This window comes from Juglans microcarpa x Juglans regia, chromosome 7D (genome assembly GCF_004785595.1).
Source record: "Juglans microcarpa x Juglans regia isolate MS1-56 chromosome 7D, Jm3101_v1.0, whole genome shotgun sequence".
Taxonomy (NCBI): Eukaryota; Viridiplantae; Streptophyta; class Magnoliopsida; order Fagales; family Juglandaceae; genus Juglans; species Juglans microcarpa x Juglans regia.
In genome coordinates this window covers 20,008,620-20,080,708 of record NC_054606.1, presented here as the reverse complement: position 1 = coordinate 20,080,708, position 72,089 = coordinate 20,008,620, and the positions used below count along the sequence as shown (strand labels likewise).

The window sequence follows — 72,089 nt, the reverse complement described above, 5'->3', positions numbered from 1 at the left end:
GAACTCTAGATGTTGTAGACTAGTGAAATAACAATGGAAGACCCACACTTTTTTTAAACAAATTTATTCTACAAGATAGGAAGCATGTATAGATTTATTATCTGTCATCTTGTAAGCTTGTAACTTGTAACACCGGTGATAATAAGTCTATACAATATTTCTGTCTTACAGAGAATGAAAGGAGAACTTTCCTGAAGAAAGTGGGTCTTTCATTGTTACTGCACTTGTCGAGGTTTGAGAGATTGTATAGTGATGTAACAATGAAAGCACCATATTGTTGTAAGATAATTCTATTCATTCTCTGCGAGAAAGAAAACCAGGATAGACAAGAACGATCATGTATGTCCATTCAAACTCTATATTTCTATTCGTTTGGACACTGCCTTTAGTTCAAACGATAATTTCGTCCATTCAAACCACAACAAGAATACAGAATCTATTTACATTAATACTAGTGTATCATAATCAACCCTATTTAATCTTAACCTTCATTTTTATTTTTTGATCAGCATAATTTTTTACATCATGTCTAGTGCTGAATTGAAATGTCATTGACTCTATTTAATCGAACATCATTGACTGCACTGAACCGACCTCCCAGGCCCATACTTACCAAGAAGGTCGTTTAGCTGAGTGACTTCAATGATGTCATCTTGGAAGGTAGGACCATTGAGTTTATATTTACTAATAGGGATGGGGTCCCAACTATGACCACTTGAGGGTTGCCGATCCTAACCTGGTGTACAAATTTTATCATGTAGTGAATGAGATGTGTGTCGCTAAAGAGGCATTCACATTCATTATATGGGGGGTAAGTATTACACCCTCAGCTGACAAGATAGCTGGGATTTTTCACAAGCATATTGTTCCAAAGGACGAGATTTTCGAAGAGGAGCTACGTCGGTTGATGGTCGAGGATACAAATCCTTATCATGGCAGCAAAGGCATCAGACAGGTTGACTGCATAGCTTTCTTTTGGATGTTGGCATTGATTATCGCATATAACATTGACCTGAGGAAGCAAAAGATGAATTTCAACATAGATTGGGCAAGATTCATTTTGTGATTAGTGAGAGTCTATTCGATTGATCTTCCCCTATATTACCTATCTCGAATCCGAGCTTAGTCACAGTACTTGACCAGAAGTAGTCTACCATATGCACTAATCATCTCTAGACTACTTATGTTTGCGATAGTGGAGGTGACTCCGGCTGAGCGTCGATAATTACAAATCAGCCCACTAAATATATCACCTTGGGCAAAGAGCGGACCACCTCCATAGGCAGCAACGGTCAGAGCCTACTTAGGGCACAAGTAATCCAAACTCAAGGAGACCTACTACATCGACCACAATAGCTGCATACACAGATGACATCGTTGATATTATGCACATAGATATACATGCTACGAGTATTGATGTTGTGCCCACAAAGATCCATGGGGCAATAGCTAAGCTGCGAACGAGCCTGGTCGATGACATTGAGAGGAGTATGATGTTTCTCATGGTTCAACTAATTTTGTTTTGTTCGTATGTTTTAATATGTTTCTAAATCTACTTAATGGTTTTAAACAATGGGTATCGTGTAAAATTGTTTATACATGTGTTTCTTTTTGCTTTTTAACGAAAGTAAAACGTTGTAAGTTCAAACAACATATATTTGTTCGAACTACTTGTTACGTTCAAAATTCAAATATATTATCTTTCGAAAATAAATAATTACATTTGAAAAATATGATTTTGGTTCGAACACTAGCTATATCACTAGTTATTTGTTTCACCTCTCATCTCGGATGAGACTTCTTCTTAATTATATATAATGTTCGAACCCAGGATCTCGACTATATTATTAAGTCAAATCACTACTTATAAAAAACTTCAACATTAGATTTAATTATTTAAACGATATCTTAACATGAATCAAAGAACAACAAATAAAATTATACATTATGTTAATATTCTAACTAAAATAAATAAATAAATTTATCATAGTACTTTTTGGCATTCTCTTTGAAAATTATATTATTATGACTCCAGTTAACACTTAGAGAATTGAATAGTTAATTTAAAACATTAGTGCAAATCATGACCAATATAGAAAATAAGCAATGTCGACACAACCATCAAGTTAATTATAAAATAGTACGAAAATAAAGATCAAGACACCAAAATTACTTGGTGATGAGCTAGAAATTATCCCTCTTGAAACACTTTAAGAAAAAACCATTCCAGGTTAGGTTATCCAAAGAAAGGCAACTGATATTTAACTTGAATTAAGAATTTAATTTTATGATTAGTTTCACTTACATTAATATATCCCTTGTAACAAATTCTCAGGCTAACTTGACTCTTGCATTAACAACAACTCTGGAACTTCTACGCAACTCTTGTGTATACGTATGACTTCATCTCCCAAAACTTCGGTGGCTTTTTCTCTGTTGTTGAAGTCTGTTGTTGAAGATTCAAGGTCATTTTACAATGAGTTTTGTATGAGAAGCACAAGCTTGTGAATATCTTGTAGGTTGCATTTCATTAAATGGAACGATGCATTTTGTGATTGAAGAATTTAATGTGTTGCATTTTTCTTATATGGTGTGTTTTTTTGCTTTGTAAGAACAATTCCCATAGAAATATAAGTGGGAAGAGTTCAGTGTATTGATTCACTGTAACACCCCGCATTTTAGTGTATTTTTAATTGAAAGGTTATTTTTATTAATTTAAATATTGGTTCTCTTGTTTTAAGTTTATCGGATTTTTTTTCGTTGGTTTATTTTTATGATTTTTAATTTGTGAAAATTATTTTGATATGCTTTCTTAATATTAATCATTGTTATGCATTTAAATTACTCTTTATTTTAAATTAGTTTATTGTTGGGTTTAATTATTTTATTTTCATTTAATCACTACGTTTAAATTATTTTATTTAACTTACTGTTTTGAAATCTTTTTCATTGGATCATTTGTGTGACCCAAGATGTAAGGATTGAACCTTATTTCTTTCTCTCACTTTTTCTTTTTCCTTTTTTCTTTTCTTCTTCTTTTCTTTTTCTCCTCATTTCTTTCTCTCCTCTCTCTCTCTCCCCGTCCGTGCATCATCCACCATCGCACCGCTGTGGGCCACCCATTGTCGTCACCGCCCCTCCCATTTTCTTCCCTTCCAGTCGGTGACCATTATACCCTCATGTTTCCAACTTCTCTCGTGTCGCCGTGAGCCCCCATGCACGGCTTCAAGCAGTGGCACCCCTTATGCTCGCTCGCCGCCATCGCGCCGCCATTGGCCACCACCTCTTCACCACATCACCGGCTACCTCCCAACTACCTAACCCACCCATCCTCAACTCCAATCCGCCACCGGTGAAGTCCATCCAACTTCATTTCCGTTTTGGGCTTTTTGGATTTCAACCACCACTACCATTAGCTTCACCGACATCCCTAAGCCCTTTCCTAGTAATCTCAAGTCTTCGTTTGTCCCCGTTCAAAATCTAGCATTTTGAGACCCACGGCCATAGTGCATTTTGCACTGTTACATTGTTGTGCTGCCACTTCTAGCACCTCCATGATCTTTCAAAAATTATATTATAACACTGTAAGTATTTTCTCAAAGAACTTTCGTGATTTAAATGTATTTTTACACTAACTCATTTTTACTGTGATTTGGTTGGTTGTGTCAGACTGAGTCCGAGAAGTAAGAGGGTTGGATGGATTTGAGGATGGAGTTGTTTGTGTGACTGGATTATATTGTGATTTGTTGGTTGTTGGATATTGTGTCGTATCATGTACATTTCATATTTGCACGCATGTTTATGTTTGTAAATGAAAACTGGGTTTTCGCATGATTGCATACATGTTTATGTGTATTTTTGAAAACTAGGTTTTTATGTGAAAAATGATTTTTGGGTGCATGTGTATCACGACCCCAAGCCGAAATGGGGCATTATCTCGATGGAGCTTCACTGGTTACTCAGGAGCGGAATATACTGAGTGACGTCCCCTGGGCTGTCGCTGGGCGACAACGGGATCGAATGAGATGGTAACTCTTTTATGCCGACTCCATGGCCCCTCTGTTGGCAGGGTTAGAGGATGCTTAGCCACAAACGAGCTGGGCGCAGAACTGCGCATCGCTCGTTACAAATTCACTCACACGGTCGTTATCCGTGGTGTGACGAAGGGAGGCAAGGTGTGCGGATGATCCCTAGGGGAGATCATGATGCATATGGTTAAAATGGATATTGGGCCATTTTTTGGAAAAATGGTAGATTATTGATTTGGGCCATTTTCTGGGAAAATGTTTTATGGAAATATTTCGGGCCAAAAATAGAATTTTGGCGTGCGTTGGAAAATATTTATTTTCAAGAAAAATGTTGTTTTAGGTCTAATGCATATTTCATCATATGCATGCATAATTGTTGGTTGTATTAATGCATTTTTATTTTCAATGATTGTTTGGATTATTATTTACCTGCGGTACCGTTTTATGGTAACGCAAATTTTGAGGATTCGGCTCTCCCTGAGGAGTGATATGGGATCACTTGTTTATTTATTTGGGGTTTGTATTATATTTTTTGGCATAATTGTATAATTCTTTTAAACGTTTTACTTATGTAAATTTGTATTAAACAATTTTGGTACTTAGTCGACTTATTTAATCTATCCAGTGTGTTGTTCATTGTACATTGTTACATGTGCACACATTTGACACTATCATTGGGATGCATGATCATGTTGTTATTATCCGGGCATCTCGATTCCCAAATTTTCCGTACATAGAGGTCGGGGGCGCCACATTCACTCATTGATCTGTGTACGTTGAACTATTCTTGGAGGTCACGAATTCCTCGAAAATTCTCCTCAAGGTTTCTAATTGAATCTTGATCAGTTCTTGTTCTTGAGTTAGTTCTTGTTCTTTAGATTTTGTGATTTGTTCTTATTTTGGACAAGGATTGCAGGCAATTCCTAACAAGTGGTATCAGTTGAAGGCAATCTTATGATGGCAGAAGGCACGCATTCAGTAGCATTGAATGTTCATCAAGAAGGTTCGCAGAAGCAGCAAGAAATGGTGCAGAAGCAGTTAGTGAACCACCAGCAGGCCATCATGGTCTGTCTAAAAGGTTAAATCAACTTGCTAATATGCTTCATTCTTTGGTTAAATGTACACAAGTTAATTTGAGTCAGTATAAAAAGTTGAAGAAGCTCTTAAGAATGTAGAGGAAAAACTCAAGATTTCAATTCATGCCATTTCTAGCTACTCTAGTAATAATGCTATGAAGTTGCTAGGAAAGATTGGCTCATTTTCAGTGGAGATTCTTATGGATTTAGGAAGCGCTCATAACTTCGCAGATCCATTGGTAGTAGAGGCAGCAAAGTTGAGGATCATTAAAGATCCTAGACTGCAAGTTAAAGTGGCCAATGGTGATAAAATTCTGAGTCAAGGAAGGTGTGAAACGGTGATCAAAATCCAAGGGACTAAATTAACCTTCTAAAGAACCTGATATAGGGTTTAAAGACATCATTCATCGGCCTTTGAAATGTGATAAGTGCATTGGTGAGCCCAAATGAAATCACCAATAACTCATAGAGGCCCTAATGAGTTCTAAATGTTGTTTTAACTATATCTTCTTCCTTCACCCTTATTTAATGGTAGCCTGACCTTAAATCAAGTTTAGAAAAGACTTTGGCGCCAAAAAATTCCTCAAGCAACTCATCAATGACAAGTATAAGAAACTTTTCTTTTATGATTTCTTGATTAAGGGCTTGGTAGTCAATGCACATCCTTCAACTACCATCAGCTTTTTTAACTAGCAGCATTGGTGAGGAAAATAGACTTTGACTAGGCCTTATGACTCCTTTCTTCAGTAGATCATGCACTTTCTTTTCAATTTCAGATTTTTGGTAAGGGGGTATCGATAAGGTCTAACTGATACGAGTCCCATCTTTCAACAGAATCTGATGATCAAACGTTCTAACTGGAGGCAGTCCTAGTACCTTCTACACTTCCTTCTACTGTTATGAATTGTAATAGCCAGCCTTGCTTCCTAACAAAGGAAGACTTTAACAATTTCACACTTGCTTCAACTTCTACCCCTCCAGAATACAACCCCTACAATGATAACTTCTTTCCATCTACCTTAAACTGCATAGACATATTTGTAAAGTCCCAATTAACTTGAGAAAATGCCTTGAAGAGGGAATGGTCTATCATGGAGGGCACCAATTGTATTAATGACCATGGGAAGAAGTGGAAAGGTTATACAGGGCATTTTAAAAATTAATGAAATTATGAGTTTTGTGTGGGAAGCATGGGTTTGCATTTAATATCTTGTAAGTTGCGTTTCATGAAATGGGATGGTGCGTTTTGTGATTGAAGAATGTAATGTGTTGCATTTTGCTTATACAGTGTGTTTTATTGCTTTGGAAGAACAATTCCCGTAGGAATATAAGAGGGAAGAGTTCAGTGTATTGAGTCATTCAATGATATGTGTTGAACTATTCTTGGTGGTTGAGAATTCCTCGAAAATTATCCTCAAGGTTTCTAATTAAATCTTGATCAGTTCTTGTTCTTGAGTTGGTTCTTGTTCTTTGTGTTTTGTGATTTGTTCTTATTCCAGGCAAGGATTGTAGGTAGTCCCTAACAACTTGGGCCAACTATGTATGAAAATTCTTTTGGTGACCTATCAAAGCTGACACAAACAGGTTATGTCCATGAATCTCAATCCCAGTTTGCGAGATTATTAGCAAAGGTGAGGAAACATGCATATGAGCGTCAAACCAAATGTTTCATTAGCGGGTTGAATGAGAATCTAAATGTGGACGTCCAAGCCGTTAGGCCTTCACTCTCACTTTGGCAATTGGTTTGGGAAGGTTATATGAGGCCAAATAGCAAGCCCAACATCGAAATCTAATTTCAAAGGTTTAGTGATCCAAAAAATGCACAGTTGCTGACTTTCAAAGCACACAAAATCCTCCACCACTGCTATCAAGAACTTTAACTCGTCGAAAAACACCATCTATTAAGAAACTAACATTTGAAGAAATGAAAGATCGAAGGGAATGTAGGCCTTGTTTTTATTTTGATGAACAGTTTTTTCAAGGCCGGAAATGTGCAAAATTGTTTTTGTTAGAGGTGTCTTGTGATGGAGACGACAACAATAGGACCACCACTTCTTAGAATGATGTAGATGAATTGAGAAAGAGATTTTCAAAGATTTTCCTTGAAGATAAGGGCCATGATGTGGGGGAGGAATGCTAGAGTTTGATCGTAAACCTCAACAAGAATCCTAGTACAAGCCAGAGAGTCCATTTGGTCTAGCAGGAGTTAGAGTCAATTTTGTCCTATTTGAGTACTAGTCTTAATTTAAGTCTACTTTATTTGGTCTTTATTTATTTTTACGTGGGTTTTGCATATAGTAGTTTAGAAAGTAAGGAGTTTTGAGTCCTGGTAGGAGTAATGATCCTTATTTAGTAAAAGTCTAGATGTGTGTGTATATATATCTTATATATATATATATATATATATATATATATATATATGGCTCGGCTGAATAATAAGCATCATAAAATTATTTTTCATCAACATAATTTATTGGAGTTTAGAAATGGCTCTTTTCTTTATTTTTCAAACATCATATATAGCTCACCACAAACTCAGTCTTCATTAGCCCTTTCACCAAAATGTCACCCCAAAATGCATTCCATAACTTGGGCATGTATCATGATTGGAGATTGAAAACTATAAAAGTGGTTTTTACACTACATCCTGTTGGAAGGGTCCTAAATCGAAATGACCTACTTAATTGGCTTCCATTTAGTACCTAGATTTTATATACTAGAATATTTATAGAATGTTATACGGAGAATATGGTGAAATATTATTACATACTCTAATTGTACTCTATATATTTATGAGAAATGGTCGGTCTTTTGTAATTATTAGGATATACATGTTATTCTTGCATATTTCACCAAGCCTAGTCTTCCTAGAATTAATTGTTAAATATTTTAACATAAAAATATAAATATTAGGATCTTCAATTTTCTATAATCCACAACATTAAATAATAATAGTTAGAAAACATACATCTCTGATTACAATTCGATAGAGAATATGACCTAACTATGAAAAAATGATCACTCTAACAACTTTACCTTTGAGTGTCTCCCGATGGCTAGAGATACGATTATGTTGTAGGTGAGAACCCTTAACTCTCTCGATACTTAAAGAGACTTATGGTCATCATGAGATCTAGAGGTATTTGTATCCCACTATAACTCATATAGATAAGAATATGTGGGACATTGAGTTTTAATAAAACTCTAACATTCTCTCACTTGGCCCATACGCCCATAAAACAATATTTTTCGTTCGTGGATTTATTACAAAAAATTAACCATACTAGATAATTGTATAACTCATTTAATAATAAATTCAATTGGGTTAACTCGAACACTACTCGTTTCATACAAGTGGGATGAGCTAACCTATATATTTATTTGGACCTAATTAACATAATTGCATGTATAAGACAATGATAACTATATATAAATCATTCATTCGTAATAAATTATGTTTTAATCAATATTCCAACCATTAATATCTAGAATTATTAATAGTCATATATATGATAGTTAATATCTCCAAAAAAAAAATTATATACCAACACAACAAATATTAATGTTTTGAGATATTAAGTAGTAAAATAATAATATCATTAATATTGTAATATTCCAACAACAACATTGGCATAAATAAAACATTTATAGAATTTGAAAATGGAAGTTGAGTGTCATCCTTGGAGATAGGATTTATTCGGATTATGTGGATTAATTGCGGGCATTTTGTAAGTTAGCTCGTAGTTGACCGTTTATTAATTGTGTCTTATTGAGTCAACTTATATTGATCCAAATTCATTTATATAAAACCCAAACACGCTTATTTGTGTCATCATGTTTATATGGGGTGCACAGGTACTATCACATATTGCCACACCTATTCGGCATAATCAATTTAGGATTTCTTTGTATGGCATGTCCAAAATTTTACCTGTTGAGACTACTCCATTCAATGAAATTTGTGCTCATGCGAAAATCACATGTACGAAAGTCTTTTGAACAACAAAATTTTTTTTATTAATGGACCAGAATTCTTGTCACAAAAAAGTTATTTTGGTTGCAAATGATCACTAGCTAGCTCGTTTGTGACCAAAATTAATGACATTTTTTGCTAAAAAAACTTTGCCCAACCAAAACAGTTATGTTGTAGTGACCATAAAATATATATATATATATATATTTTTTTAATTTTTTAGTATCACTATTTTTTTAAAAGGTTTATACAAAATAGACATGCGTTAGCTAGTCTTATATACAAAATATCATTTTCCTTTCCCCTGAAATTAGACGCATACAGTACTTTTTTGACCCAAGATCTCTAGCTAGGCTGTCAAAGACAAAACATTTATACAAAGCTGTGAGAAGTAGAACCAGCACTCATAGCTAGGTGTGTGATAACTATGCCATGACCCCCGCCCCCGCCCCCGCCTTATCACCACCACCAGAAAAAAAAAGTTCTGAAACGTCCCGGCCCACTGATCAGCCTCCTCCCCATCCCCCACCAAAAACTATAAAACAAGTCAATAAGAATATATATATATATATATATATATATTTATATATATATATTTGGATTGGCCATTAAGCGTTACAAACCATAATATTATATATATAAAGCCATAAAGCTGGAAGAAGAGTGGTGGAAGTAGTGTAAAAGCCAGCTGGCCTGTGTTTGTGGTCTGTTATTGATCTAGTGTGTATTAAGACGTACAGTCTCTGATCAACTGACACTCCTGCTAGCTGCTTTATTCTAACCAGCATCGATCATTGCTGGCTTCCAAAATAATTGTACATCGATGCTGAATGTAGTAGTACTTGTCTTAATTAGCTGTTTTATTTGTGGTAGCTTGTTTTCAACGTCGTCTCGCAGCTGTCTCCCTTTGGGCATTGAAGAACACAGCAGCCACCGGAAGGCCAAGTTCATTTTCTTCTGCAAACTTTCTGGTGTTAAAGCGGTCCCTTGCAGGAGGGATATTAGGGTTCATCAGTACTGTCTGTCTGCCTTTCTGCTTGTATAGGAGGAACACAAACCTATGTATCCCTATGTTTGGCCTTGGCATTTCGTAGTTCACCACCTCCCTTCCTGTGTATCGATTAAAACCCAAAAATTAACCAAGAGTACTAATTACTATTATTTAAGCATATGCTCTCTCTCTCTCTCTCTCTCTCTCTCTCTCTCTCTCTCTCTCTCAATTAGGAGAACTAATTACCAAATGTATCATCCGTGGTGCCCGGGATGTCTGTCACCATCCTGCATGCAAAGATGATCAAGTTAAAAATAGTTGTGAAAAGATAGAACTATTAATTAGCTTCTTTCTTCCCAGTTTGGTGTACGTGTAGTAAAAAAATGAAAAACCAGGAAATTCTGAAATCTTTTAGTCATGAAAATAATTATAAAAACAAGATTTGGTAATTTTCATGGATATATGCTTTATTTTGCCTTTTACTGATAGAAGAAGTGTTTTGGTTACCACAGAAATTTCAGTTAATACATATAAATGTTGTGTTAGGGTGGAAATGCTCAAATTGACATTATGCATGCCTAGCTTGAAGTCTTTTTCCATCATAACTTGGAAATTAAAGGGTTCTGCCTTTTTACAGTCTCTTTTCCTTTCTGTAAAACCAAAAGAAAAGAAAGATAAAAATAAAAAAAGCAGAATTTTCCTTTTTATATCTCTGGTGGGAGATGTTTTCTAGGATAATACCAGTGCAAGTGCTCCCTCAGGAATGGATCACTAGGACCGGGAACATCTGGGTCAGTCATGATCTGCCATGCATACAAAACAAGATTCAATCATAGAAGAGGATCATATCACAGAGATTAATTAAGATCAAAACATAAAAAGAAAGGATACATGAATCTATATATATACCAGCGTGAAAAAAGATCTCATATCACCTCCATGAACCTCAACCTTAGGTTTCATGGATACTGCCGAAGGAAAGAGCTCGTGCCCATTATATACTTGCTTGTTGCAGTTGTAAGTCACTGTCATTCTTACAGTAGGGGAGAACGATTCAACAACATCTCCAATAACTCTCCCAACTACAAGAGGATCTGACATGTTTGCCATGAAAGAGAAGGGAGCTAGAGAGTGGTGATCAATTGAGATCACTTGATATGTTGTGCAATAGTAGAGCTTTTTCTTCAAAAGTCTTGTGGGGCTTTGAAATGGTAACGTCCCCATATTTATAATGGTGAGAACCGATCCTCAAGCTTAATTCATGGAGTTCATAAAAGTCAGGAGTGGATTACATAAATATATTATGAAAATTTCTGTGTCTCTCTCAAACTTCCCAACATTGGTCAGTGTGGCTCATATAAAAAAATGATATGATGATGGGGACACGTAAAATATAAATCAAACAGTTCGTTTCTAGTAATTTTAAGCTTTATATATATATATATATAATATATATATATATATATATATATATATATATATATAATAGAGTAACTGGTCAATTCAGTGCTTAGTCAAAAAGTGAAACGTCTTAATTTTTTAGAAGGTCGGTGTAATGGGCATGCAAAGTCATTCAGCACAAGTTCATCGACACATGTCCACTCATCACGTATACAATTAATATTAGAGACAAAAGTTTGAGCTTGAAATTAAGGCATCATTTGTCAATCGAATAGTTGATCAACCCAAAAGATCAATGCCATATAAACGAAATATGCTGAACTTGAAATTCTGCATTTACAAGTTTTAAGCCATATAAAAACTAAAGAGAAAAGCTATAGGCATTATAAAGATATTATTACATACAAATAATTCTACAAATTGATATAGTTTCATGTCATCCGTTAAATCTACTTTATAATAAAAATAACTTTACGATTTGACGAATCATGTCATGTCACGTTAGTTTGTGGGATTATTTTTATGTAATTCTTTTGTGACTAAAGTATTTATCAAAACTAAATATTATACATAGGCCTGAAAATGCGATATATTGAGAAGCATTGAAGTAATTTTTGTGCATGCACTAGATTGTTTCGGCCTTGAGCTCTTGAGCTATGGGATCCCGCAGTCTATGGCCACGAACTAATTTACCATAATCATGTATGTATAAGGAGCTGTACATGATCATGTATATGAGTTATGGTTTAGAATCCTTCAGAGAATTAAAATAAATAGATTCATGCGCCTGGATCAAAATAAATCTGTAAGCTCCAAACCACTTCGAAAGATCAAATAATAATCAAGTAAGATCCAATTGGAAAATAAAAATAGGTATATATGGTTGAGTATATTTTCTTATTTTAGGGCTGATCTCCGCGAGCAATGCGTTACTCAGTTGACAAGGTTGATCAACTACGTACGCCAAAAGAGAGAAATGCAAGGCCATTCTTTTTTCTTTTTCTTTTTTTATGAAAAACAAATTAAGAAAGAAGAAAAGATGGATTTGATGCACAGAATTGATCGTTGGCTTTTTTTCACGACCTCTAACTATATCATGTGTCTTCATAATAATGGAAAAACTAGAAAGACTGATCACTTCTTCGAAAACCAGCTGAAAGTAACAGGCAGGCGGAAATAATATTGGAGAATTCAAGTTTATAATTAAGGGATCATGCTCTCTCTGATCTCTCTCTCTCTCTCTCTCTCTCTCTCTCTCTCTCTCTCTCTCTCTCTCTGTATTTGATCATATCTGTGTTGTGTTTGTTCCCAGAGCTTGATCAGAAGGATAAACATTGATATTCATGACGTGGGATTCCACTGAAATGAGTTCTCATTTTCTGGGACCTTTTTTTTTTCCGCCTTTGAATTGAATAACAGAGAGATCCGCATGTTTAGCATATCCTGCTACCTATGACTTTCCCAAGCTCAGAAAAGAGTCATGGCCTTTTATATTTAAGGTAAAAAAGAGGATAAATTCCTGATGAGATCGATCGTGGGTATATTGATATATGTTCGAAGCTTAGCTTAGCTACCTACCTACCTAGCTATCTATCTATGTATCTGATGATGATCGATCATCATTTTACTAATTAATTATTATTTATAAACAGATCATATTAATATAAGGAGAGGTTGTGGTATAAAGGAATTCCACCACCAAATTAAATGCCACAAATAATAGTGATCGATCTACTGCTCATGCTAGTGGTATTCATTTGGGTCGTTTTCAAGTGAAGCGATCGATTCATTAATTTGATCTATATATTCTTGAATTAGAAGCGGGAGATCAGTAGTGGCTTTCTATATCTGAATTAAGGGCCAACCACTCTCTTTTTTTCCATATTCCACTCTCAATTATTATATTTATATCTCTTAATTAATTTTGATAATCTAAATTATTAATTATACATTTCAATATTTATTTATTTATTTATTTATTTTTATTTGTCCAAGCATCTCATTCTCCTTTTCCTGCATAAATTATTCAATTTTATAGTGCATTTTTATGAGGCCGGAAAGTTCACCAGGCCAATGAGTAGATCAACATGAGAGAAATTAGTTATTACGTTTGTACCACAATATTACATTATCAACTAAATTAACTAAGGTGCAGTTTGGACAATCATGAGACGAGATGAGATGAGATGGTATCAGATGAAAATTGAATAAAATATTGTTAGAATATTATTTTTTAATATTATTATTATTTTAGGATTAATTGAAAAACTTGAATTTTTTTATTATATTTTATGTGAAAATTTGAGAAAATTGTAATGATGAAATGAGATGAGATGAAACACTTTCACTATCTAAACGAGGCCTAACACTTAAAGTACTATTCAAGACTAGTCAGATTCTTAAGAATCATATACTGCAATTAGGAGTAAGAGCACACAATGCTAGCTACTACTACTTCATTGAAATTCCTATCTAAAATACCTAACTATATAATAATAATTTTAGCTAGTAACTAATTTTGACATGTACTCTACATGATCAGCTTTTTTATTTTTTCTCTATATACATCATTTATATATTCCTTTTATTCATTTTAAAAAGTATATTTATCTCCTAACTCACAATAAATTTGAATATCCTCATATCTTTCAATATTAATTTGCGATATCCCACCTATACTAATGTGATTACAATGTCTCTCTCTATATATTTTTGTTTTTGGGAGCTTTTTACCCTTTTTCAAGCATGAGTTTTTTTTTCTCTATTAAAATGCAATATTCTCATAATATTATAGACTTAATATGATGTTTTTATTAATGAGAGTGTGAATATGAGAAATTTAAAGAAATGGAGGGCTGGAAAAGGAAAGAATTAATAAGTTTAGCTAGATGAATAAAACATCCAAACCTTAGAGGTGTATATATCGTAACACGCGTATATTAGTTTTGTGTTTTACATATTTTATTAAAGATCTTATGTTGACACATTGTTAGCCATGTTGACATATAGAGAGCGCAAGTGCCGCACACTATTTTTGAAAATGTGAGTAAATCTGAGATCTACATAAAAAAAAAAAAAAAAAAAAAAAAATTAATGATAGACCATACTCTTTTTCAAAAGGCCAAGTACACGGCGGTTACACAACTCATGCATAACTATATTTAACATTAATATTTGCTTTTATATGCAAAATGGCTAAACTAGTACTAGTGTGAAAGCTCTTATAAGGGTCATCATATTAATGTTAATCCTATATACAAATAATAAGTAATTCTACAATAAAAAAAGAGTATTTGTGATGGATTATTTGCGACGAGAATAACTAGTTACAACGAAAACGAACTCATTTTAACAGAAAATAATCATTTTTACAGGTAATAATTGATTACAATTAAGCAATTTTTTTGTAGTGTAATATATATCATTAATGGCGGGGCATAGGATCGATTTGTGGGGTGTGCATCTATATATAATGGCCGTGAAAGATCATCATGATCAGTTCTAGCTATAGATAATAGTTTTTCGTTTTCAACCAAAAACTCATTGTTCCCCTTCGATGTTGCATGCAGTAGTAATACGGGAAAAAGCTGTCGGACTGCAAGGCCGATTAGTGAAGGAACTCAAGGAAGGGTAGATCAATGCATGAATGATCACGCTATGTTTTGTGGGTTTGAGAAGATCATTATAATATTAGGGCTCATTTAGGAACACTAGAAAGTTTATACCCTCTTTCTAGCTACTATTGTTCTTGATTATTATATATGTGTGTGATATATATATATGTATATATATATATATATATTATCATTCCTAGTACATTATTTTATGTATACATCCTCCATTAACGTCGTATCAAACCTAGTTTTGCTGTCTACCTTAGTACTCACATAGCTATAGTTGGGAATCTTGGAAAGTAAAACATGATGAGATCTTAGTGTCAAATTTATATATATTAGTGAAAATGATTAGAATATATATATATATGCTCAGTTCATGAGTAGGTTGCCAAAGGATAATTTAGTTTTTTTCGAATGAATTAAGCACTAGTTTCCCTTTATCATTCAACCACAACCAATGTATATATGAAGTTGTATTCGATATTTGACTTATTCCATTTCTCTTAAAAGTAAAGACTTTTCAACCAATTATAAAGAATGGAAGAAGGATATATTGACATGCACAAGAGGGCATTTCAAGAATAAAAAGCAATAAAAAATAAGTAATTCTACCAATTTTAACACTCACGGAACATCCCTGATGTGACAGACATGATCTGTTAGTTATAAAAATTTAAAGATCAAATCATGACTCGAATACATGTTTATCACATCAACAACATTACAATATAGTGTTATATTGATGGTGCTCTAGTAGCAGTATTACTAGTTATACTATATGTACTATTGAGTAATTAATAAGTCTTACGACATAGAAAATAATTTGTATAGTCTTAAGTCATGTGCAAGTTTTATACAGTTTCTTTGAAAAAATAAATGGAGCACACGGCTGCCTGGGACCCATATAAAAAGACCAACTTTTTAAAGAGAGGCCAACACAACATTTACATTTTAAATTCAGTTTTTGAGTTCATATTAACTTGTCATAATACATAGTACAGTAATATAGTCTCAAACTCATGCATCTTCCATTGAAGTTACTCTAGGATCGGAAAATCAATGCAACATAAGTCATGGTATGCAAATTGATTTGGAAATAGTTTAATTAATTTACCTGTATTTCATTGGAAAATTGACAATTACGGCCATATATAAGCGCAACTTCCTTTAACAAAAACTTTTTTAGAAATTAATATATATTTTGCACTCTCAAAATCTTAGAATTTTGCAGTGGTACTACTTCACATTCTGAAATTGACACATTATAACTAGCTAGGGACGAAACCAGAAGGTTTTATCAAGATGGGTCGAAGTACATAGATGAAAATATATATATATATATATATATATATATATTTGTGATTAAAATATATTAATATAAATCTATATTATCCCTAATTTAGAGTTTAAAAAATTTATAAATAAAATATTACTTAACTGTCAAAATGGAGCCTCGGCTTCTTTTAGATTTTGAAAATTATCTATGAGTGAATTTTTACAAAAAAATTTGAAAAGTTTTTCTTTTGATTTACAAGATCAGTCAATCAGAAATTATATATTTGAAAGGAAATATTAATATGGAGAAATTAAGAAAACCCACAATGTCAATATATCCAAATAAAAGTAATTGATCAATACCATCTTATTCTTAATTATTATCTATTTCTATTATTTAAATGAGCTGTGAGTTATAAAAATAAATGGACTTGGGTTAATTCATATTATATTAATTGGACCCAATCTAGTTTTTTATATGGACTAAACTTTATTAATTTACAGAATATATATATTATTTTGAAGTTATATATATCATGTATATATATATATGTTATGCAAGGAATATTAAAACTATATAAAATAAACTGTATAGGAAATATAAATTAAATGTTAAAATATAGGTAATATATATTATAATTAAAATAGTAATATGGTTTTTTAAAAATAAAACCTGAGGGGAAAGGGATTATAGCCCCCTCCAGCTAGTTCTGGTCTGGCTTTATAAATTACATCCTCAAACTATAGGACTCATTTAGATAGTGAGATGAGATGGTTTTAAATAAGTTAAATAAAATATTATTATTATTTTAGGATCTAAAAAAATTAAATTATTTATTATATTTTATATAAAAATTTAAAAAAATTATAATAATGAGATGAGATGAATTGAGAGTATTTTTATATACAAACGAGACCTAAAAGAAACTTGTACTTTGCAAGTGGTTTGCTCTAATCTTAATAGTTAATATACAATTTCTTAATTATTCAAGATTTAACTCATAATAGTTTGAGTGAAAACTCGTAATATTTTGTTTAGTTTTTTGGCAGTCAACTCTATATGTCCCATCATAGAGAATGTATTGTCTCAAAGTGTATACTTTTATACAAAACCTGCATGCATGGGGGCCGCTTTCCATTGAGGGATTAAAATTATACAAAGTCCATCCCAAGAAAAAGATCTAAAACTTAATAATTTATTCAATAATAATTGAGAAATGAGTTCACTAAATTCAGAAGAAAACAGCAGCACCAACTACACCGGCCACCACCATGTTTAGACACATGATGAATTGACTAAGTGCAGGTTATAAGATAGAGCCCTGCAGACATGATATTGCCCACTAAATATAAAATGAATTATATATATATATATATATATATGCATTTCCATATAAATGAGAGCAATCATAAGTACTTTACATCTATGCTATTGATCTGTAATCATAATAATTAGTGCTTGACAATGCGCATATATATAATACCTTAACTCTCTCTCTCTCTCTCTCTCTCTCTCTCTCTCTCTCCAAGTTCATGGATAAACCCCAAAGGTACCTTATACACCAATTCGGCCTACTTTTAAATTTATCAGATCATTTTTGGGGACTCTTACATATTTTTAGGGTCTTGAGGGTCATGTCGACCGAAGTGTTTTAGGGATTTTCTTATTAAGTTTCTTAGAAATTTTGGTCTTATGGTTTGGCTGAAAATGATTAATTTGGTAAGACAGCTCGTTTATTGAACCTTTGAGGCCATAACAATATTATAATCAAGGAATTATATTATTTATAAACATTTTAATCATAATCCTCTCATTAATTGTTCAATGACATGAAACAAATGATGGAGCAAATGATTAAAAGGTTATTTGTAATTTTTGTTTCTATGTTAACTACTTGGTGTCATATTAAAATATGGTATATGAATAATAATTAAACGAATTATGGATATTATTTTTCAAATGATTCTTTAATATTTTCAATCAATTTTGCATTTTCCAGAAAGAATTAATATTCTCATCAGCCACTATTTACTATCCCACACCTCACACTCTATAAAAAAAAAAATTTGTCAAGTGTAAGGTATTAGGATGAATAGTTACTGATGTATAACAAAGTCATTCCAAAAAATATACAAGATTAAGAGACTTGGGAGATTTTTGTTTTTTTGGGCCAAGAGATTTGGGACATGTTTGGGCTTTAGACCTTTGTATTTGAACCCAACCCACTTGAAATAATTTGAATTCTAAGATAAACCTCATCCATGACTTTCACTCTTTTTATTTTTCATCTTATCTCATTTTCAAGCAATATTATAAAAATTACAGTAATATAAAATAAACTTTTTCTTTAGGTAATTTACTAACATTATTTGGGATTTTTGGGTTTTGAAATTTAAAAACAAAAAACCGAGTTATAATGCTATTTTATAATTATGTTACTATTTCAATAAATGAAAATTCTCATGCTAAATTCCATTTAATTTCATCGGTGAATTACCCTCATCTATCATGAACTTTTCACTCTTTACAACTCAAACTTACGAAAAAAAATACATGTATAGTTTTCTCTAATAAATATATATGACGTTATTCCTAAAGCGAAGAGACAGGATGAAGAAGAAGATGATATCTTTACTAAAGAAGCATACCAAAAAAATCAACCCGTCTTTAACTTATTTGTGAATTTGAGTCAGTATGAGATGATCACATTACATAGGGAAGATATTGAGTCTAAAATTGTTGATGCGATAGTTGAACAAAATGTTGAGTCATCTAAAATATCTACAGATGATGAGAGCAAATTTACAAATAAAACTGATATCGATGATTGACCAATTTTGTATTCACATTACACAGTATCTTGAAATTATGCCACCGAAGAGGAAGAAATTTCTTATCCCATCTCCACCTGTTCCTAGCTCTCTGTCTGATTCATTACTAGAGACTGACTCTACAGAACAATGTAAATATCTAATCTAATACTCATTTTTTTCAATTAAGATAATTGATAATTGATACGAGGTAAATAACTAAATATTTTATAGAGTTAACAGTATAATCTCGTCAAGGTTGAGGCACTACTAGATGCGTGACGTTGGAGAAATATCTTAAAGTGGGTAAGATTAAGGTTAACATCCCTAGCAAACATATCGAAGGCGAGGGACAACGAGCAGCTTGGCTTGCATCGCATATGGGTGCTCTTACACAGACTTGTGCACTTTTGGCTACGAGTTTATGGCATAAAGTCCCGCAAGTTATGAAAGAGTTTATAAAAAAACATTATTTGGTACGTAATATTTAAATAATGAATTTATATTAATATTATTTAATATTTCAAGTGATAATATCTGTGTATATATTTTTTCAATAATGATTTCGAACTAGATTTTGGTTAAAGAGATGAGTATAAGACTTTCGATGAGTTTATATGTAATGCATTCTGCATGTATAAAACAAGGTGTCATATCATTACAATAAGTATAAGAATAAGAAAGATACACGCCAGCATCATTTTCTGGATGTCCAACATTTCGATTGGGAAAAACGTTGCGACATGTTTGAAGATTCATCATATAAGGTAAATTAAATGAATTCTTTACGTGTCCTATTTATAATTTTCGCTTACTAATATTTACAACTTATGTGCATGAGCGAAGTTCTATAAATAAAATAAATAGATCGAAGTTGAAGATTCATCATCATGTAGCATCAAGATCTTTCCATCACCTCTCTTTGAAATTGGTAATATACTTTTTATTTTTTTATTCTATATAATTTATTTTTTGGAGGTACTAATTTTAATATTGACTTTATATCTTAACAATATCTCTTGTAACAAGAGTCAGACACCAATTATGATCTGACAAAATTATATAATGCATCACATACTGATCGTAATGAAGAGTTGACTAATCCCGATGCTCGTGAAAATTATGTAAGTATTATAATCTGTTTTAATTAAACATATTTGAATATTTGTGACAATATTAATTACTTTATGTTGTGTGTAAGATATAATGGATGCCCTACGTACTGAAGCTGTGTCAGATAAAAATTTTTCAACAAGTGATGTTTGAATTTTTACACAATTTATGCATCAACATTCAAGATATTTGGAGGGGGGGGGTTTGGGTCGTTGTGTAAAGCCTTCTAGTTTTTCCCCAACGTCAAGTACTTCTATAGCGTTAGAAAATGCAAATTCTAGAATCAAATAATCGACTGATAGCATGAGTTAGAGGCTCAATTGGCGAAACAAGCAGACATGGAGATGCGCATGAAACAATAAGAAGAGTTTAGGAGAGAGATGCAACTCAAAATACAGATACTTATGCAACAGTTCGGGGCCTCTATGCAATTGATTTTTGTGTTTTGCATAGATTTTGAGATTTAATTATAAAGTTTTGTACGGATAACATTATTAGTATTACTACTATTTTATTTATTTAGTTCGAACTTATGACTAGTTTTATTTGTATTAAACAATTTGTAATATATTTTTTTAAGTATTATTTAATTATGCCTATTTTTTTTAAAAAAAAAAATATTAACCATGAATGTTCGAACATAGATACATTGGAAACAACCGTTCGAACATCGCATGATACTGTTTGAACGTCTGTTAACTAGCAAGTCGCTCGATCCTTTCATTATATGTTCGAACATCTTACTCAATCTATAAAAATATAATTTCCATTCAATTATCAATTTGTTTATTCGAATGTTCTCTCGTGTCTATTTGGTCGAACGGACTAGTATCGATTGACTACTCATGTAGGATACGTTCAAACATACATATACATTCGAACATTTTTTATTGGCGTTTGAACTCCTTTCTGGGATGAAATTTAACCGTCCCAAAAAAAATGGTTGTTTGAACGGTCTAATAAATGTTCGTCCTAAAAGATATTTTTTGAGACAAAATTATTATTTTTATCCTAAAATTCCTTTTGAGATACTGATATTCAGACGATCTTGAGACGCTTTATTTTCATCTCAATCCAAAAGACATGATCTGTTGTAATTCGTGCACAAGGCATGCGAAGTATAAATGATAATAAAGTGATGGTTGGTACTAGCAACCAACTCCAAATAAACGTTTACAAGAATAACTATATGAAAACACTGTTTAAGAGTGGGTTTTTGAAATCTAATAATTAGGGAGTTTATTTTTATAGCCACCGATAAAATGTCTCGAGATGCTCACTTTTTTTTTTTAACTTAATGATTAAGAAAATAATTTTTAATAATTTTTTGAATTAATTTTTTTAAAATTTTTTAGAATATAAAAAAAATATATGAAAAAAAATGTGATCATTTAGTTTTATTGATACTAGGTAACCAGAGTATTTTCAATGACTGGTATAGAGAATATACTTTGCACACTACTGACCTAACATGATTTAATACATTTTAAAAAAAAAAAAAAAAAAATTATTTACAAGGCAGCGTAGATGACGCATCCCTTTTTACCGTTGACTTCGTACAGTATGTGATCCGTAAGAAAAGTTTAAAGATAAAATATTTTGCATATTTCTACCCTATCACTATCCTATTACTATTTGAGAAATTTTTATTTTTTTATTATTTTATTTTTAATATTTTTTTAACATCTTTAATCATTAAAAAAAATTAAAAAATATATAATTTTATTAATAGTTATTTCTTTAATTATTAAATAAAATTAAAAAATTAAAAAAAATTAAATACAAAAATAATAATAAGAAAATAATAATCCTATCATTTATAAATAATCCAATCATTTTCATCTTGGAAATCAAATCTCGGCACCTAAAAATTAGGATAATAATATAATCCCATTTTTCCATTAGTAAATAAAAAGAATTATATACCACGTGATTGGATAATAATATGAGGATGGCGCTAACATCTCAGGCCACCCAACCTATCCTATCGTGGTTCCGTGAACGGATAACGGAGAGCGGGAAGGTAGGCGCAATGGCAACCATCTCAGGCCACCCAACCTTGCTTTTGAACCCAATCGTTTCAACGTTGGAAAAATGCAAGACCATGCATGAAATGCGCCAAATTCACGCCCACATGATCAAGACAGACCTTGTCAACCACACATTCACAGTAAGCAAACTCGTCACCTTTTGTACCCTCTCCCGTTTCCCCGGGGGTTTAGACTACGCTTTGTCAGTCTTTCGTCAAATCCGAAACCCCAATGCCTTCATCTTCTTCACACTAATTAATGGTTTTTCTGGCAGCTGGAACCCTGTAGAGTCTATAACTCTCTATGCCCATATGCTTTCTTGCTTGACAGATTTGAATGGTATTGAGTTTTCTCTTCCATCAGTACTCAAAGCGTGCGGCAGATCGCGCTCGTTAGAGGAAGGGCGTCAAGTTCATGGGCAAATCTTGAAATCCCATTTTCAGTTTGACCCGTTTGTTTCTAATTCGTTGATTCGGATGTACATGGAGCTTGATGAGATTGAGCTGGCGAGAATGGTGTTTGAAAGAATGCTTGAAAGAGATGTAATTTCTTGGAATTCGATGATTACGGGTTACTTGAGTGCTGGAGAGATTGAGTTGGCACGTGTGCTATTCAATGAGATGCCAGAAAGAGACATAGTTTCTTGTAATGCAATGATCGATGGGTACGGCAAGTTTGGAGAGTGTGAGCTGGCTGAGGAGGTTTTCAGGATGATGAGTGATAAGGATGTGGTTTCTTGGACATCGATGATATCTGCATACGTACTTAATCATCGTCCAAGGGAAGCCTTGGATTTATTTAGGGAAATGCTAAGTGTGGGAGTAAGACCTGATGGCCCTGCTATTGTTAGTGTTCTTTCAGCCATTTCTGACTTGGGTTTTGTCGAGGAGGGTAAATGGTTACATACTCACATATCTACAAATAAGATAGAATTGAGTCATGGGTTTATCGCATCGGCTCTTATTGACATGTATGCAAAATGCGGGCATATAGAAAATGCCTATCATGTCTTTAGATGTGTATCTCATAGGAGAAACATTGGGGATTGGAATGCTTTGATCTCTGGTCTTGCAACTCATGGTTTTGGTCAAGATGCTCTTGAAGTGTTCCTTGACATGGAAAGAATGGAGATTGAGCCCAATGAAATTACATTCATAGGACTCTTAAGTGCTTGTAGCCATGCAGGAATGGTTGCTGAGGGTCAACATTATTTTAAAATAATGCAAGAAAAGTACAATATTGTTCCCAAGATTCAACACTATGGATGTATGATTGATCTCTATGGCAGAGCAGGTCGCTTTGAGGATGCACTAGGAGTTATACAGAATATGCCCATGGAGGCTGATGTTTTAGCTTGGAAGGCTATTCTTAGTGCCAGCATGAAGCATGGCAATGCTGCGATTGGTGAAAATGCTGCCCTCAAAGCAATGGGTTCTACCCCAGAAGACTCAAGTTCTTATGTTCTTCTCTCAAATATCTACGCCAAGGCCAGGAGATGGGATGATGTAGCTAAGGTCAGATTACTCATGAAAGAGAGAGGAGTGAAAAAGATTCCAGGCTGCAGTTCAATCCTTGTAAATGGGAAAGTTCATGGGTTCCTTGCAAGGAAGGAAATGGATGTTGAATTTAGTGGTGAGGTTCTCTCGAAGATAGATGAAGTAGTCGCTAGGCTAAAGTTGGAAGGCTATGAGCCTGACCTAACTCAAGTTCTATTAGATATTGATGAGGAAGGGAAAAGAAGCTTGCTTTGTCTTCATAGTGAGAAGATGGCACTTGCATTCGGACTTATAAACATTAGAAATGGTGCTCCTATTCATATTGTGAAGAACTTAAGGATTTGCTGTGATTGTCATTCCTTTATCAAGCTGGTTTCGAGGGTTTACAGCCGTCGTATAGTTGTGAGAGACCAAAACCGTTTCCATCACTTTGAGAATGGTTCCTGCTCCTGCAAAGAATATTGGTAATATAGATTTATGTAGCCTGATTTTGCATGTTAATTAAGATATTGTACAGGTTCAGTATTTAAAGCATGTGATTAATACATGTAGCCTGCACTGCCACAAAAATAAAAATAATGAAAGAGAGAGAAAAGAAGTAATTTATTTTGTAGGACATTTTTCTTTTGCTTACTGGTTAGAAAAAAAAAATAGTTTACATGCTAAAGATAATTGTATTTCCAACTTTGATCCAGAACGCGGGTTTTACACCATCTAATGGGAGGTTGATTGATAGTTGATACTCCTTTAACTTTACAGAATAAATTGAGTTGCATAGGCTTGGAACCCAAATTCGAAACAAAACCGAGTTGTAGTACAGAACAGCCGTGTTCCATCCTCGAATATGCAGTGTAGAAGAAACCTTGGTTAATCCGATCATAGCGCCACCCTCTCTCACTGTCTTCGCCTGTCAGTATCCTACTTGTGTTAGTGTCTTATCCAATTTGTCTCTGTGAAATTAATATATATCTGTTACAAAAGTTTGATGAGAAGATGGAGATTTATTTATATTATATCCTGAACACTCGATCAGGTTTTTTCTCAATAACTGGATGCAACATGTAGAATATTTAATTAATGATGTGAAGTGTCTAGTCAAGATTTGAGCTCAAAAACTCTACTCTTGACACAATATAAAATTACTACTTGTCCCATTAAGATTTTTTTTTTTTTCCCGATGAGAACATCGTCATATTATTAAAAAATCACACTTGAAGAAAGGGAAGAATCCAATCAGGAATCAAATCTGTAACAAGAGTTTCTTCTATCAAGCCTAGATCATTCTTTGAGCATGTGCCACATAATTAATCTTCTTGGGCACATGTTGGATCGACCATTGCTCCAAATTAGCAAGATTTTTTTATTTTTTATTTGTCAATAGCTATCAAACCAGAATTGTTCTTGTAACACCCCGGTCCTAGATGGGTAGGAGAGTTACTTCTTAACACTTAAAATCATATCTCATTGTACAAATATAAACTTCAATTCCTCATTTACTCATAGACCTCATTGATTTAATCCATCTACTCCAAAATAAATAATTAAGAATACGACGAAGTCTCAAAATAAATGCCAACTTCCTCAAAGTACCAAGTCAACAGAGCAAAACGAAATTATTCAATAAAATTCTCTAATAACAAGTACCCTCTTTGTATTTAATAGACTATACTCACAAAGTCTTACCCATACTTCCTATTCTTGAACCTCCGCTGAAGTATCTAAAAATATTTGAAAAATGTTGTGGAGATAAGAGACAAGTTATCAACAACTCAGTAAGCAGATGATATATATTAGTGTGCAAACATGAACATTTACAAAGTATAATATGCATAACAAAATATTTTCTAGAGTTATCATGTAGAACAAAACATATTTTCAAACGTAATAGAGCGATGGTTTTAAGACACATAAAACCTAGAGTACTTTGGCATAACATAACCTGAGCATCAAAACAGAGCATCTCACAGAGCAGAGACCATGTTTCACCGCCTTGGTAGGGTTGTGCTATTCCCGGTGGCCAAACCAGGCAGAAATACCGGTGAAATCTTTCACTTATTTTTCTCGGAGCCTCGAGTGTGCATACAAGAAAGACCACATAAAACCACTTTGTTTTCAAAGTGGGTGTACTCAGAGACAGAGAAGTTGTACCAACCTAAATAGAGCAAAACAGAGCATAACAGAGCAGAGCAGAAGACAGAGTCAGATACAAAATTAGTACACCATGCCAAAGGTTTTCAATGCCATATCAAAACAAAATAGAGTATCGAAACATATTCAGATCATTCTCACATACTGAAAACAAAATTCAGAGCATCTTTCTAATCAATGCACAAATTTCTAGATTTTCAATATCGCTCTTTTTCATATTTCAGAGACAGTATGACAAAATAAACCTCATGTCTACACAATGCATGTTAGAAAATATTTTTCCTTTTTCATACAGATTTCATAAGTAATGTAAATAAGCGACCGAGGTTGGTTTTTTCCAAATTCTGATTTCATCACAAAATATGCAAAGTGTTCAGAAAGTCAACTTCAGTCTCAATAATTCGTGTAAAGCCTAACATAGGACCGCTTACCTGAACTTTTTAACTTTTTTGAATCTTTCCACGATCGTGCAGGATGAATACCAATCATCACCTATATGGAATACTAAGCGTTACTAAACTTCTAAAAGGACTGCTAAAACTCTCCATCTACTTAAATTCATATATTCTACAGAAATAGTTTCAATAACTATCTAGTTATAAGAAATCTAACAAAAACTATCATAATTAAAAGGATATTCTTAACTTATCATAATATAATTTTATTGAATATGGCAAAACAACTTAAATTCATTTTAGAAATTAACTTAATCATATTTAAAACTCATATATCTAATAACTATTATTGAAACGATAATTTAATATTGTTAACATATAACGTAGTAGGAAATTGTAATTTCTTAAACAATAGTAGGTCATAAAATATCCTTAATAATACCTTAATGTTAAAATAAAATCCTTGTAAACTTATAATATATAGTCTAGTCAAAATTTAACACTTATACAACTAAAACCGCAATTTCTTTTTCTGTAAACCATTGCTTATGGGCTAATATAATTGCCCATGTAAAAATGTGGAAAGATTAAAATATTAAACACAACCTAATTTTAAATAATATAATAGTATTTTAATTACATTAAAAGGAAGCCCAATATAGGAAATTGGTATCTCCTGAACATAACCCACTTTAAAATAATACATTAATTTATTAATACAAAAAAAGAGTTAAAGCCCATTTAAAAAATGTTAATACAATATCTATAAAATTCAACAAATCTAATTTAGAGATCAAACACTTCAACTCATTTAAAAATAAACAGCTTACAGTAAGAAGAATTTAAAATAAACTCATGTGAAAGCCCAAACTACTAAAATTATAAAAGCACATTGGTAAAGTCATGAGAACACATGGGCTTGTGGCCCACGATCCACCCATCTCAGGTGTGGTAGCACTTCGTATCTGATTTGCATGAAAGAGGACCTACTGCAAGGGAGAAGGTAGTGCAACGTGGGTGGCTGAGTTGTGCTCGACGGTGGCAAGCGCGACAATCTTGGTGCGACATAAGAGCGCAAAGAGAGAGAGAGAGAGAGAGAGAGAGAGAGAGAGAGAGATCACGACATAACAGGAAAATAACACTCACCGAGAGAGAGCAGGGAATACATGAAGGAGTAGCGGCTGGGCTGGCGAGATACAATCATGGCAGCCTCCTCTATGGCAGGCGGTGGAGTTCAAAGAGAGGGAGAGAGCATGAAGGCCATGCCAACAGGGAGTAACCGAGAGGGGTGAAGGTGCTATGATGGTGGCTCACGACGGCTCTAGGTTGGTTATGGTGGTTCGGGGTGATGCAAGGTGCGTGTCATGGTGGTGCTATTCGGTGATGCATAATGGTACGTGAGGAGACGTGCAGCATGCTTGGGCCGGCGTTGCTCTATTATATGGGCTTAAACCAAAGTATTTTCAGTTTCTGCTTCCCAAGAAAGTTGGTGATGGTTGGTAGGGCGCAACTGAGCTTCGGTGCCGTGGGGTTCTCGATGCAAGGTTAAGGCGACGGGAAAGGGCTGACGAAGGCTTGAGTGCACGTTGAGGTGGCTTGTCGGTTGCTTCTTGCATGGACATGAAGGGCAACGATGCAAACAGGGGTGGAACTACCTTAAGGCTTGGGGGGCTTTGGCCCCCCAAAATTTTTAAAATTTGATGAAAATTAGGGTTTAGAAGGTGTTTTTATAAAGTAGACTATATAAAAATTAATATTTAGCTCCCCCAAAATTATTTTTTCTTAACTTAGCCCCCCAAACTAGATTTTCTGATTCCGCCCCTGGGTGCAAATCTGATGCTTGTTGCCGACTGTTGAAGTGCACACTGCAGTTGGTACCTATATGAGGACACAAAAGTGCTGGGCCATGGAGGTTGTCCTGTGGTGGTTGCATGGGGCGTTTCTAGGTGCCAAGCGACGTGGTGTGGAGAAGTTAGTTAGATAGAGAGAGAGGGAGAAGATGTTAGTCTCGGCAAAGAGAGAGTTTGACATTGGCATCAAGAGAGAGTGAGATACCCAAGCGAGAACTTCGCGGTTTCAGTCGCTTGAGGCACTGGGCTGAATTCGATCCTTGCAGGCTTCTTCAGGGTGGCTCTGAAGTGGAGCAATGGTGGTTTGGCATGATAGGCACATTGGTAAAAACGGATAAACAGTCCCAACGCTACTCTATTTTGGGTGCATGAAGCAGGGGCCTAATTTCTACTTTAAAAATTACGGTGGGTGGAATGAAAAGGAAAAGGGGGATCGACGTGCATGGGTAACGGTTACTGAGCTTTTCCTACGTGCATTGTGGTTGGCTGAAGAAACGACTTCCAAGGGGAAAAGGTATTGAAGACTGATGCAGTTTTCTATACAAGCTATATTTAGTTTTTTATTATTATTAGTCATTTGATTTATTACTCTGCTTTGGAACAATAAGTTATTACTTGTTGTTATTCTCAAGATGGCATATAAGATGTCTTTTGGTAAATTGTAAACGACAGAACAATAGAATCAATCAAAGAATTGTTGGTTGAAGTTCTCCCCTATTTTTCTCCTCTGGTTTCATTATTTTTCTGTAATCTGATTTCTAAAACCAATTGGCATCAGAGCACGTCTCGATCTTCTTGGAAAAAATGGCTGCCCTTGGTTCATCCATATCAATTCCTATTTTTTCTGGTGAAAATTATGACTACTGGAGCATAAAAATGAAGACTTTGTACTTGTCTCTTGATCTATTGGATGTCATCGAGTCTGGAGTTCCAACAGCTAGTGAAAGCTCAAGTGGTCGTGGTTCAGATTCAAGTCAAGTCAAGCTGAAAAAACAGAAGGATGCAAAGGCATTATTCACTCTACAACAAGTTGTAAGTGAATTTATATTTCCAAGACTAATGAGAGCTACAACTTCTAAACAAGCATGAGAAATTTTACAACTTGAGTTTCAAGGAAATAGCAAAGTTAAAACTATTAAGCTTCAAGGGTTGAGAAGGGAGCTTGAGAATCTCAAAATGAAAGATTTTGAAACTGACAAAGAGTATCTGTAAAACCCAAGCCCAGGCAAGTTCTCACCAAAGGAGCATTACGGCGTCGTTTTCAGGTAAGGCTTTACGCCTTCGTTTTCCTTTCTTTTTCTTTTCGTCCAACGGTTTCTTCCACTCTCCCTCTCTAATTTTCAATTTTTGCTTGTTCTGAATCTCACTCCCACTTTTTCATCAACTTCTCAACCGCATCTATGTTTTCTTCATTTTCAAAAAAAAAAAAAAAAAGCACTCTGATAAGACTCTCTCCCTCTCCCCCACATTAGTTTCTCACCCTCGCCCCAAAGCCCATGGACAAAGACCTTAAGGCAACGCCACTGCCGCAAACCACCAAGCACTGAAGCCCAGCCTCCTGCCAACTAGCCACCTCCCAGCACTTCACCACACCACCACTGGAAGCCACCAGTCATGCCTAGCTGCAACAAGATGGGACAACCCTTATGACCCAACCCCTTAGTGTCCTCAAACGGAAACCAACCCACGGCATGCTCCTCCACGCGAACAACCCCATTTCTGTCAGCAGACCACCAGCCACGCTGTGACAACATGAGTCACTGCCCAGCCCTTCGAGAAAACTACTACCACCTTGTCCCCTGGCATAAACAGCAACATTGCCCCCATCTGGTAGCACAACAACTCCGAATGGAATCCATTGTGACGAGTTCACCCCGCATGATAGAAACCGCAAGCCCACAGCCTAAACCTCAGCCCTTCACCACCACGTTATCACCGTGAGACGTCCTTGTAGACTACTAACCACCATGATTAACACCACCGTGAGCCACATTACTTTAGGTAAACACCCAAAGAAAACCACCCTTGTTTTCCATACTCAAAACAAAGCAACAAGCATGGACATGATACTCCGCTCGACAACCACGCAACCAACCTCTACCGTAGACCTCAACTCAGCCACCAGTGAGCTCCTCGCTGCCTCCCTCTCAGTGAGTTTCCTCTCTCCCCACGCCGTGTTCTCTCCTTCTCTCTCGGAGTCTCTCTCTTGCTCCATTTCTCTCTCATCTCTCTCTCTCTCTCTCTCTCTCTTAGTGTGTAGATGCCCAACCCGCCGGAGGTTGCACCTCAGCCGACCAGTCCCGTCGCGGCTCTTTCTCTCCCGGTGAGCTTAGTGCTATCATGGTTATGTTTTGTATTTTTAGAAGTTTATTTTTGTAACGTACTCACCAAAGCATCCATGCATTGCATGCATTTTTCCCAAAATACCCCTAGTTATACGTTGGGCTTGGTTTTCAATTTACTATGAAGGCTTGGTTTTAAGTATAATATTATTACAGAAGATAATTAGAGTTTTAAAGTGTAATACTTTTATTATATTATATAGTATTAACTTTTATAGTCTGATTTCAATAGTAAATAAGTTAGAATTTAATTTCTTAGTCGAAGATATTATGTGGATATTGATGAATTTGGAAAATGGTGGTATTTTTGGGGTTATGAGAATTTTTAGGTCATGAGGTATTAAAATAGGTATTCCAAGTGTAATTACGAAGTAACTATTCAAATTGGAGATTTATTCAAGTTACATGAATTTTCTATTGGTGACGATTGATTTTCGTTTGGGACTATTGTGAAGATTTTTTGAAAAGTTAAAAGGTTCAGGTAAGCAGGGTTCCTATACTAGATTTGCATAAAAAGAAATGAACTGATGTTGGTTTGTAAAAATGTGCATGTTGTTTTAAAAAGAAAAAGTGAAAAACAATCTCAGTATATATTTTGCATTCACTCATGAGATATGTATGAAAGAGAAAAGAAATGTTTTTCACATCAATAGTGTAGACATGGGCAATATTTGACATGTTTCTGAAATGTGCACAAGAGTGAATATGAAAATTGAGATTTTTGTAATTATGATATGAAAATGATTTGGATCTGTTTTTGATCAAATGAAAATGATATGAATATGTTCAGCACATGATTTGACATGATATGAATATGAAAAACCTTTGATATACTTATCTATTTTGATTATGATTCTAAATATGGTTATGATATGATGATACTAGTTCATGTGATATGGTTGGTACCAACATGATATGATATGATATGAGTGCACCCACTTTGGAAACAAAGTGGTCTTTTATGTGTTCTTTCCTGTATGCACACTCGGGGCTCCGAGATTGAAAATGGGGAAGTTTCACAATATGATACTGCTGGTTTGGCCACCGGGGATAGCACAACCCTACCATGAGGGTTAAACATGGTATATGATATGATATGATACAATATGATATGATATGATAAAATGAAGATGTTCAATTATGTTATGCCAAAATGTTTTTGAATATGAAAATGGCATTTGAATATGAAACAGATCTTTGAATTTGACCAGTTGGTTTTTGGAATATGAAAAGGGTCTTTGAATATGAAACTGTCTTTAAATATGAACAGCTGGTTTTTTAGTATGAAAATATTGGAAAGTCATTCTAATTTTCTTATAACATGTTTTTGAGATCTGCATATGAAAATGAAATATTTTGTTTCTGCATACTGAACTTTCTGAAAAGGCTCATGTTTACATACTAGTATATGTTTTCTGCTTACTAAGTTGTCGATAACTCACCCCTTATCTCCATAACATTTTTCAGATATTTTGATGGTACAGTTGGGATCAAGACTATAAATCTTGTATAAGGCTACGTGAGCATATTCGAATAAGTACAACAATGGTACTTTGGTTATCTAACCATTTTATTCAATAGTTCTATTTTTGCTTTGTTGATTGGATATTTTGGAAGGTTGAAGTTTATATTTGAGATTTTGTGGTGTTTTAGATTATTCGTATTGGAGTAGTTATTTGAAACAGTTAGTTGTATGTATCATTGAAAACTTTTGAGTCTATGACTATATGATTGAGACATGATTATGAGTAAGAAGTAGTAACTTTCTGACCCATTCGGGACTGGGGTGTTACAGTATTGCTCAAAACTCATTGAAGTAGTTAATCAAATGTGGGCTTATGGAGAGGACATAACTGATGAGAGAATCGTACAAAAGATACTCATTAGTTTAACTGAGAAATATGACTTGATGGTTGTTGCCATTGAAGAATATCGGGATCTCTCTACGCTTTCAGTTACTGAACTGATGGGTTCTCTGCAAGCACACGAACAAAGGCTTGACAGGAGGAATGAAGCTACTCTTGAAAATGCATTTCAAAAGGATTTCAAAAAGGGGTATAAGGGCAAGGCAAAAGATGGAGAGAGTCATCAGAAAAAGTATGCTACAAAAGGTAATTTCCAGCCTTGTGGTATTTGCAAGAAAACTAATCACTTGGAGAAAAATTGTTTTCATCGTGGTAAACCTTAGTGTACAAATTGTAAAAAGTTTGGCCATGAAGAAAAGGATTGCAGGTTTAAAGACAAGCAAGCAAATTTCACAGAGGATAAGGAAGAGCAGTTGTTTTATGCTTGTCAAGTGGCTGCTGAACAAAAAAAAGGAATGGTTTCTCAATAGTGGTTGTAGCAACCACATGACACCAGATTCAAGTCTATTTTCTCGGATTGATAAAAATCAAACTTGGAAATGGTGATCTAGTGGAGGCGAGAGGGAAAGGCACAGTAGTTTTGGAAACCAAAAGGGGAACCAGATTTATAAATGATGTGTTGTTAGTTCCAAGCCTTGATCAAAGTCTACTAAGTGTTGGACAGATGATGCAAAATGGATGCTCCCTTCACTTTGAAGATGATCAGTGCACTATTTATGATATAAAGAACAACAATCATGTGGTGGCTGAAGTGAAGATGGGAAATGGGAGAAATTTTCCTATTTATTGGCAATACCCAAAGGATCTTGTGATTAAAAATGATGAAACTACCTTATGGCATCAAAGATTTGGACATTATAACCTTAATGCACTAAGGTTGTTAAATAATATAAAAATATGATGAGAAACTTACCTCTTCCTCAATTAAAAATGGTGTTTGTCTACTGTTGCATCCTAGTTAAGTTTGAGTGTCTTTTGGGGGAGCTATCCATTTCAAGTTGGATATAGTTGTCTTTGATACAGGATTTAGAAGCTTGTGATTTGAGCCTTTGTAGTCTTTCAGAATCTTTTTTGAGTTGGAAACCAAAGTGCTGGGATGCAGAAAATCTTCACCAAAAACAAAGTCATTCATTCTTTTCCAAATTTTCCAAGCCACCACTGCAACTTCTTCTATTTCCTCCATAGACAAACAATTGAAAAGGTTGTCTAGGACGTCCCTAAAGGATTGCTTATCAAACTTTCTATTTTGGATTCTTCTTGAGCAAATACTCCATGCATCTTGGGCAGAACCACAACTCCACAAGGCATGTTCAACATTTTCTGGGGCAAATAAACAGATGGGGCATGTAGGGTTGTCAACTACTCTCTTTTTTAGCAATTTCAGCTTTGTGGAAAGGGCTTCATGACAAGCTCTCCACATGAAAGTTGTTCTGGCATCAATATTGAGTTTCCAAATCTTTGGCTAGAAGAGTTTCTAGTTTTGGTTGTTGGATGTTTTCTTCAGCCTTCTTTCTTGAACTTCAACCTGTAAATGGTATGCACTCCTAATCAAGAATTTCCCATTTGAAATATATATATATATATATATATATATATTATATCCTTATTAGTCTCTTTGTCTAGTCTTTTTTTTTTCCTTAAAATAAAATTTCTCAAATAAAATACGTTATTATTGGATATAGTTAACATCTTCATGTGTGGTTTTGGGTGCGTACTCCAAGTAGTTTTTTTTTTTTTAGCTCCAATCGCTTATTGACTATTTTATCATCACCAACTTCTACTAGCAAGTTGGTATGAAAGAGACTCTGAGGCCACGTTTGGAATTTATTCTAACAACCAACTCTCAAATCATTAAACTCATCTCAACTCAAAACCTCTTTACATGTGAGACTCGCAATCTTTTCAACTCAAAACCTATTTACACGTGAGACTCACAACATTTTCAACTCAACACCTCTTTACTCGTGGGATTTACAATCCTTTTCAACTTTTCATAAATATATCTAAATTCATCTTAACATACAAATGCTTCTAAACTCATCTTAAGTAGGTCCCACAAAACTCACTTCATCATCTAAACTCACTATTATTCATAAAGAACTCAACTCAACTCAACTTAACTCAACATTCAAACGAAGCCTGAGTCTGAGATGACATGATTTCTTTGAAAAAAAAATTCAAATTATCTTATATCAGCAGCGTGACTGCGTAGGAATGTGTTCTTCTTGAAAATATAATTTCTCAAAATTATTATATAAAAAGAAAAATGAAAACAAGTATTTCTTACCCTTTCCATTGTTATTTATCTGGAAGCACATATTAATCCAGCTTTAGAGATGAACAAGTTTGTATGAACAATATATATATATATATATATATATATATATATATATAACAAAGAATTCATAGGGGAGAAAATTTGCTACACATTGTGATCTCCTTGTAAAACGAATGCACAGACAATACTTTAGAGACTCGGTCTTTCTCCAAGAGAAATTATTTGTACAAGTCTCAAATAGATAAGTTTGGCACATCCCTTTGTAAAAAAGTGAACCCAACCTTAAAAAAATGTCAAAAAAAAATTAGTGGAATCCATCTTTTTACAAATGACCGGCACAAAACTTGTCTATTTGAGACATGAAAATATAAAAGAAGTGGTTCCACAGAAAAATAATTAAAAACCTGGGAAATAAGTACAAAGAACAAATAAACAAGTTGAATATAAATTTAGCTTGCTAATAAATTCAAGTTCGAAGAAATTGAAAAAATTAAAATAGACTAAAGCTCCATACAATTACCCTGATTATAAATAAATAGGAAAATGCAATGTACTTAAGAAAAACTTACGAAAAATTTAGTTCAGAAAAACTTACGAAAAATTTAGTTCTCCACATGTCAATTATTCATATGCTGAAAATCATGAAATTTAAAATTCAAATTTTGAATTTCAAATAAAAACTAACAAAATGAGTTTTGTAAATAAAAGTGTAAGTAAAATTATAAATATATCAATATGTAGCACTACTCAAATAAATAAGACTACTCAAAAAGTCATTCCAAATCACTCGGTCAAATTTGAGATTGGCAATTTGTTTATTTATTATTTTTTTAATAGAATAAACTTTCAGTCATAACTCATGCATTACAAAGTTTTTCAGAACTAATACAATGCATAATCACTTCAGGTCCCTTTCAATTTACATAGTCCCATTTTCACAAGGTAATGCAAATTTGGCTGCTTTATGAGCTGCTTGATTACCATCTCTAAACGCATGTTGAAGTCTCCGTGTACATCTACCCTACATATGATCCTTGATGTCCTCAATAATCTGATCATACCATGAACAATCCTCCTCTATGCCTTTTACAGCCTTAAATACTACTAAAGCATCCCCCTCAAAGCTGACATTCTCTATCCTTAGCTTAGTACATAGTTTTATAGCTCACTCCAATGCCAAATCGCCCGCAATGGGTTATCATCAAAAAGTTTTGGTATGCAAACAACAACCATTAAATTACTCTCCCAATCCCTGAACACAATACCTCCGGGTATCTTGGATCTATTACTATCTAAGGCTCTATCCCAATTAACCTTATACCAATTCATCTCTAGTATTTGCCATCTAGTAGGTACTGATCTGGTTCTCTGATTTACTTCTTCAAAAGCTTTGTTATTAATCAATTGTGCTTGTTGGAACTCTTCTTTTTCATCTCTGGCCTTCTGCCACACTAAATTGGGACTTTCAAACTTCTGTTCAAAAACAAACATATTCCTTCGCAACTAGATTCTTCTCATAGCACAAGCAATCTCCTCAATCTAATTTTTCTGTAATGCTTCTATCATATCTTCCCAAATATTGTTAAAGCTAACAGCTTCATAATTCCACTTCTATAAATAACTGGGATGAGTTTGCCCATACATCCTGAGCAGCAGCACAACTCCATAACAAATGAATGTTAGTTTCCTCAAGTTGTCCACAGATAGGATACACTTCATTAGCAATAACTCTCCTTCTAAACAAATTACTCATCGTGGGAAGTGCATCACCAATAGCTCTCCACATAAAAACTTTAACTACATTTGGAATATTCATATCCTAAATTTTCTTCCAAGCCCTAAAGCCATTAGGATGGACTGATGACTCACCTCTGCAACCCCTCTTTAATTGATAATGCTAGATAATAAGCAGATTTAACTGTAAAGAGGACAGACTTGGTACGGCCCCAAATCAATTTGTCTTCTTGTCCTCTCTTACTTAGTGGGAGCCTCTTAACTGTATATGCCTCATCCTCATGCAACACTTCATTTATTAATTCAACATTCCAACAACCCTTTCCATCAATTAGTTTGTTAACACAGTCATCTTGATGCAGCAATTTAATTGGAGATTGAATTGTATAGGTAGTAGGAGTGGGTAACCACTTATCACCCCATATTCTTTTCTTCTCTCTCTTTCCCACCCTCCATCTCATCCCTCCCTTTATCAAGACACTAGAACCCTAGAATCCCAAATACTCCTCCATATATGTGATGGCCCACAACCCACCTTTGAATTCAGAATGTCTCCATATCTATGGTATTTCTCCTTCATAATCTTAGTAACCAAGGAATCAAGTTTTGTAAGCAACCTCCAGTACTGTTTTGCCAACATAGCCTGATTAAAACTTTCAAGATCCTTGAAACCCAACCCTCCTTGACTTTTTGATAGCCCTATCTTGCTCCACTTCTTCCACTGGATTCTTTTACTTTATCCATATAACCCCACCAAAATCTTGCCATCATATTTGATATTTCCTTACATAACTATTTTGGCTACTTAAAAACACTCATTGCATAAGTAGGGATTGCTTGTATAACTGATTTTATTAGTATTTCTTTCCTTGCTTGGGTGAGACAATGATTTTTCCAACTCTTGATTTTCTTTCACACCCTCTCCTTAATTCGTCTAAAAGCTCTATATTTTGATCTTCCCACCATAGTAGGCAACCCCAAATATTTCTCAGCATTACCATACACTCTTGCACCAGTAATATTAACTAATTCAATACATACCTTCTTGCTTGTATTTGAAAAAGAGTTAAGTTTTCTAAAAATTGAGTTTTTGTCCGGCTGTCATCTCATACTTTGTCAAAACATGTTGCACAGCACTCCATTGTTGATTATTAGCCCAGCAAACAATTAAACAGTCATCTGTAAATAGCAGATGGTTAATACCGGTACCCCATTTACTCATTGCTTCACCTTTAATAGCCCCTTCTCCCTTAGCCTCATGTAACATCGAACTTAGTCCTTCTGCATACAAGAGGAAAAGGGAAGGAGACAATGGGTCACCTTGCCTTAGTCCTCTTGTTGGATATATTACACAACTAGGCTGACGATTCACCAGAAGAATATTTTACAATGCAAATACACTTCATAATCATATCTATCCACCTACTACCAAAACTCATTTTCTCCATCACTACTCTCATATACCTCCATTTCACCCTATCATACACTTTTGACATCCAATTTTAAGGCCATACACCCCACTCTCCCCTTTAGTCTATATTTCATAGTGTGCATGGCTTCATATGCTATCATAATATTATCCGAGATTAGTCTACCAGGTATGAAGGCACTCTGATTGAATGAAATAACAGCAGGTAACACTCTCTTCAGCCTTTACAATAGGTTTATACAAAACATTACATAAACTTATTAGTCTAAAGTCAGTCACTACACTAGGATTCTCTACCTTTGGAATTAAAGTAATGTAGGTATTATTTATTCCTTCATCAAAAACTTCGTAATTAAGGAATCTGAGAACTACAGTAGTGACTTTTGTTCGCATAAATATATAATCTGCAAGTACACAGGATCGTAATAAGTAGTAAAGTGTTTTAAAGAAAATGGTTATCGAACCCATAGGGAATAATTATGTTATTGAGAATTGACATTGACTAAATTAATTACTATTTGGAAAATCGAAATTTGAAGAATGATTTATCTAAATTAAATTGAAGAAAAAAAAACATTAAAATTAAGATTTTAAAAATAATGAGAGTAGATCTAGAGCATTTGACTTCACCTAGCAAATCTCACACAGTTTATTCTTTTTTATTATGGAATCCCAATTATCCGAAGTTAATGATAAAAAATCTCTTAACTATTCAATATTTTCTCTGGAACAATACCAAAAATATCTACAACTAATAACTTTATATCTCTATGTGAATTTAACTAATTGGAGACTCATTAAGTTTTTTAGATTTTTCTTAAAAATTACACTAGTCGAGATAAATTATCTCTACTAGTGTGATCCAAAAAGAAAATCCTTTGGCATATCCAAATTGAAACATTATATTCATGTCATCTCATAGCATCACATTGGGGCAAATACTATGTTTAATCCCTGTGGTAGGTTATAAACTACCATTATACTCGTGGCTGGGCCATATACCATATTTCATCCCCGTGGTAGGGTTATAAACCATCATTGTACTCGTGACTGGGCCGTATACCATGTTTCACTCTTGTGATAGGATTATAAATCACCATTATACACGTGGTTGGGCCGTATACCATGTTTCACCCCCGTGGTAGGGTTATAAACCACCATTATACCCGTAGCTGGGCCTTAACAGAAAATAGAACGAAACATCATCGGAACCAAATCACATTCAGATACAGAATTAGAACTTCATACCAAGGTTTTCAGATAACACATCATATCAAACAAAATACTGAATAGCTTCAGATCATTTCACATGTTTGAAATAAACAAAATAAAAACATTTTCATTTATTTATAGCAAAAACTTTTATATTTTCATATTCACTCTTTTTAGATAATTCAGAAATAGAATGCACAAAAATTAGCTCATGTCTACACCAGTCATGACAGAAAACACTTTCTCTTATATAGAATTTATGTATATGCAGAACAAACATCTGAGGTCATTTTTCAGATTTCTTTCCAAAAACAAACATGTATATTTTCAAAGTCAACCTCATTTCATTTCTTTTATGCAAAACTAGTATATGAACCCTGCTTCCCTGACTTTCGTGTATTATTTATGCCTTGAGTCGGAACTCTAGTAGTAACACCACCTAAAACAAAATATATACCCAATATTTAATAAACCAATCTTGTAAGTAACTATTTATTGAGTAATAATCCAAAACAATCCCTTTTAACACAATAACTATCATAAAAATTAAACCCGAACAGTCCCCTCCTCAAATCATTAGCATTTATACTCTAATACAACCGCTAACATCTCCACTTAACAGCCAAACTCAACCCATATAGCTACCTTTTACCAACACCAAACCAACCATAAACTATCTCTAAAACCAACAACAGCAACTCCTGTGTTTAAAACATAACACAAGCAACCACGTCACTTCCAACATTCAATATAAAACTTCAGCGCAATCATCATAAATTTTTAATCATCCAACATTTCAAGACTTGGGTATCTATGACACTCATAACACACCCAACACAACCAGCTCAAACAACCATTGCACACACAGTCAATAAACCACCCCGAGCAGCCATCAACCACTTCCCTTCGCCACACACAACAACCCAAAACACCACACTTTAACATTAATAATTAAAATAACTAAACTTAAAATCACATAAAATCCCCCCCTTGTACTAAGCGATGAAAACAAAAAAGAAGAAGAGAGTAACGTGGGCTTACCGGCATTGGACTATTTGACAAACACATACGAACACAAGGGGGGCACTGCTCTAAGGAGGGAAAATACTCTGTGAAGAAAAATAGCTAAACTGAGTGTGTGCGTGAAAAACTAACCATAGGAAAAAAAAAAGTAAAAGAGGGTCTGTGTGTGTGCAAATAAACAGAGGATAGAAAAAAATAAGAGTGAGATCAATGAGTGAGAGGGGATAGTCACCGACGATAGCACTCCTAGTGAGAGAACTCGACGATGGCAGTAAGATTTCGAGGCCTATGAGGAAACTGTATACTGCCATCACCCAAAGAAAAAATCATGAAACTATCGAAGAGGCAAAGAGAAATAGAGAACGAGATAGAGAGATATGTTTCACCATCGTGGAAACCAGCCAACGACGATGAGATTTCGAGGACTCACAGAAATCGCAGCTCCAGGCAAGGATGAACCAAAAATCTGTGCAAGAGGGAGCGTCTGAGTAGTTCAAAAGTGGTGAGGGAAGTTTCCATGTGAGAAACCAAAAATAAACCGTAGAAACGTGGGGATCAGGCACACGGGATGGAGAGGTTTTCAGGAAAACAAGACAGCTGGGAAATGAAAGAAAAACCGTCGGGGAAGAAAGAAATCAAAAAGGGAAGAAGAAGACTCACAAAAAATGACGTCGTTTATGGCTGGGGTCTTCCAGGCTGGGCTTCATCTGGACCTGGGCCTTGGGCCCAAGTGTTACTGTTAGAAATACTAGATCAAAGTACACAGCGGAAGCGATATTACCTCATCGTAAAAATCTAGGATCTAGTGCGGTTGTTCCACAGATTCTTCGTCATCGTCGTTGTTCATTCACAATCTCCCATATCGATGATGGAGTGTGCTACGTGGCAATACCAGAGCAACACCCACATATTCCACAGCCTAAATGCCGAAACTAGAGAGAATCATTTGAGAGAGAGATTTCATGTTTTTGATGCAAGTGTTCTCTAAATGGGAGAGGGGCTATGTAAATAGCCCCTCTAAGTGTAACCCCCGGCTGGCCCTTAATGGCCAGTTATCAAGTCTCGTGAAGTGGTTTAAGAACCACTTCATAACCACCAAGAGAAGGTGAAGGGGTGCCCACTATGGGTGCCCCTTTCTTACATCTCCCACTCACACATAGTGGGCAAGACCCCAGGTCTGCATCCCTCAATATGTTCTCAATCTTGTTCATATTGACAAATAGGCCGTGCGACCATCAAGCACATCTGTAAAAGAAAAATGGGAGCACTATACCAAATCTCTCCTAGAGAAGACCAGCATAGCAACATCCCAAAAAAAAGTGTCTCGTTATGCCCCAACTCATTTGGTCACATCAAACTAAGCATCCATAATCCCTCTCGAGTCCAAATGACTCAGAGCAATGCTCAACCTCCATAAAACATGATGTATTCACAGCTATATTGCAACTCCCAGGAAGCAACATAACTTGCCGGCAATGAGTACACACCATTATCGATGTGTTACCAAATAGTCTTCCCTTCGCGCTCATGTCATTTAGTTTTAGTTTAGTCGCTTTCCCAGCAATGCCTCTTTAGACCGCATCATTCATGGCCATAGATAACATGCCAAAGTAGCAGACACTAAAACGTCAACCTCGTGACATAGTCAAAGGTCTCCTAAGGGCATAAATAAATTAAGGTCATCAATTATAACCTACAGGACTCACACGGTGAGGAAGCAGGGAACCATTCACTCACCTCTACTATTGGTCGCAAAAGCACATGTAGTATGAAATACATGCTACGGTGGAGTTCTCTTTCCAAAGAAAGAGCTTATATCTATTCTCAATTCACCGTACAGATTTTAGTCTAGTCGCTATCTCAGCGCCTAACCCGAGTCCCTCCATTTGCTCGCTATCCAAAGCGCCAAAGAGGATCTCGCATCTGGCTAAACCACAGGCTACATGGTATGTGGGTAACCATGCACGATCCTTAGACCTCATCTTAGCTCCCACTAAGGCAACATATATTTTGTGTCTTCCAGCTTATCCCTCTCTGGACAAGTACCGAGTAACACATTGTCTCATCTTTGCTCGCTACCTCTTTGTAGCGCCAAAGGCGATCGCTCGTGTGAGTGAGCCGATCTAAGCCTGTCAATATACCTTTTTCACCATAACTCCTAAATTTATGGTGAATGTGTGTGCATACCAAAGAATGCTTCCAATCACGCCACATGATCATAGAACATATCAATATCATGTGCATGACGAGCAATACTGTGAGATACAAAGAAATCACATGGTCAACAACAAATTATTAAACCACAACTCTCAAGTGGTGTTTAATGACCATTTCTCTCCATGCGCATTCTAATGTATAGTAACTTTCCAAAACATGCTCCTACCAAGAGACTCAACTTTTACATGTAAAAGTCCTTTGCACAATCATGAAGTCAGCGATGACTCATCGCGAATCTCATTTAGGTCAGACTCACAATATAAACCGTAGATTCTAGTCAGCAAGTCTAACTGCGATTTTTAAGAATCTATAAGGTGACCACAAATGTTATTCAGCAAACTTAATTTGCGACTTCAAGGTTTCACAAAAGCATGTGAGATAACCATAATTTATTTTTCATTAAGGGTAAAGCGATTAGGGCCTTTGCCCCCAAAGACAATCATAATAGTCTAATCATTACTTTTAATGACAATCGCATCACAAACTCACTTAACAAAGTAAGTCATATTTACCCTCTAACAAAAACTTAACCTCTAACTCCCATGAGCAAACCATAATGGAAACATCAAACAATATAGGCAAAACTAGATTCTTTAGTATTTTCCATCTCATTAATTGTCTATAGATTTTGAACAAGAACTCATAGAAACTGTTTTTCTTATAAACAGTCTCACAAGACATGAAGCCTGAGCTACTTTTCACAAACCCATGTCCATCACCTTGTAGTATGGAAAACCTCTTTTTAGGCGACAATTAATTATCTAAGATAACCAGTTCGCAATATCTCTTATGATGACACTTTTCTAATATTGTCAACAACATTCAAAGAACCTCATTTTATTCAATAAGTCGTTTAATAAAAAAAAAGACTAGGTACATTGGGTATCTTTGAATAGATGGTTTGTTTAGGTCGCATGTAAACAATACCAGCAACATTTATTCGCTTTATGTACCAAAATAGTACTAGCAATAATCAGGCGCTCAAAGTACTTCATGCCTAAACATCACAAAAGCTAACCATCTAATTCTCCTATGAGAATCAGCTATTTAACACCTTCAAGAAAAGTTTCAATGAATATGCGATCAATGGCTATCTAAATGCAACTCAATTAGTGCCAAGAGATGGATCTATACCTCTATCAACTCCACTTTACCTTTGTCAATTAGATCAACAACCCCAAGTTGGATCATATAAGTGAAGCAAATCTAAGATTCTATGTTGGGATTCCTACTATGTGAATTCAATACCTTTAGCGGGGCCATATTACAAATATTTTCTTCTAGTCTCTAAACGATGAGAGAATATTGATATAAAGCTACCACGCTATTTAAGAGGATCCTTATATTCTATAACTTTTGGGAGTCACTATCACTAATGGTACACCTTAACTCAAAAGTATACTCCCACTAGTTGTTGAATTACTCCCACTATTTTCGGCGATCTTATATAAAAAGAATTTTGAAAATATTTTGGTTAAGGTAATGTGGAATGAAACGTGATGAAAACGTTCTTTCCAAAAAATAAGTGTTACAAAAAATCCACAATTCCCCACCCTTGCCGAAAATACGAGTAATTAACTTGACTCAACCAAAAAATGATCAAGCTTAGATCCTCTCGATTTTTAATAGAATTCACGTTTGCACAAAATAATCACTCAACCTTTCTCAAAAGCGAATGAACTCGATCTAAGGACGACAAATAAGAATTACGGCCGCAACCCCATATTACATCAACCCAAGTGTGATGTAACAACTGCTTTGCGCCATAACACCATTCTTAGCAAGTCAATAAACTGCGAAATAATTGTTCTCATCATATAACTCATACGATTGCGATTTTGAAAATATTTTAACTGAAAAATATATTTTCCTAAAAACAAATTTTGGATCTCATTTATATGATGAAACAATATTTTTATTATCTAAGTCCTTAGTGTGCATGTATAGGAACTTTCACATAGAAAATGCTTATATTGCCTTTTCTCTTTGACTCTTCTAAACCAAGGAGAGGGATCTCATTAGCGAAAAAATCTTCAATTTCTCAAGCTTCACACCCATCATCCTATGCCTTCATGGCATATTTTAATATATCATTTCCCCACTCAAGAAATAATATCACTGAGTCAATGAGTGACCATCCAACTTCTAAACCTCTAGAAATTCTCACTAACACCACTCTATGAGTCTTAAATCAAATTAGGTATAGACTTCTTTATTATCGCATTAAAAGCACTAAAAATATCACTTTGTGCAAAAAATGCAGTGTGTGACGTTTTAGTCGCTAACTAGCAATGTTTCTTCATTTCTTACATACTCAATATTTTTCATATTCTCCAATCCACTATAGGAGAGAAAAGAAAAATTTTGTAAGAAATTATTTTAGCCTAAAACTTGTCTTGCATCAATGCAACCACAAGCAAGATTTTTAGACTTAATTTAAGTCGTACCTAATTATTCAGACTTTTGCCACAGTTACCATGCAAACTCCAAGGTGCTTGGTATTATTACTCTCAACGGGTGCTCCAAAGTTTATATATCTGCAAGAACCTATTTGTTCTCGCTAGAGAGAAATAAAACTTGAGCAAGATTACCAGTGCTAGTACCACATAGAGGTGCATTGATAAAAACTTTAAAAAATGAATGTGTCAATTAAGAATGTCCTCAATACTCCTGCACACTCAAATTTTAATGTCCTGACTCGCCAAACATAATAGCAAGTAGAGAGGGTATATACTTATCTGTGAGTTAATCTAAGTTGCTTCAAGATTATATGATCAACCTCAAATATAGGAGCAATTAATCTTTGCGTTACAAAAACAACACGCAACTTCTGTTATTACCCACAAGATTCAAAGGCAAAATAGTGGTTTAGCTCTATCTGACAGTTGATCCCATCAACTTCCACAAAAAATTATAGTGCAAGGGTCCTACGCGCACTTCCAATTTTACTCTAAACCTTTTAGAGGTTTCACAATAATGATGGTCTAAGACAATCTGACACTCATAATAATCTTTATTCGTTTCCAATTACTGCTCATGGAGGAGATTAATGCGACGATTAAGTCGTATAAATAATCTCAAGGCTTTCTTCATGGTTATCTTAAACTATGCACATCTAATTGCACACACATTTAAGAAATTTGCCGCGTTAATCTAAGTCAGAACAAAAAATAATTAATACATGTTGCAAGATCGAAAATTCGCTAAGCTTCCTAATCATCTCTTGCGCCTCAATGTCTAATTATTTATTTCTAATTTAATTTTCGCGCAAATTTATATCGTATAGGAGATTAATTCCAAATTAATCTCAACCATACTCCCACTAGGACAAGCAATCTACCAAGTTAGTCACATAAAAAAAAATTCTTCTCTGATCGAAGAAATTCATTTGAGCCAATCAGAAGCATGGACTAATCAAACCCGGGCTACTTAATCCTCTAATTTATCACATTCTAAAAAACTGAAGACAATTCTAAAAAATAGTCTAACAATATAAGTGATAAATTAAGCTCACAATCACATGCAATCACAATACATGTATGAAAAAATAATCATCACATTTCATTCAAATAATTATTATTCACAAAAATAATAATCTAGGCAATTTATAACATAAAATAAAATGCCAAACAAATGTGACAAAAATAATATCATGGCAAGTATGTATTTAATAACCATAATGACATGCAAAAATATTTCAAAAAAAATATTTTATGCCACAATAACATGCTGAATAAATAACTAAAATTAACATACACACTAACAATAAGCTCTAGCCCAATGGTTGAGCTTATAGCCCTTGTGTGTGAGGTCTTGGGTTCAAAACACCACCCAAGTATTTTGTCAAAAAAAAATTGTTCTTAGACAGCCAATGGGCGCACCTTCTTGGGCGCCCAACTGCAAAGCAGGCCTGTGCCTGCTGGGCTCACGGCCCAAATCTACAAGCACCCTTAACGTGATGTGATACGGGCCGGAGTATTTAAAAAAATGGCCCAAACTAAAAAAGTTTTTTTTTTTGTTTTGTTGGAAAAAGATACATGGGCCGGGCCGAAAAACTTGATTTAATAATAAACAACCCATTTGTTTTACTGTCTACAACCCAAAACAAAAAATGAAACAGGCCCATAGCCCAAGTCCGTATAGAAGAACAATTCATCTGGTTCCTCAAATGTAACCTACGGTTACTATTCATCATCTTCCTCAACGGTTACAGCCTACAGTGCATGTAACGGAAAAAAATAAAAATTGTAACCGACGCCATCCTCATCGTGCACCCATTAATGGCTACTTCGAACCTCCTGGTAGCGTCGCCCCACCCTGCCAATGTCACTCAGTTCACTGGTGCGTGCAGCACCTGGTGCGCGCTGTACACAGTGCAGGTTGGCAGCACCGTGCCGCACCACCAAGATGCGTCGTGCACCTCTGGCTAGCAAATCGTGCTGCACTAGCCTGGTGCTTGACTCTGTGCACAGCAGAGCCGCTGCACCTGCATTGGCGCACCGATCGCACAACAGATCTTTCTGCTCCGACATGCACCACGGCGCTGCACCGAGTAAGCTGCTTCACGGAAGCTCTTCAGTACCAGCCTGGTGCAAAACAAAATGCTCTACAGGCAGCAGCGAAACTGCACAGGCCAGGAGCACCTCCTAGTGCTCAACGCAGTAAGCAGTTCCGACCTCGTGTGCGGCATTGCATGCAATGGAACTTAGCTCTGCGCACGGCCAGGGGTTTTCATCTTCCTGGTGTCGCAGCTCAGCGCAGCAGAGGGTGCACCATTGCACCTGCACTGCTTGTCGCACTGTGCCGATGGGCTGTGATCCTCCATGGCTGAAATTGACTTTCAGTCGTTTTACAAGCGCTGTACTGTGGCATCATTGCACCAACGCGGTGAACGCTGCAAGTAGGTTGTACCCACGATGCTGCTTGTGACGCAGAACCTGCTACGGTACTGCTTGTCGCGTAACACTGCTGGTTGCGCAGCACCACTTTGGGCGTGCAAGGCTCTGCGCTTAGCTTTGCGTGGGTGGCAATCACTGCCTATGCAGCGAGACTTCCATCGTAACGATCAACTCGTCGGCAACAAAGGTTACAAATCATCGTGCATAAAAAAAATTCACATGACAGAGAAAAAAAAATATTCTGTAAAAGAAATCGCTACGAGCACGACAAAAATAGATCGAGAACAACCAATGTGCTCTGATACCAATGTTAGAAATACTATATTAAAGTACACAGCGGAAGCGATATTACCTCATCGTAAAAATCTAGGATCTAGTGCGGTTGTTCCACAGATTCTTCGTCATCGTCGTTGTTCATTCACAATCTCCCATATCGATGATGGAGTGTGCTACGTGGTAATACCATAGCAACACCCACATATTCCACAGCCTAAATGCCGAAACTAGAGAGAATCATTTGAAAGAGAGATTTCATGTTTTTGATACAAGTGTTCTCCAAAGGGGAGAGGGGCTATGTAAATAGCCCCTCTAAGTGTAACCCCCGGCTGGCCCTTAATGGCCAGTTATCAAGTCTCATGAAGTGGTTTAAGAACCACTTCATAACCACCAAGAGAAGGTGAAGGGGTGCCCACTATGGGTGCCCCTTTCTTACAGTTACAAAATTAGTTCATAAGATGAAGCATACGGCTCTCGCCTCTGCCTTCCAGATCCTCCTCCTTCAAAGAAACTCTGGACTAAAGACTCTAAAACTCAGACTAATTGACTCAATAAAACTAAAACTCTAAAAAAATGACTCATATTCATCCCACAAGCTGGGATTAAATAGATGTAAAAATTCAAATCTGGAAACAAGATAAATGCTGCTACAATCTAGCCTAAAAATCTGAAAAATAGTTTCTAAAGATAAAAGTTAACAGAGTGAAAATATCCCCAGAATAACGGAATTATCAAAAATAGAAGATTTAGTGATATTCGGCTTGATTTGCAGAAATCAGGAGGATTTGGTAGTCAGTAGATTGATTACGGAACTCGAGAAAATCTCACCGAGTAGATGTTGTGTGTGCTGAATATAACTGATCTCCTCTCCTAATCGCCAAGATGTAAGGTTCTTGACCGAGATAGAAGACTCCTCTCACCAACCTACTGAGCGGTAAAGCTGCTTGCCTTTGCTGGTTGTCACCCACGATGTTGGTCTTTGATCGATTAGACTGGTCGCCAAGTCTTCTCGCATATTCTGATTGTCATTGGGTATCCTTGCCTACCGAGAGGAACAATTATTCTCTTTTATTCCCGCGGTACATGGCTCCTCGCCCAGATCTCATCGGTTCTCTTTAGATCTCATTGCCTCTCTTCGGTCTAGATCTTTTAGTCTCTTCTTTTGTACCAAAATGCTCTCCTTCTGCACTAAAATCTTCTCATTCCTTCAAATCTGAGAAAATAAAGAAAATATAAAATAAAATAATAAAATTGAACGAAAACTTACACTTTTCATAAATAAAAGAGTAATAAAATCATATCAAAATCACACTTATCAAATACCCCCCAAACTTAAGTATTGATTTGATTCATAAAATTTATTGCCTCAATGATTGTTTAAAGTCTATAATTCAAAGAAATCATTCACAATCAACCAAGTCCAAGAAGAGTTAATTCAAAACTCAAATCTACCACATTATCCATCCACACATTCATGCACACATCTCATTCTCACTTCACCATTAGCTCCCTGGATAGTGGTATGCAAACAAGCAAATAGGTAATGGATCTCCAAGCACTCCATAGGCTTGCTTTTCAAATCACTCTTCACTAATGTAGAACATAAACTATCATCAAGGATCAATAAGTCTTTATTAAATATGTAATGTAAGGCTAGGATGAGGGCTACAAAGAGAATGTAGGATTCAAACAAAGTAAGAGAACTTAAGTTTGAACTCACCAACAGAACAAAAAAAGCATTTTCACTTCTAACACAAATATCTCTTTTAAATTTTTGTGAATCTCTTAACATACCTCTCTTTATTGTGCTTTCAAGTATCTCTCTCTTTACCCCTGTATTTGGCAGGTCGGGAAATTTTTTTTTCATCGATTATTCCTTTTCACCCACCTTTGTGGATGTCTCTCTTCGGCCACATAGTATACGTGTTTACTTTTTACACCCAGACTTATGACTCTCGTTGGCCTTTTCTTGTCGACCACATTTAAGACGGTTTTTTTTTTTACTTACACCCTCAAACTTATGATTTTGATAATCTGGCTATAATAAACTTTACTTATAGACCTACTATCTCTCTCACCTTTCATGCTCCTGTGAGTCGGTAATTTTGTGTAAACTTAGTTCTCTTGAAACGTAAGGAAATCAGTGTTTAAGCTCAAATCGGGTAGGGAATATGAGGTTTACAAAAAAAAAATTTATAAGGCTAAAATATAATTCAATAAAGCTTAAAGGAGTGACTAGGGATAAAGATAATAAACAGGTAAGCTTGAAAGGCCCAATCAGTCCAAAGAATGCCTTAATCATTTTCCCAGTAATATTCTGTCTAAGATTTCACCTCGAGTGTAATCAAACAAGTTCTAGAGTAAGTTGAGACCATACAAATTCACAAAATTCACATAAAATTTCTCTAGGTACTCAAAACAGTTAATGATCATGATAAGCATTCAGTGAATATAGAAAATATCAAATTAAGCAAGATCAAGTAAAGAATTAATAACTAGACTTAAACAATGAGAATTTTTCCTAAAAATTATAATCAATTTCAATCATATTCTTCTCATAGACTTTTTATTTATCAAATCATAATGTTTTTCTTGTCATTATTATTATTATTATTATTATTATTATTATTATTATTATTATTATTATTATTACTACTTATTATTATTTTATTTTATTTTATTAATTTTTTATAACAAATAAAAGATTATCCACTCTCCCAAATTTCATTTTCACATTGTCCTCAATGGAAAAGAGGAAGAAAAACGAAAGAAGGAAATGAAAGAAGGTAAGAGATGTTCCCCTGATTTTTTTTTTTTTTGGTCTTCCAATTGAATATTTTTCTTAACCGTGCAGCTATGTACTCCTTAGAGATCTCATCGGCCTTTTCATTCCTTATATTTGATGGGAGCGGTTTGAAGTTAGATTTGGATGGTTCCTCCAGTGGTGGCATTTGAAATTCAAATCCATAAGTCTCGTCGACCATGAACACTTCTCGGTTGGTTATTTGAAAACAAGAATCAAATGTGACCTGCTCCTCGTCGATCCTCAAAATAAGTTTCCTTTGTTGGACATCACTTAAGGCTCTTCCCGTCACCATGAAAGGTTGGCCTAGTATCAAAGGGATCTCCTAGTCCTCCTCCATGTCAAGTACAATGAAGTCGGGCAGAAAGATGAACTTATCAACTTTCACTGGTGCATCCTCAATGATTCCTCTCGAGTGCTGAATAGATCTGTCTGCCACCGGTAAAGTGATGGTTGTCGACTTTGCTTCTTGATGACATGGCTTCCTGAAAATAGAGGGAGGCATTAGATTAATATTTGCCCCTAAGTCGCATAAAATTTTATCAAAATAGAAATTTCTTATAGTGTAAGGGATCGTGAAACTCCCTGGATTTTTCAACTTAGGCGACAACTTCTTGTGTACAATGGCATTGCTCTCCTCGGTTAATATTACCATCTCAGCTTGCTAGTCGGTCGCATCATGCTCGGTTTCTTTCACCTCGGACTCCACGTTCTCGGCAGCTTCTGCATCTTGCTCGATATTTACTGTTTCATGCTCCTCCAACTTCCACATGTTTGATAATATATCCTTATTTTTTCTTAATCTTTGTGGAAAATTAATTGGTGGATCATAAATTAAAGGAGAATAAGTTTCAAATATAAACTCCTTGGATTTTGAAGCCTCTTTATTCTCCTTAGTCTTCTCAGCTTGCTGGTCGATCACCTCCCCATCGGTTTCTTTCACCTCGTCCTCGATTCCTTTCTTCTCAGTCTCCACATTTTCAACTTCTGCATCTCGCTTGGCACTTACTGTTTGAGGCTGGTCATATGTCTGCCCACTTCGCAATGTTATTGCTTTGACATGCTCCTTCGGATTGATCACAATGTTGCTCGGTAAAGTCGATGTTATCCTCTTGGTAAGCATGTTGGAGAGCTGATTGATTTGCGCCTCAAGATTGTGGATGGATGCCGAGTTGTTTTGGATCACCATATCAGTCCTTTGCATCGCGATATTAGTCTTTTGCAACTGCATGAACACATCCTCAAGTGCCAGGTTCTTTTCTTGCTGTAGAAACTATTGAGGAAACTACTGTGGTGGTCTAGCAAGCGCTTGATTATTGCTTCATGAAAAGTTAGGGTGATTTCTCCAATCAAGATTGAACGTGTTCGAATAGTATTGTTTTTATATTAGAAATCGGCCACATAATGAGCTTGTTCATAACTCGGTTGAGCGAAAGGATTCCCCACTTGGCAATCTACACTTGAATGATTTACTATGCAATGATTACAGATAACATTAGTTTGACTAGCATTAACGTTCATCTTACTTAGTTTTTGTGATAGAATTGCCATCAGCGTTGCCAATGTGGTAATAGCATAATCTCTTAACGCCCTGTACTCATGGTCAGCCATATTAAATTTAGAGTCAACGACCTCTATCTTTTTTTCTTTAATTATCCGACAAAAGGTTCTTTCAATTTTGGGATTGAAGAATAGATGTTCTAATAGTTTAGATTGGAGCGTGCACTTTTGATTCCTTGAAAGAAAATAGCAAAAATGAGGTTTATTTAAATAAATTTTAAAAATAAATAAAATAAAATCCAAATTAGTAACAATCTAGCTGGTATTAATATCAATGACAAATAATTAATCCTTGCAATGGTGCCAAAAATATATTTGCATGAAAATATAATTAGCAAGTGCACAGAATCGTAACAAGTAGTAAAGTATTTTAAAGAAAACGGTTATCGAACCCATATGGAATAATTATGCTATTGAGTATTGAAATTGACTAAATCAATTACTATTTGGAAAACTGAAATTTGAAGAATGATTTATCTAAATTAAACTAAAGAAAAGAACATTAAAATTAAGATTTTAAAAATAATGAGAGTAGATCTAGAGCGTTTGACTTCACCTAGCAAATCCCACATTATTCTTCGTTGTTATGGAATCCCAATTATCCCAAGTTGATGATAAAAAAATTTCTTAACTATTCAATATTTTCTCTCGAACAATACCAAAAATATCTCCAATTAATAACTCAATATCTCTATATGAATTTAACTAATTGAAGACTTATTAAGTTTTTTAGATTTTTCTTGAAAATCACACTAGTTGCAGTAAAGTATCTCTACTTTTGCTCAACTAATGGAATTTAATCCTATAACTTTAATCACAAATCACCTCTTGGACTCATTGCAATCCAATAAATCGAGTAATAGTTAGTTCGAAAATTGCAAGCATTAAGAACAAGGAATAAACACTCAATCATGGAAATATCGAAAATCAAATAACCTAGAATATAAATTGTGCGTTCAACATTAGGCTACATCAAAACTCTAGAAAATAAAATTAGTTCATAATGGAATTAAAAAGAATAGAAATAGTGTTCTTCGTTAGAGTCGATTGATGAAGCATGCGGCTCTTGCCTCTGCCTTCAGATCCTCCTCATTCAAAAAAAAACTCTGGAATAAAGACTTTAAAACTCAGACTAATTGACTCTCTAAAACTAAAACACTAAAAAAATCGACCTCATATTCATCCCACAAGCCGAGATTAAATAGATATAAAAATTCAAATCTAGAAACAAGATAAATCCTGCTACAATCTATCCTAAAAATCTAGAAAATAGTTTCTAAAGGTAAAAGTTAGCATAGAAGGAAAATATCCCTAGAATAACGGATTTATCAAAAATGGAAGATTCAGTGATATTCGGCTTGATTTGCAGAAATCGGGAGGATTTGGTAATCAGTAGATTGATTACTGAACTTAGGAAGATCCCATCGGGTCGATGTTGTGTGTGCTGAGTATAACTGATCTCTTAGCCTAATCGCCAAGATGTAAGGTTCTTGGCTGAGATAGAAGACTCATCTCGCCAACCTACTAAGCAGTAAAGCCACTCGCCTTTGCTGGTGTCACCCACGATGTTGGTCTTTGATCGATTAGACTGGTCGCCAAGTCTTCTCGTATATTTTGATTGCCATTGGGTCTCCTTGCCTCCCAAGAGGAACGATTATTCTCTTTGATTCCCGCGGTACATGGCTCCTCGCCCAGATCTCATCGGTTCTCTTTAGATCTCATTGCCTCTCTTTGGTCTGGATCTTTTAGTCTCTTCTTTTGTACCAAAATACTCTCCTTTTGCACAAAAATCTTCTCATTCCTTCAAATCCAAGAAAATATAAAATAAAATTGAACGAAAACTGACACTTTTCATAAATAAAAGAGTAATAAAATCACATCAAAATCACACTTATCAACTTTATCTCCCATAACATGCCAGAATTCTTGATAAAAACAAGGTCCAAAACCATCTGGTCCAAGAGCCTTTAATGGCCCGATCTGACTTAAAGCTTTTTCCACTTCCTCTTTAGTAAAGACTCTCTCCAGCTGTTCATTCATTCTCTAAGTAGCTCTAGGCTTTACATAATTCAAACAGCTCTCAATGGCCTCTTAAGAAGGGCAAGTAGAACAATACACATCCCTATAGTGCTCTTCAAAGGCCCTCTGAATATCCTGCTAATTTATCTTTAAAACAGATTGAGAATCCCTCACCTTCTTGATCTGATTCCTCCTCCTTCTCTAAGTTGCACACAAATGAAAAACTTTGTATTCCTATCTCCCAACTGGTACCAATTAATCTTAGCCCTCTGTCTCTACCTTATATCCTCTTGTTCTAACAAAAGACCTGATTCCTTTTGTAAGCTTTTAATCAAACTGACATTATGTGGCCCTTCATCACTTTGCAATCTTTTTAATTCTTCTGTCTTTTGCTCTATAACTTTATCCCCCCCAGTACATCTTGTCTTACTTCATTCTGATAATTCTCTAATGCAATAAGATAGTGTTGATTGCAGGTTTTCCATGGAGTGTATTTGCTCATTCTTCCATACATCCTCAATGATTTTACCACATTCTTCCTCTTTAGTCTAACAAGCTTCAAATTTAAAAGCCCTCCTAACCCTGCCCCTCTTTTACCTACATTTAGAATTGACATCAACACAGGATTGTGATCTAAGTTTTGAGCAACCAAACATTCAACCACCATATTTGAATACGATAACCTTCCATTGTATGTTAGCCATGACTCTATCCAATCTCTCCTTAGTGAAATATCATCAACATATCTATTGCTCCAAGTATAAGAATCACCCCTACATTCCAGATCAAACAGAAAATTCCCCTCCACAGCAGACCTAAAACCCCTCATTTGGTGCTTAGGCCAAGATCTGCCCCTCACCTTCTCTGATTGAAACATAACCTCATTAAAGTCACCCATCACACACCAAGGGGCATCACCAAGATTAATTTGTGACAATAATTCCCATGATAAATACTTTTTACTGACATCTGGATGGCCATAGAATCCAGTTAATAACTATCGTTTTGACTGATCATGCTTTATAATCCACCCACTTATATGCCTTAAAGAAAAATTAGAAATCTGGAAATCGGTTTCCTGCTTCCACAGAATTGCTAATCCACCACTTCTCCCAATTGGGTCCACCATAAAGCACCCATAAAAACCCAATTTCCTTTCAACAACTTCAAGCCTATGTTTTGCAATTAGTGTTTCCATAAAAAATATTATTTTGTGAGACTTTTGCTTTACTATTTGGTAAAGATCATGAACTATCCGGAGGGTTCCCAAGCCCCCGGCAGTTCGAACTTAACAAAATCATAATCCTCGGCGGGGCTGACTAACAGCCTTTACCGATCCCGCATCCACTCCATTACTGCTGAATTCGGCCTTAAGTTTTGTTTTCCCCCTTCATTAATTACTACCCCTTCATCAAGTAACACCAACCCAGTCCTCTTCCTTTCAAAAGACATAACAGAGAACTGACCTTTATGTCCCAACTGGCCTTCATGACCTTGTTGATGAGCCCCTTCCTTTCCATCGCGCCTTCCCACTAGTCCCATGTCGTTGTTCTCCTACAGCCGTGTCAACTTCCAAAGAAAAATCTAGTTTTTCATTTGAAAATTGATATTATCCTGCTAAATCACTTATCACAGGCCTCGTCTACCCTTCTATACCACCCATACTAGCTTAAGACCCAATAGGCCCAGGGCCCATAATGACAGAACCCTTATCCCCCTTTACCTCTCCCTTCCATACTACACTCTTATCAATTGCCTATTCCACCTTATCCACATTCTCCCCTTCAAACCTCTGAACATTAATAGATTGACTCATCGTACCTGCTTTCACAATAGCTCCTTTTTTTCCTACCACAACTCCATCCTCATTTGAAATAGCGAGATTTTCTCTAACCATCTTAGAGAATCTACTAGCTTCTCGACTCTCTCCCACCCCTTCACTGTTCTCACCCACCACTGCACCTGCCTGATCCGTCGTTGAGCATGACGACCGAAAACCATGTTCTATGTGATTGTCATTCATCCATGAATTTGATTGAGGCCCACCCTTAAGTGTGGACTACCCCCCACCTGATCTCCAACCTCCACTATTTGCCCTTAACCACTGTCCAAATTGTCTATTCCTATCCATACCCCTTATGTTTCTACCAGTCCCACCTTCATAATCTGTCACACCATGAACAATTCTCCCACACTTGAAGCAAATCTTGGGCAATTTTTCATACTTAATCGGCACCCACTTGCTTCTCGAGTTTAATATGATAGTTTTCCACGCGCAATTGGTTTCCTCACATCAACATCCACTTGAACTTGAAGATAACCTCCCCACCCCACATCATCTTCTGGGACATCAACATCCACCACCCAACCAATGGAATTCTATATCTTCTCACCAACCCTCCTAGTCATGCAAGCCATAGGCAAATTGTGTAGTTGAATCTAGAACATCTCAAAATAAAAATCTATCTAATCAAGTTGTAGAGTTACATCAAATGGCTTCATTACAAATAAATCGTTATAAAAAAGCCAAGGTCTTCCCTCGATCACAGTCCTTACCAATTGCAAAAACTATGGCATACATGTTATCTCAAAACAACTTAAAATTCACTTTCTTATCAACTAGCCACACCTTTTGTAACGCCCCAAACCCGGGTGGCTTGGAGAATTTCTACTTGTCACTCATAAACATACCTCCCAACACATCCAAAGAATAAACTCCAAAAAACTTCATAAATGAAATCAATCTCAAATCTTCTCAATAATCTCATTACAAACTCCACACAATCTTTAATGCAATAATAATAAATCAAAGGGGTCCATAACTTCCCGATAATCATAACAAACCAACTAAATATTTCATAAATCTTACTAAACTCGAGACATAAATAACACTCAAAGATATTAAAACTAAGAACACCAGAAGTCCTTCTTCTACCAACATCTCCTCAGCTTAGACACAACCAGCATTCTAATCCAGGTCCTCATTTGGACTCACCACATCATCTGAAAAATATTATATGATAGGGGGTGAGTCATCAACAACTCAGTAAGCAGAAATCATATGCTAGCGTGCAAACATGAGCATTTATCAAGGAGAGTATGCAAAACAAAATATATTTTTTTTCCAGAGTTATCATGCAGAACAGAACATATTTTCAAAATAACAGAGCGATGGTTTTAAAACAAGTAAAACCCATGGTACTTTGACATAACATAAACTGAGTATCATCGTCAAATCAAAACAGAGCATCAAACAGAGCAGAGACCATGTTTCACCCCCGTGGTAGGGTTGTGCTAACCCCGGTGGCCAAACCAGGCAGAGACAGAGGTGAAATCTTTCCTTTATTCTTCTCGGAGTCCCGAGTGTGCACACAGGAAAGACCACAATAAAACCACTTTGTTTTCAATGTGGGTGCACTCAGAGACAGAGAAGTTGGTACCAACCCAAACAGAGCAGAGCATAACAGAGCAGAGCAGAGCAAAGCAGAGACAGAGTCAGATACGAAAACCAGTACACCATGCCAAAGGTTTTCAGATGTTATAACAAAATAATACAGAGTACCAAAATAGAATCAGACAGTTACACACGCTGAACACAAAAGCCAGAACATCTTTCTAAATAAATACACAACTTTTCATATCCTCAATATCGCTCTTTTTTCCAGATTTCAGAAACCACATGACAGAATTTAGCTCATGTCTACACAATGCATGCCAAAACATATTTTTCCTTTTTCACACAGATTTCATGAATAATGCATATGAGTGACCGAGATTGATCTTTATTTTCACAAGTTCCCAACATAACACAAAATATGCAAGTTTTTCATAAAATCAGCCTCAGTCTTATTAACTTGTATAAAACTTAGCATAGGAACTCCACTTACCTGACTCCTGCAACGTATTATCTATGACTTGAATACGATCTCTATCCGTCTCGCCACCTATTCATAAGATAATATAAACTAAATATTAAAGTCCAACAATACACAATTGGTCTTAAACAACTCAAGACTCAAACTCTAAACCATAATTCAACGAGTTTAATCACACTTAACTAGCCAAATAACAATCCGGACAGCCCACATTTCGACCCAAAATATTCTATACCAAACTCAGTATGCTGGTTATAAGTGGAGACTGATTTGGAACTGAAAAAGTGTTTGCTGAAAGTTGGCTCGACAGTTGGCTCGAGCCAAGTTCGCTCGACAGACCACTCGAGCGAAGGCAAGTCAGAGAGGTTCGCTCGAGTCTCACTCGACACTCCGCTCGAGCGAATGCAAGTCAGAGAGATTCGCTCGAGTATCGCTCGACACTCTGCTCGAGCGAATGCAAGTCAGAGAGGTTCGCTGGAGTCTCGCTCGACACTTCGCTCAAGCCAATGTTCATTTGGCTGTTCGCTCGAGTCGCGCTCGACAGTCCGCTTGAGCGAAGTACGCAGATTTTGCCAACTTAACCAGTTTACACTACACAAAGCACACTTCTTTCCATTCCCAACTCCATAACATAAAGTATAAACTAATACTTCCAAATATTTTCTCAACCACCAGTCCAACAATTCCACTACAATGAAACTTCAAATAATCCAAACCTAGGACAAAACACCAACCCCAAATACTCACCACGCAACAACCAGAAAAACTCACAAAAAGCTACTCAATCTCACAGCCAAAACAGATACTGCAACAAAATGAAGATAAACCAAACCCAAAACTAAGAAGCAGAAATCGCACGGTTACAGAAGGAGAAACCGAAGCTTGGATGAGAAAGAAACCCTTACCAGTCGAAAATGGAGGTGATGCGAATTGATGCCCGTGAGTTGCAGACGGAAACCAAAATGCAAAATGGAGGAAAAACAGAGTGTAGCAGACGGCAACACTCGGGAAACCAGAAGCAACGCAGCAACAGAAATCCACGTGAGGAGGTCTAGGGCATGGGATTCGGAAACTCAAATTAATGCCAACAACAAGAAATGAAGTTGAAACTGAAAGGAAAAAGGAAAGAAACGTGGGACGGAGAGAGTTGCGGAGAAAGAAAAGAAAGAACTAAACAGAGTAACTAGAAAGAGAAGGAAAAGAAATCGGGGGAGGGAAAAAGAAAAGCTTACCCCTCCAAACGACGTCGTTCGCCCACCGAAAATGAAAGGGCTAGGCCCTCAAGCACGGACCGGCTTCACAACCCACTGGGCCTTACACCTTTAGCATGGTGGAACGAAGCACCTCCTTTCTAATACGCCTATCAGCAAAAATTCTAACAACCAAACTCCTCTTCCCACAGGTTTTCAGATCCTCCAAATCCTCCAATTGTACCTCTATTTCTACTCTCTCCTCCTCACTTAGACTCAACTGCTCTCATTCCTCACTCAGATTCTCCATCACAGGAGGAAAACACCACACACAGTGGGACTATTTCTCTTTACTCAATGGGAGTAATGAGTTAAAATCATTCTCCTGTTTCACCAAAGTGATGACCAAGAGAAGATTTCCTTAGCTCAATTTGTTTATTAAATAAACAATTTGAAAATACAAAATTATGATCGATTATTAAATGGTGCAACTCTTATAAAGTTTGATTTGAGTCGTATTTTATATATTGCTCTATATTTATAATGAGAATATTTTTAATATTTTAAAAACTTGAGGAAATTATGTTCTAAATACTAAATATGTTGCTTGAATTATTATAAATATAATTATTGATATGTATATATAGTTTTTATAAAATATGTGAACAGACTCGAACTCACTAAATTATTTATAAACGTAAAATCTAACGCACTGCATCCGAACTAAAAATTGTTGACTACCCAGTGGTGCTCCTTCATACTCATTCCGTTTAATTCCCTCGTGACGCCGTTGGAGCCTTGAAAATTAAAAAGCTCGAGAGCCTCACTGCATTGGTGCATTGCTATTTATGAGTAATGTCAAGGACAACGTATAAATAGATGAGTTTTGTGCAGAATTTTTGTAAAATGTGAATGAAAATGAATCTCACTTATTTTTTTACACTTATTATTATTCTTTTTAAATGGAATTCTCTTTTCTACGAAGACTTGATCGAAATTTGTAGTGTGCGCGTTTTCGTAGGCAGAAGAGAACAGATAATTGCGGGGTACAAAATCCTTTCGGCACTTTCTGGGTTGTGTACGTGTACGGCTAGCATCCTCCAATGGGCCTTCTTCAGTTGTCCTTTCGAAAGTGTGATTGTGCTAGCTACTTGAATGGCAGCTAGCGCAAGCAGCTAAGTCTCAGCTGCACAGGCCAGACCTCAAAGTAGCAAGAACAACGCCGAGTCCAAATTCATTCAGGTGGGTTTCTCAAGACTTTCAACTTTCGATCTTATTTTGTTTGAATTGCAGATGTTGCTCTTGGGTTTCTTTTCATTAGCTGAAATATCACTCATTTGGATTTGATAGAGTGCAAATTCAGTCCTCTATGTTCTCAGTTTTTATGGCAATTCATAGCTGCCTAGTTAGTTACACTTAACACTGTTTTTTAGAAATGTTAATCCTAGTTTGGAGGTACCAATTTCAATTCTAAAGAATCTTAAATAACTGTGAACTTTAAAGCTTGTTTAACGAGATTATGTTGGGTTTTAGATTCATAAATATTCTTGGAGCTGATCTGATCTATTTCCTTGGATTTCTTCTGTAGCTATGAAATTGTAAGACGTACTGTTCTTATTTTGTCAAGAAATTGATCTCCTCTAATCTTTAGCAGATCTGACATAAATTTATCCCGTCGCCATACCTATGGCAACTTAAATTCTCCAGTACAAATAGAATTGCCGATTTGTCTGCTTCAATTGAGAGGCTGCACAATATCTGGCACAAACTTGCATGGAGGACAGTATAGCTGAGAATTTGTAATAGGGTTAAAGTTTTAAAAATATTTGGTTGATTGAGTAGAATTGAGTGTTCATAACTGCCAGACGACAGTCAAGTGAGGTTACTAAGTTTGAACACTCCATAATTTGTAAACTCAACCCAATCTAAGAATTATCTACAAATCAGCTAATTGGGGTTGGCAAGCCATCTTACTTTCTCTGAAATTAATCCCCCAAAAAAAAGGTTTTGGAAAAGATAGTTTATCTGAAATTATTTTATCCAGCATCATACTTACTTTCTCTGCCTCTATATTGGTTTTAACCCTTTGGTATGGATGGTATCCTCACCACACAATCCTCATAAGCCCACCTCATATTTCCTTTATTTTACGAGGACCTCTTTAATATTCTCCCAATGCGGAGAATCAATCCAAGGTATTCAATTGTTGCATCTTGGTACTCCAAGCTGTTGTTACCATTATCTTGCTACTCCCAATTTTCCAGAATTGTATTACGAACATTCTCTGTCTCTTCTTCCTTAAATAAAGAAGGCATCTCACCCTTGAAGCCAAACATTTAAGCACCTGATTAAAAATAAAAATGAGTTATTTGTATTAGTAGTTGGTATCACAACATCAAAGGAGTGCACCAGTCTATGGCTTTGTAATTTTAGTTTGTTTTTCATTTCCTCTATGAGGTTTCTATATTTTAAAGGTGTCTTGTTTTGACAAAGACGTTAGGTAAACAAAAAATCTGGCTGTTGAAAGCATTGAAATATATGGCTGGGATTCATTTAACAGCTAAATTTTCTTATTAACTTGGCAAGGTATGTGGTAATCTGACAGATGTGGTTTCAAACTCCCTCCTAAACCCAATCTTCCTTTTTCCATTGGTATTCTTATTTTTGCAAGTAGCCAATTTGTTAATCATGTAGAAGAGAAAATAATAATTGTTGCCCAAGCTGCTTTCTAGAAATGAATCATTTTGGATGTTAACCTTGTGAAACAGGAGCAATGATTTCTAATACCCAAAATAAAGGTCCTTATAGAATGCACAACAGCTGAAGCCTCTTGAACTATAAGGAGAATTTGACTGTTACTATTGATATGTTTCGTTTGTATTTCACGGAAATATTATATCTTCATCAACTCTAGAACTCCTATAGTTTGAGAATTTGTTTGCTCTTCATGATTGGTTCTTTTATCTAGTCACTGACATGGTAGTGAGATCTCCCAGCAATGTTTGCACCAGTTGCACTAGCATTAGCCGTGGGTCTTCTGGGGTGGGCTTATCAGGCACTGAAGCCTCCACCTCCAAAAATATGTGGATCACCAGATGGTCCTCCTGTCACTTCAGCTAGAGTGAAACTCAGTGATGGAAGGCATTTGGCCTACAGGGAGTCTGGAGTTCAAAAAGAAGAGGCAAAGTACAAGATCATTTTCATTCATGTCTACAACAGCTCAAAAGATCTGGATCTACCTGTTCCGCAAGTATGTGATAATTCTACTTCTTTAATTGATGCAACACTTATTTTATAGTCCAAAGTTGTGGTTGATTTTCCTGCTTGAAGGACTGTGCAAAATTTAGCATTAATATCTGATTTTTGGTAAATGTGAGGGGAGAAAAAGAATTGCTATCTGAGCTGGTTGTTTTTATTTTATTTAACTACAATCAAGACACTTGATAGGGCTAAGAATGGAAATGAAAATAAATTTATTTTTAATCACTGTCCCGTTTCATGTTATATTATATATATTTATCCTTTAATCTCTTGGTGAACTCCGATTTACCCATTCCACGATTGTAGCTCATGTAGCATTAATGCATGCACACTTAAGATGTATTTCAGTAAAGTATGTTCAGATGCAAACAAAATTAATTATTTTAGTCGCTAGTGTCATTGCTGTCAAATTATGATCCTTGAGGAGATCTAGATATGGCTCTGAGGTTCAGCATTTTTACTTGAAGTGGCTGCTCTAAATAAATAGACCCATGCTGTTTGCACGGGACTGCTCAAGACTTCTACCACTGCACCAAGCATAAACAATTGCACATGTCTTGATGATTATCTAGAATGCTATGTAGACTTCATATGCAACGCTGAGTTTGTATGACTCATAGCTAATGCTGGAAATAAAAATGATCAAAATCAAGCTGCCATTTTATCTTCTACTACCTCAGTTTTAAAGCTGCATTGGTTAATGGATTTACTTGGATGTTTATACTTTGGATCTCTATTTTTTTGTTTTGACAGAGTTTTCCTCCAAAGCGGGTTGGAGGAAGTTTCCTTCAACCCATTTAAAAATTTGTTGTGTTCCTTGAGCATGTGAGAAGCAAATGTTATTTTAATAAAGGGACACATGACAATTTTTTAACTTAAATTTTAAAACATCATGTGCATGTCACATGCTCAAGGGACGCTTGTCATTTTTGTAGGTGGTTTGGAGGAAACTTGGAGGACAATTATATCCTTTTTTTTTCCTTAAAACTTCGCATCTTTAATTCTATCATTATATTTTTACAATTTTTTTTCCTACCCTGATCGAACTGGAATACATTTTTCACTGTTCTACTTGATGGGCTGTGAATATTGTAAATTTGTTGGTATGTTTTGACTTTTCAGGAACTTATAAAGGAGCTAAAGATATATTTCCTTTTCTTCGACAGAGCGGGTTATGGAGACAGTGATCCATATCCTTCACGCTCAGTGAAGAGTGAAGCATTTGATATTCAAGAACTAGCTGATCAGCTGCAGATTGGATCAAAATTTTATGTAATTGGAGCCTCAATGGGAGGCTACCCTGTTTGGAGTTGCCTGAAATACATACCACACAGGCCTTGCCCTGAACCTTGCTTCTTCAAATTCCAACTACCATGTTCTTTATTATTATTATTATTATGTTCTGATTTGTTGCTTCCTATGTGTTACTGAGACATTATTGCAGGTTGTTGGGAGCTTCCCTGCTTTCTCCTTTTGTGCACTACTGGTGGCCATCTGTACCTGCCAATCTTTCAAGAGAGGCATTTGGGAGCTTGCGTCCATCGTACCAATGGACATTTCGAATTGCACACTACACTCCGTGGTTATTCCATTGGTGGATGACTCAGAAATGGTTCCCTACGTTGAGCACGGAGGGTGCAGCAATGTTCAACGACCACGATATTGAGATCTTGAAGAGGTTGTCAGAAGCCCCAAGCGATGACCAGGTAATCACATGCCCAATGCACTTTTTGTTTACCGCACCACATCAATATCTTTTGATAAAGATGTCACATCGGACATGGTTTATACTTTCAAATTTCCTTGTGTGTTGATGCACTTGTGTGACATTAAAAATCTAATGCATTAAACCCAGAAGCTGGGAAGTAGTCTACATTCTTTGGTTGTTTGCTTTTCTTGGGTCAATATATTCTATTAGAAAATATTTCCGATCTTGAATTTAGCAATTGTTAAAGTTTTGTCACAAACTGCAAAACTGTATTTTTCTCATCAAATTTGCAGTTTTATCTTAACAACTCATAGAAGACACCAAAATATATACTATGGAAGTATCCATATATCAGTGTTCATCTGTTACTATTTAAAGAGTAGTTACCTGTCCAAAGGCTTTCAAGTTTTCTTCTGGGGGTAAGGGATGAGGAGGAAGGAGTAAAAAAGCAAAATGCTTCAGCAGTTTAATATCCATCATGATTCTGCATCAGGAAAAGATAACGCAGCAAGGTGAGTATGAATCGTTGCACCGAGACATAATAGCTGGCTACAGCAAATGGGAATTTGATCCTACTGACATAACGAATTCATTCCCTGAAAACGAGGTCTCCGTTCACATTTGGCAAGCCAAAGGAGACAGGGTCATTCCCTTTCAGATTAACAGTTATCTTTCAGAGAAGCTTCCATGGATTCATTATCACGAGGTTCCTGAAGGAGGGCATCTAATTTTCTTCAGGAGCGATATATGTGAGGCCGTTATAAGATCACTTTTGCTTGGATGAAGTGAAACCTTTGATGTTCTGCACTTAGATCTTGCTTTAATCCTGCTATGGTGTAATGTAAATGGAGAAATTTTCTTCTTATGGAGTCATGTTAATAATCAGAAGAAAATAAAGCATCTTTGTTTATCCAGTTGAGATGAATTGAAATGATTTTAAATGAGTTGAATAAAATATTGTTAAAATATTATTTTTTAATATTATTATTGTTTTGAGATTTGAAAAAATTGAATTGTTTATTATATTTTGTGTAAAAATTAAAAAAAATTATAATTATGAGATGAGTTGAGATAAGTTTCTATTCCAAACAGTGGCAGTTCCTGATGGTTATTCTCGCTCTGACCCTATTGTAAGGTCAAACACAATTCAGGAATTGCACATCTGGATCACCAAACCCGAAAAAAAGTCCATTCAAGTTGTTACCCGAATTTGATAAACTCAAGTGAGGCATTCTAAACTGCGGATGTTTCGTTTGGTAATTAAAATTATCTCAACTTACTGTTATAATTTTTTCAAATTTTAATATAAAATATAATAAATAATTTAATTTTTTCAAATCATAAAATAATAATAATATTCAAAAATAATATTCTAACAATATTTTATCATCTCAGTTCAGTTCAATTCAACTCAATTCAGTTCAACATCCAAACACAGCTACTCCTAAAATTTCTGGCCAAAATCTAGATCTAGAGAGTTGGAGAGAGATAGGATCGTCTGGATGTTTAGAATATGAGTAATACTACATATAGTCATAAAGTGCATAAGTGTCATTCAATCGTTTTAAAAAAGAATGAAATCTATTATTAAAAAATTAATTTTTTTCATATGGGTCTCATATTTATTCACTTCTTTTGAAGTGATTGCATAGCGCTTGCACACTCACAACTACAACTATAATTTCTTTTAGAATATTTTAAAATGGAAAATGTTATTTTGACACCTAAATTTAACACCTCATTTTGACACCTCCTTTATTTTAATTTTTTATTTAATTCTTTTTTTTTTTACTTAATGATTAAGGAATTAACTTTTAGTGTATTGATATTTTTTTATATTTTTAAAAATATTTTAAAATAATAAAAAAATATGAAGAAAAAAATTGAAAAAAATAAAAAGGCTAATTTGGCTTAGCGGTCACTTGGAGCAATGTTACTCGCAGCAGAGGAGCACCACTCTTTCAAAATATATATGAATGGTAGTAAAATAATTTATAAATAGTAGTAAAATTATTTGAGTTAAGATATTTTATTGGATTTTGAAAAATAAGAAAAAAAAAAGTTGCATAAAAATATTATAAAGTTAAAAAATCATTTGAATATAATTTTTTTAAATTATTTTTGTTTTGAAATTTCAAAAAAATGTATTGTATTTTGTGTTTTGTATAAAAGTTTGAAAAACTTATAACAATTAAAAAAAAAGTTGAAAATTTAAAATTTAAAATGTATTATGTTTAAATGATATTTGAAAAACAAATATACGAGAATACTTCAAAGGGTGGCTCTACAGCCACCGCTCACGTTGGTCTATTAGTTATATTATCATTTTTTTTATATGTATTTTTTAATATTTTTAAATATGTAAAAAATTAATAAAATAAAAAATTATAATAGTAACTTTAAATCATAAGAATAAGGTTGCGTTTGAATATTGAAATGAGTTGAATTGAGTTGAGTTGAGATGATAAAATATTATTAGAATATTATTATTATTATTTTAAAATTTAAAAAAATTAAATTATTTATTGTACACTTGACGGGGACGTCCCCTCTATAATATTCTTTTTATTTATTTTAGTCCTTGACACACGCCTTTCTGTGTGTAAAGGGCTATATCAGTTATGAGCCACGTGGAAAGGACAGTCTGACAGATGTACAATGAAATAATGAAAACAATTGAGATTTAGGGGATGGTTGAGAGGAGAATGAGATTGAATTAGAATTTTGTAAATAATAATAAGTTGATCTATGAATAGTAATAAGAAATTTTAATTTAAGTATTTATTAGATTTTGAGAAATAAGAAAGAAAAAGTTGAATAAAAAATATTAAGTTATAATATAATTTTTTAATATAATTTTTATTTTGTAATTTGAAAAAGATCAATTATTTTTTTATTTTGTTTGTAAATTTGAGAAAGTTGTAATGATTAAATGAAAAAATTAAAAATTAAAAATTAAAAAATATTTGTGTTTGAATATTTTTAAATATTGATAGGAAATTAAATGAGATGCGTTGATACTATCTGTAAAACCAAACGAGACATATACAATTCCAAAACCTAAGTGCAAACAAACCTTTTGGGACTTACATAGTTGGCATTAATATACATCTACCAAACCGACATTAGTTAAATCGCTAAGTTTTCACTAAGAGTGTAGCCCCAAAAGATTATTTGCAAGGTGTTGAACCTTGACCTTATAATATGCATCCAAGAATGCTTCATTTCTCAAGTTGAAAGTGTGTTGTACAAGTTACTAACTACCAAACCGGGCAAAAACTCTGATAACTAGTAGATCTCATTTTTATCTTGGGAAGTATTTAAGCAGGGAGGATTAATTAAGAGGCCCCAAATTTTCTTAAAAGATAAAAACTTTATTTTTAGTATATTTCAAAAATTATTTTTGTCCCTAAAAACTTTAAATAACTCCCTTTAACTATCCAAACATTTAAAACAATCTTATTTTTAGAAAAATATTAAAAACTATACACCTAGTTTTAATGTAACACCAAATATAAATTTTTTCTCTTCTCAAAAAGATTAAACTTTTTCCAGAAATCAAGAATTATATATTAATTGCGCCCTTGCTGAAATCACAACAATGGATAATTCATGCCTATTCTATTTTTATGTCTTTTTTTTTCCTAAGTTGGGTAGGAATGCAAGGAGTTTCAAATGTAATTAATGCAAAGAAAGTTCTTGTTGTATCTACTTGTCACCAACAAATCATATGGTCACTGCTCAGCTACAAGGAGTTTCAGTTCTTCTACTTTCAATACCAAATATTCAACACCCAAAATTCATGAAGTACTACTTCACATGCAACACAGGATACCAACAAAAGTTGATCACAAGTCTATCTCGACTTTATAATTTGACAAAATACATGTAACGATCTTAAAAAAATAAAAAAATAGTCAATGGTACAATTGAATTTTCTTGAAATCGTTGTAAAAGGTAAGAAATTCTACATCCCAGAAATGAAATCATATCATGCAGAAGAAGAAGATTTTATCCCCATTTTATTATTATGTTGTTGTTAAGTGCATGTAAGAATGTTAGGTGTTCAGATGGCAATTAACTGAAAGTCAAGGATGTTACTGTTCGAAAACAACAAACCCTACTTTTATGTATGTGTATATAAACACAAACCCACATCTATGACAGCCGCAACCACTATCTGTCATAAAGATAAACTACTCTGTTTCTGTCCATGGTTGGCTCTTCATAGATTCACAGATCTATCTGAGATCATTTTATCCTTTAGAATCTCTTTTTCTGTTTGCAGAGAGATGCTTACAACGGCAGCATCGTTGTTTCTAGTGGGTGTTGTGATATATGCATATAAAAGCACAAAGCCTCCACCTCCCAAGATATGTGGAACACCAAATGGTCCTCCTATTACTTCACCAAGAATTAGGCTGAGTGATGGAAGGCATTTGGCCTACAGAGAGAGGGGTGTTCCTAAGCAAAATGCCAAGTACAAAGTCATCGTTGTTCATGGCTTTGACAGCTCCAAAGATATATATTTGCCTCTCTCTCAGGTATGTATGGACTACTCATCTCCCCACAAGCCAACCCTTCTGCTAGTCTCTCGAAGGTTCTGTTTTGGTTTAAATTTTTTCTTTGAAAAATGTATAACTCAGAAAATTTCTATCTAACGATTTGTGAAAGTTTTCTAAAAACAAAACTACTTTCTTTAATATCATCTAAAAGGAAAAATATCCTCTCCTCTAATTCAGGTACTCTTTGTAGGTACACAGTTATTTTAAAAATTGCAAAACTGAGGGTTTGTTTGATTCTTGATTGCACTTAAGTTCGGTTTAGATTTAGACTTTTTCTAATATTCAAACGCTTAACTTTCAAATCACAAAACTCATCTCAATTGAAAATTTCTTTACACGTGGGACCCATAACTTTTTTCAACTTTTTTCAAATACATATAAACTCATCTTAATATTCAAGCACATATAAACTTATCTTAAGTGGACTCTACAGAACTCGCTCCACTATCTCAACTCATTATATTTATAGAGAATTTAATTCAATCAATCTAAAAATAGCATGAATGAAAGTTTTGGGAACTCAATAAACATAGATATAATGAGACAAAAGATGTTGCCATTATAAATTAAATAGCTTTCAAGGTACGGAGAAATGGACCCGTATAAATTGGTTTTGAGCGGTGCAGAAAAGGATGGAGGAGCTGGATGTGTATATACTATCGTTTGACAGAGCTGGATACGGTGAAAGCGATCCCAACCCAAAGCGCTCGGTGAAGAGTGAAGCACTTGATATTCAAGAACTGGCCGACAGATTGGATCTTGGCTCCACCTTCTATCTCATTGGAATGTCTATTGGAACTTACCCAGTTTGGGCTTGCCTCAAATACATACCCCACAGGCATCCATTCCCCTCTCTCCTCATCTCTTTAATGATCGAAAGGTTTCTATTTTCATTTGTTTTTCTGTTTTGTTTTGAAGTTGTATTGAATTTGCAGGCTAGCTGGTGTGACTCTTGTGGTTCCAGTCATCAACTTCTGGTGGCCCTCTTTTCCTCCCAAACTGGTCAGTGAGAACTACAAGAAGCAACTAAAGAGAGACCAAATGAAACTGCGCATAGCACACTTCGCCCCTGGACTTGTCTACTGGTGGCTGACCCAGAAATGGTTTCCCTACTCTTCTATCTTGCAAAGGCACCCTATTCTTTTTAACAAACGCGACTTGGAAACTATACAGAAAATGTCCAAAGTACCAATGCCTGATGAGGTACAACTTCCCTTCCTTGCTAGTCTATTTTTCAAATGTAAAGGTGTACTTATGGTTACAAAAAATTATATTTGCAAACTGGGTGGATAGCGCTCATTTCACGATGTAGATATGATAAATCTTTTTATAAATCTAAGAGTAGCACTACACGTCCCGAAAAAATGTTTGGAATAATTGTCTCGAAAAGTATATTTTATTTTTTTATTTTTCTTCTTATTTTTTTTATGTATTTTTTTAATCATCATAAACATTTTTAAAAAAATAAAAAAATTCACAATATAATTAAAAAATACTTTTTTTATATAGAAAAGTTAGAAGTCACATGTCTAATAATGATCCCGTCTCAATTTTATTAACAGCCCTTACTTATAGCAGATGAATACCATAATAACAAAACCCACACTCAAGATTTACCAAAAAAAAAAAAAACATTAATACCATCCCTTGTATCCAACCAAAACAAAAGAAAACCAAACCAACAAAAGTACTAAAACCAACCTATAAAAAATCATCTAAAAACAAACCTATACAAACAAAACAACATAACCTAGACCTGCCTATAAAAGCAAAACCGAAAACAAAAAAAAAAAACACGATAACTAGCTCTGTGGTCCGCACCTCCACGTTACTAAAGATTTTGATTTCCTGCGCGTTATTTATATTACAGGAAAAAACATTTCTTTAATCATTAAATAAATAAAAAAAATTCATTCGGAGCACTTTTTGGTCCCGAATTCGAACCCAAAGCATTTCTCTAAATCAAATTCAGCCTGTCTCGTGTCTTGAGACAGACTTATTACCGAGACTACTATAGTTATGACAAGGGCATGGTTTCTATTTTGCAGCACAAGGTGCGACAGCAAGGTGTGTATGAATCCCTCCATCGAGACGTCATAGTGCATTTTGGAAACTGGGAATTCGACCCGATGGAGCTCCAAAATCCATTCCCTAATAAAGAGGCCTCTGTCCACCTCTGGCAAGGCCATGCAGATAAGCTTGTGCCGTATGAACTGCAACGATACGTGGCGAAGAAACTTCCTTGGATAAGGTATCATGAAGTTTCCGATGGTGGTCATCTAATGATTCATGAGGCTGGTTTGTGCGAGGCCATGTTCAGGGAACTTTTACTTGGAGAAGAACCCTCTATCATATAGGTCATGGTTTTGTAGGTTGTGCTCCTACATCATGTGTATTGTGGCCAATTTTATTTATGTAGTAAATTTCAGTTTTGCACTTCTTATAGAGCAAATTTAAGGCCATGACCAATGTGATAATAATCGTAATTAATTTTAAACTATGCAAATCTCGCGAATAATCAAGTTTATTAAGCGAAGAAAAATCCGTCGTCATGTACAATATCCGTCAACATTTACAAGACGATGGATTAGGAGAAATATAATATGGAGATTATTTTAGCTCTTTTTTTTTTCTTATTATTTTGTAGCACATTTTTTAGACCATTCTGATCAAGGATATCTATAATACTAAAAAATTAAAAAATAAAAATTATACTTTAGAACACTATACTACTTTCCTGGCCTCTTTGTACAGTACCCCAATGTTCAAACCAGCATATCTCCCTTTTAAAGACTCCAAACTACTTACTTTGTCACCTTACATCTTTTAATTACCAAAACAAATTATGATTTCTATCCTTTATTAAGATATAATCATCAAGCAAATTGTGTCAAGTCAGTTTTTTTGTTATTTTTTATTTTTTTTCAACAATCAATGCATTTCAATAATATATATCACTTTTGGCTGCGGAAAATCATGTCTGACCAGTTGTGCTTTGAATTTGCGGCTTATTTTTAAAATTATGTCTAACATTTATCACTTATTAGATACACTCATAAGTGAGTAAATTTCACGTATTTAAAAAAAATGGATAAATTCAAAATTCATATTAAAAAATCTACTTTTTAATATTAAGGCTGTGTTTAATTTTCAAATTCAGCTAAATTCCCTCTATTTTAAACTCCTTAAACATCCAAACAACCAAGTGAACTACTTTCATACATGAATTCAGTCAGTTTTCCTGTAGATGAATTGACAAAAGCTGATCTCGCAGCTTTTATTTTATTTTTTTTGTTTCTGTAACTCTCTCTGCCGTCAAATCTATCTCTCTCTACTGACAAGCATCATCTCTCTCTTTCTCTCTCTCTAACAAACCATCAACTCTCTCTCTCATTTATTTCTTCCTGCCAGCACAAGTCTTTTTTTTTTTTGAAAAATGCTAGACCTCCCGCTGGAGCTTCCCGTTGGGAGCTCCCGCTGGGTCTAGCAGTATATTTTAATGTATTTTTTTAAGTTATTTTTTTATATAATTTTTTGAATAATTTTAAATATTTTAAAAAAATAAAAAATATTATAATATTATTAAAAAATATTTTCTTAATCATGAAGTAAAATAAAAAATTATTAAAA

General features: G+C 35.0%; 4 protein-coding genes and 1 long non-coding RNA gene across 6 annotated transcripts; 4 read left to right on the top strand and 1 right to left on the bottom strand.

Moving 5' to 3' along the window:
• Positions 1-9,750: 9,750 nt before the first annotated feature.
• On the bottom strand, positions 9,751-11,178 carry LOC121239788 (CEN-like protein 2). The gene is made up of 4 exons (XM_041137112.1): positions 10,978-11,178; positions 10,810-10,871; positions 10,315-10,355; positions 9,751-10,187 (listed from the first exon to the last, which is right to left on the bottom strand). Exons 1-4 carry the CDS (start codon positions 11,176-11,178, stop codon positions 9,958-9,960), a joined length of 534 nt encoding a protein of 177 aa, XP_040993046.1. The 3' UTR covers positions 9,751-9,957.
• An 11,032-nt stretch (positions 11,179-22,210) lies between these two features.
• On the top strand, positions 22,211-24,424 carry LOC121239984 (pentatricopeptide repeat-containing protein At5g48910-like). Of its 2 annotated transcripts, XM_041137406.1 has the most exons (2): positions 22,235-22,455; positions 22,590-24,424. In XM_041137406.1, the coding sequence occupies exon 2, from the start codon at positions 22,627-22,629 to the stop codon at positions 24,277-24,279; it is 1,653 nt and encodes a 550-aa protein (XP_040993340.1). In that variant the 5' UTR covers positions 22,235-22,455; positions 22,590-22,626; the 3' UTR covers positions 24,280-24,424. The 2 variants fall into 2 exon arrangements, with proteins under 2 accessions (XP_040993339.1, XP_040993340.1); XM_041137405.1 differs by having other exon boundaries at positions 22,211-24,424.
• A 14,316-nt stretch (positions 24,425-38,740) lies between these two features.
• On the top strand, positions 38,741-38,971 carry LOC121239678. The gene is made up of 2 exons (XR_005935339.1): positions 38,741-38,815; positions 38,937-38,971. It is a non-coding gene; the product is annotated as an uncharacterized LOC121239678 (long non-coding RNA).
• A 20,950-nt stretch (positions 38,972-59,921) lies between these two features.
• Positions 59,922-64,804, top strand: LOC121239473. The gene is made up of 5 exons (XM_041136720.1): positions 59,922-60,167; positions 61,922-62,175; positions 63,309-63,520; positions 63,631-63,892; positions 64,388-64,804. The coding sequence occupies exons 2-5, from the start codon at positions 61,924-61,926 to the stop codon at positions 64,676-64,678; spliced, it is 1,017 nt and encodes a 338-aa protein (XP_040992654.1). The 5' UTR covers positions 59,922-60,167; positions 61,922-61,923; the 3' UTR covers positions 64,679-64,804.
• Positions 64,805-68,051: 3,247 nt separating this feature from the next.
• Positions 68,052-70,895, top strand: LOC121240109. Its single transcript, XM_041137587.1, has 4 exons — positions 68,052-68,438; positions 69,086-69,297; positions 69,395-69,662; positions 70,508-70,895. The coding sequence occupies exons 1-4, from the start codon at positions 68,055-68,057 to the stop codon at positions 70,814-70,816; spliced, it is 1,173 nt and encodes a 390-aa protein (XP_040993521.1). The 5' UTR covers positions 68,052-68,054; the 3' UTR covers positions 70,817-70,895.
• Positions 70,896-72,089: the final 1,194 nt, after the last annotated feature.

Excerpts from the sequence above, each read along its gene's own strand:
- LOC121239984 (XM_041137405.1), top strand. The coding sequence starts at position 22,231 with ATGAGGATGGCGCTAACATCTCAGGCCACCCAACCTATCCTATCGTGG.
- LOC121240109 (XM_041137587.1), top strand. The coding sequence starts at position 68,055 with ATGACAGCCGCAACCACTATCTGTCATAAAGATAAACTACTCTGTTTC. Across the intron at positions 68,439-69,085 it reads TATATTTGCCTCTCTCTCAG|AAAAGGATGGAGGAGCTGGA; the intron begins GTATGTATGGAC and ends TGAGCGGTGCAG. Across the intron at positions 69,298-69,394 it reads CTCAAATACATACCCCACAG|GCTAGCTGGTGTGACTCTTG; the intron begins GCATCCATTCCC and ends TTGAATTTGCAG.
- LOC121239473 (XM_041136720.1), top strand. The coding sequence starts at position 61,924 with ATGTTTGCACCAGTTGCACTAGCATTAGCCGTGGGTCTTCTGGGGTGG. Across the intron at positions 62,176-63,308 it reads TGGATCTACCTGTTCCGCAA|GAACTTATAAAGGAGCTAAA; the intron begins GTATGTGATAAT and ends TTGACTTTTCAG. Across the intron at positions 63,893-64,387 it reads AAGCCCCAAGCGATGACCAG|GAAAAGATAACGCAGCAAGG; the intron begins GTAATCACATGC and ends ATTCTGCATCAG.
- LOC121239788 (XM_041137112.1), bottom strand. The coding sequence starts at position 11,178 with ATGGCAAACATGTCAGATCCTCTTGTAGTTGGGAGAGTTATTGGAGAT. Across the intron at positions 10,872-10,977 it reads TGAGATCTTTTTTCACGCTG|ATCATGACTGACCCAGATGT; the intron begins GTATATATATAG and ends TATGCATGGCAG. Across the intron at positions 10,188-10,314 it reads CACCACGGATGATACATTTG|GAAGGGAGGTGGTGAACTAC; the intron begins GTAATTAGTTCT and ends ATCGATACACAG.